The following is a 72,089-nucleotide window of genomic DNA, read 5'->3' as shown; positions in this document are numbered from 1 at the left end:
TCATAATCTGATTTCTCCTTGTAATCAATCAACTCAATTGAATCACTTAGTAACATCATGCAGGCTGAGCTAACTCTGCAAAGTATTCCATTGGCATGTTTTGTGTTTTTTCCAGCAGTTTCAGTGTATCGCTCAGTGTCATGCAGCGCATTAAGCTACAGGTCCATATGTGTACACACCCACTCACCCACAGCTGACACATTTTGACCTCAGGCAATTTTAATTCGCTTTTCACACCACATTCTATTCAGAACGCTTCCATTCACTCGTTATTTTGCAGCCTGGACAATATACACGTTTTATGATCCTGTATTATAATTTCACTCCAAATTCACTTCTCCCTTTGGTAAAATTGTCCTACCGTCCAGCCTTTTGCAGGAGACTGTGATTTGCCATAAATGATGCTTATGGCCACCTTCATCTTTTGTAAGTTCTATGGCCCTCAGTCCATACTGGGCATTGATATTCTTGTTCACCTCGGATATTGTGTTGCCTCTTTGACCATCAGCTGATCCGCAGCTCTGCCAAGGTTAGGTGTCTTACCTCTTAAGTCAACCTTCATCCTTTACCTCTGATTCAGTTATTACCCTTACAAACCATAAAAGGAACATCTCTATATTCTTACGTAGGATGATGTGAATAAACATTGGGCAAAAATATCATACACCCTGGGTCTAATTAGAGAGAAGGTACCAGGTATGCCTCCATTCTCAAGTCTCAGCTGAGCACCTTCTGATGGTTTGAGGTGTTGTAAAAAAAATATTCTGTAAATCTTCGCAGTCTAAAGACATTGGGAAAGCTTTTCCAGCACCAAATCTATGCCAGGTTTCATCCACGGTGGTTGCAACAATACCAGCCTGTCTCTATGCTATTACATTTACAATGCCTTAAAGTTATAATAACAAGAGTCACATAGAAATGTACAAAGGAACAAACCCTGCAGAGGTATAACCTGCACACTAAATATAGGGCAGCTGAAAGGATCGGTTGCTCTGCTGCACACAGGTTTTGCATAATTCCTATTAAATAATTAAGTGTTGATTATATGTGTATGCATCACCAGAATTGTTGCCTTAATATGGGTTGAAATACAACATATTTTGCAATTACCAGTGTCAGGCAGACCTTCTGCTTCTGGCCCTTCAGTATTCGATCCTTTATGTTGGACAAGGATTTGTACTAACATTATATAGCAATGGGACCAAGCGCCAGACTCATCTGAAATCCCACAAGGTGTATATTCTCTGGGAATAGCAATTAGCAGATGTGTTTACAGTTGGTTCTTGATCATGATGCAATGTGTTTGTTTCAACTTCTCGCAGACCTAAGGCAGAAGTGCTTTTGTGTGTGTTTGTCAGTGGTGGCTGATGTGACCTAAACTGAGGGGCGTGAATACCCTATGTCCAGTCTAGCTAAAATATATCCAAAAGGTTATTCCCAGGCGACGTTCTCCCCCTTGTGAAAATGACTACTGCTCTACAGGAGTACAGGGATGGGTTGGTGCTAAACCTCCTATTCTGACTCATCCTACTACTAAACCAGCAAATATCCTAATCATAAAGGTGAAATAAGCACAGGCAAACAGGTATACCTTGTGTACTTCTTGTTCAGGAGGAGTGTGAACAGATAACAGTAGCAATTCAAAAACTGTTCGTGCAAGGGTTCCAAAATAAAAATGTTCAATCAACTTTGTATAAAAATAGGGACTTTAATAAAGCAATCAAAGTACTCAACTAATCAAAATCACTAAAGACCCACCCATGTAAGAAAAACATGGAGGGCACTCTGGGTTGATATGCTGAGGTTTTCAGCCAAAGATAATTTTTGCTGTAATATAAGTGTTCAAGCACATATTCTCTGAAAATCAAAGAAGTTAGACATTAAGGTCACAATGGCCCCTTAAAGTGCACCAGGGGTGCAAGGGCTCTTCAAAATACCGTTAGTGCTTGTCTTTGGTGTTCAACAGTATTGAGCCAGTCTAACAGTAATGTTTACTGTAATTGAATCAGTGGTTCGATGTTTGAGTCGTTCTGTCACACTGGTGTTGGGAAGGGGGCGACCCCGTCCCACCCCTAACCACTTTAGAGTAAGGTGAGCTGCATTCAAAGCATTATGATGGGCCAGGCGGGCGGGGGTCGGTGGTAGGACCCCATCCCAATATAATCAGCCCACATAGTATAGCCCAGGACACAAACAAGACTGCCATTGTGTGTATATGCTAGTACATTTCTGTGTAGATGTTAGTAATCATAGGAGACAATACCTGCATGGCAAATGCAGCATTTCATGCACTAAGCCCTAATTGCAAGACGAGGGAAACTGCCAGCCATGCCCCACCTCCCATGAAGACAACCTACACCCCAACCGTCATGAAGCTCATCAATTTTTTTAACAGTGTTGCAAAGATGTTTTTCTACCTGAAAGAAATGTGAACTACAAGGCTGCGATCACAGACCGGCACCTGGTGTGCATGTTATCTTGCACTGGCCAAAGCCTGACCTGGCCTATCCCCAGACGACCACGATTTGTAGCCCAAATAACTGACTAAGCCCTAAGATCCCTAAATTCCATGGCACCAGGTGACCTTCGACCATCACCCCTAAAATAACAAGTCTTGAATGTTCGAAGAGAATGGACATTGCACGTCTGTGAGCTACACTCGTGTGATTTGTACTGCAAAGTGCTGGGAGGGATACATTATAGTTCAACATGAGGGAGGAGACTTTGGAGCTGGATGGCCCAAACGGGAGTGAGTGAAATATGTGTGTAGAGGTCAGAGTGCCCCAGAATCTACTTTGCACCAGTCTTAAAGCCTGCCAGGTGTACACTGTAGTGATGAAGTAGCATTGCGTTAGAAGTGTAGTTAATTTGTTCTTTGACCTTCCTCGATGAGAAGAAGATGTTCTCCACAGTACCCACATGATGGAAAATGGACGGATTGACTGGGCTGGAACTAATGACCTGGCATCCCTTTTGGAGCAGGTGGATCCTTTGCAGGAGCACTGCAACCAGCCGTGCAGATTTTTACTGTATAGTATTATGTCAAGATGATGATGTGTCTCCTCTTAAGCATCTGCTTGTACCCTTTTCCAGCAGAACATTCTTAGCAGCAGTGTTTTTTGCTGGTGCTCTCATCTTTGTGTGAGATTAAAACTTGTTATACTTACAAGATCGAATTGTACCTTTCTTCCCTTGCGGGTTGTATTCTCTCCATTGTGAGCGTTCAGGGACTTGTCTTCACTGGCAAGCCAGCATCTAGTCAGTTTGATGTGCATGCTACCATTAACTGGGTTTAACATTCAAGGTGGGATAGTTGATGACTTAAAATGGTTTCAGGCTGCAGTTACTTCCACACATTCAAGTCGGTGATCAGGTTGATAAATGCTGCGCAATCGATCAAGCTGGAATCTCAATGTCCTGAAAGTCAGGCAAGCATTTCAAAGGTACGTAGGGCCTCATTTTGAGCCCGGTGGTAACCCTGCCGGTGCTACCGGCAGGTTGCCACCGGACTAGAATATTTTTCCGGCACATGACCTCTCGGTGCCACTGGCTCATTCCGGGAAGGTTGTAAATCCCCATTCCTTCTGGGCACCACACTCTGGTTGAGGCACAGATTGGCTCTTGCACCTGTATAGGGATAGAGCGGGTGGGAATGGAGGGAACAGATAAAAATAATATCCAAATTATTTTCTGCAGGGCATAAGTAACATGTGCCGAGTCCAGTAGACTGTGGTAGTCTCCTCACCCTCAATGCGCAGAGCTGCACCTTGCTTCAATTCCCTTTAGTCGTGATTACCTCTTCGGTTTCGGACTGTTCTGTAGTGCTGATTACCTAAATGCATAACAATTTTTCAGTTAGGTTGGGTGATTTAGAGGGCACCATCAGGCCTAGTACGGTAGTCGCCTGTCTGTTTCCATTTCCTTCCCACTCTTCCCCTCCCTTCCTTATCTATGTCTTAGCTCTTGCACTACCTGAAATGTCGTCAGGCCGAGTACGATAGTTAATTTCACATCCTTACTGTTCATGGCCTGTAAGAATGTGGTTGTATTTTCCCTTGTTCCCTCCCTTGCCTTGAAGCGCTTTGAAACACATTGTGTATAGGCGCTATATAAATAAACGATCATATCATATCATATTATAATTGCATACTTCATTATTTACATCATTTTCATGCTTTAAGTGCCAAACTTTCAAAAAGACTCCAGAGTTGCAGATCAATTATAGATACTGCATTTTCTGTGGGGTCTTAAGCGGAGGGTTAGCTCCTACAGAAGTCTAGGTGGCCGTGTGTTCTCTTAACTTTGATCCCGGCTTTTGTGCACGTTCGAAAAACAATGTTCTGAGCTTTGCTAAAGCCATATTTGACATAAAGGGTCCTTGTTCTCATCGCGCATGCACGTTAGATGAAGGATAATGAGAACGGGCTATTGGAGTGACTAGAGTCTCCATCTTGGAAGGTCCAAAGGCTCAGTCCGCTACTGTTAGGTAGTCTGGCTGATAGCCAGTGTGTATTTCGTAATGTTGTTCAATCCACCAACCAAATAAGTGATAATCAAGACATTTTAAAGAACTCATAAAGGAACACACACCAGGCTTCACCAACTTCTCCAACAAAGAGAAAATGGCACACAAAACATTGGGCCTCATTACGAGTTTGGCGGCAGCCATGGAGCTATTAGCTCCATGGCTGCCACCAAACCGGGCTCCTTTACCGAGTTCGGAGGGCCCGGTAATTACTCCCTCTGGGAACCCGGGCCCAGACCTTCCCCATTCCCATCTGAGCCCCAATCCTAAATACCCTGCATTTTATGCACTACCCAAAATACATAAGGGTGTCGATTCACCACCAGGGAGACCCATAGTATCAGGCATTGGATCTATCTTAGAACCTCTTTCACAATTTGTAGACTATTTCCTAAAGCCCGAGGTGACAAATATGAAGTGGTACTTAAAAGACACAACGGCAGTGCTCTGCCTTTACGAAAGACCTCCAATTCGACCCAAGCCACAACATTTTGGTAACCCTGGATATAGAGTCTCTTTACACCAGGATTCCACAGGCCGACACCCTAAGGATCGTTGAGAGAATACTTGAGACTGACAGCCACCCATAGAGAACCCAGTAACATGCATCATGCATGAAATAGCACTGGCAAAAAACGAATTCATCTTTGAAAGAGAATACTTTGAATAAATCTCGTGTACAGCTATTGGTTGGACTTTCATACCAAGTCGGGCAAATCTCTACATAGCAGACTTTGACGAGGCACATATCTAAAACCCCATCAACCCATTTCTTGAGAAAATCAAACTATGGTCAAGATATATTGGTGATATTCTTATGATATTTGAGGGCACTGACAATGGGCCTCATTCCGAGGCTGGCGGTAAGGGTTAACGGTCACCATTAATGGCAACGGTGACCGTTAACACTTACCACCATATTCCGAGTTCCCTTTTGCGGGTTGGCATTTAACGCCTGCTTTTAGCAGGCGTTAAAAATCCAACCCGCAAAGGGACCTTGGAGTAAATTACGGCACCGTAATTTACTGTGCCGTAATTTACTCCTTCCCCATTCCCATTGAGCCCTATGGGGGCAGGAATGGGGATGGGGAACCGGTATGGTGAATGGGGAATTACCGGTCCCTCCAACCTTGGAATGGACCGGTAATTACTCCATTCACCATGCCGGATTTCCATGGAGTAAATAGCTCCATGGTTGCTTACCATGGCGCTCTTTACTCCATGGATAGCGCCAGCCTCGGAATGAGGCCCAATGACCTTGTAAAGTTTATAACATGGGTCAACTCAAGGAATAGGTTCATGAAATTCAGCGACACACACAGTCGCTCCAAAGTTAATTTTCTGGACTTGATATTAAGTGCCAAAGACGGAAAACAAAAAGCACAGTTTTCCATAAATCAAAGATGGGAATTCTTTACTTCTGTTTCAGAGATACCAACCCAGAAGCATAAGAGAAAACATACTATTTGGACAATTTCTTAGATGCAGATGGAACTCTACAACTTTGAATGACTATGATCATCAGTCAAACAATTTAGCACTGAAACCTACAAGTCGAAGGTACACCAGGTGCACCGTCAAACATGCAAGAAAGCGTGCCAGAAATATCCCAAGAGAAACGATCTTAGAACAACACGATTGTAGGCCGGACACACCTGATACCATCAGAGCAGTTTTTAGTTTCTCACCACTGGTGAACCAGATTAAAAAAGAAGTAACCAGGCTTTGGCCAATGCTGAATGAAGCTACATCCAACATTGGAACCCCCAGATTGGCGATAAAACAGAAATGACACCTCTGGGACTGCTTAGTCCATACTTACAAAGAACCCATAGAACGAGTCACCAACACCCTGTGCAGTCAAACGGGCACAGTAGGACATGCCCCATGTGGACAATGCAGTGTGTGCCCATTCACAAAAAGGAGTACACCCATAGACATTGTCTGGAGAGACCCCTGGAAACAAAGGTTCTTTACTAACTGCAATAGCAGTAATGTAATTTATGTTATCACATGTCCATGTAACTTGAAATATATTTGTATGACAACACACCCAGTGAAGATACGTCTGGGTGAACATCATTCGTGCATCAGAACCAAAAGAACTACTGCCCCACTGGTAGAGCACTTTCTGCTTAAAGTCCATCGCCCCTCAGATTTCACGTGGACCATTGTGGAAAAGATTATGGTCCCACGCAGAGGGAGCAATATATATGTGGCCCTATTCAGAAGGGAACGGCTATGGATCATCAGCCCTGGCACAGACAAAAAAGGCCTCTATGAGAACACAAGCTGGCAAACCTTGGCCACCTTGTGATGACCCCACTGTGAGGCACATAGTGCTGGATCTTGAGGATCTTTGAGATAACATTTTGCATTAGCGTTACATAGGACCCCCAGGTAGACACCTGGAGATTTTCAGTTAAAACAGAGTTAGCCCCAGCTGCTATGCTCTGTGCCTTAGTCCCTGCCAAGTATACCTGTACCAGGCTGCGGACTCAGATAGTAAACAGTTGCGGACTGAGCCCGTGGACCATCCAAGATGGAGAATCTAGTCACTCCATTTGCCCGCTCTCCTTATCCTTCGTCCAACGCACATGCTTGCCGAGAACGAGGACCTGGAGGAGCCCCCTATGTCGAATACGGCTGTAGCAGAGCTCAGAACAAGAGCCGGAATAAATTCCCCACCTGCCCTTTTCCTCTACAGGTTCAAGAGACAGTATGTGCCTCAACCGGAGGGCGGTGCCCAGAAGGGGACTGCAGCCCCGAAGAAAAAGGTGACATTGACGAAATACCATTGAAACCTTCGGCCTAACATATGGGTTCCTGCGGCCTCCTAAGTACCCAGGAGCTCCCACTTAAGGAACCTCAGTGCATAGTGAATGATGTAAATAGCTCCTTAAACATCCTTAAACATGGAGCCTCGCTTTTAATTTTTCACCATTTCTTTTTAACAATTTCGAAGCCACAAAACAGGGTTACTAAAAGCAACAATCTGAACCATGTATGACTTCCAACACTGGTCGGGGCCTGAATAACAATGTCAGTAAGGTGTTTTTAAATTGGCCACTTTTTGGCAGTCCTTCATATTGCTACTACGAGTTAGGGCAAGCCTTATCTCCTGTCCCCTAACCCCAGATAAGCAGCACACCACCACACCCTAGGGCTTAGTTACCACATGAGGGCTTAGCAAACATAGTTGGAGGGCCACATAGGATCTATTTATGGACACAACTGAATAACAACTAAATATTTAACCTGTTTCTATAATGTGCAAACATGTTTGGGTATAGTTACAGGTTAGCTACCCAACCCCAGTGGGTTTCTACTTGCACAGCAGATACATTCTTTTTCAAAGCACCCACAGGGCAACAGGGAAGGAACATGGAATTGCAGAACAATTCAAATACAAAAGATACAGTGTGGGAGGGGACGGCCAAACCTACTATGCCTTGTAAGCATTCAGAATGTGCAAGTGCAGCAAGGAAGAGGGCAGTGGGGTAGGTGCTGGGGTGTCCATGCTCGAGGGTAAGCCACAGATGAAGTGCAAGGTATGGTAAGTGCTATGCGGCCAGGAACTGCATTGGATGGAAACATTTGATTCTCCAGTGCTGAGGGTGCTGAAGGTAGACAGATGCTGGGGAGATTGGATATGAGTAGTCAGAGGCCCTGAGGATGCATAAGGGTCCAAGACACCAATTGCAGCAATTGTGAGATTAGCAAGGGAGAGAGGAGGGCAAGGAGGAGGAAAGTCTTGTGATGCAATCCCTCATTTGGCACTGTTTCTTCCACAACACTACCACCATCATCCTTAAAAGCAATATTGTCACGGTTGCCACTCCAGTCCTATGGCAGCAGAGGGCATATCATATCCCAAATGCGGTGGGTGTAAGTAAAAATGCCATCTTTCCTGTGGAGGTTTCACTTTCCCCTAAAGGCGTGAAGGCTGGTGGTGCTATGTGGCAACAACTGTCCCTCCACCCAGTCCATTACCACTTCCCCTAGCTCTCTATCCTGCTGCTATGGCTGACAAGGTACGAGCAATCATCATGAAGAGGCTGTTATCTTTGCAAACAGTCTAGACATAAGTAAGGGAGAATGAAAGTAAACTTGCAGATACCTGTTCCATCCTCGGGCAGTTCCTGGCACAGGTGCATTTAACACTTGAGGGCATTCAGTGGATGTTGCGGTCTCCACATTTGCTGATGGAGGAGTTGTTGCAGGAGTAACATGAGCAGCTTCTGTGTTAAAGGAATGGTGCGGTCAGAAATATTATTGTCCCTATGCTTCGGCCATGTGTTTTTAACCATACATTGATCGATCGTACAAACATTTCCTATGCACCTTACCGTAGTTTTCGTCTTTTGTACACAATCAAAATCAGGCAGCAGGGCGTGGCAATCTTGTGATAATCGTATCAGTTGCTGCATCACCCAGGGTGGACTGCCTTTGCTGCACTAAATCATATCCCACCGCCCCTGAGCCTGACATCACCAAATCATTGATATTCTCTGCCTTTCTCCCTGACGTTACTGGGCAGCGTAGCCAAACGCGCCCAGTCGTCACCTACGCGACTTGACGCAGAACTCGTAAAACAACACACATCGTCTCACAACACAGCGTGTCACAATTTGGAATATGAAAATGTACTTCAAAAGGAAACAGCAAGACTGTACAATTGGTAAAGTACATTTATTTCACATTAAATGCTTCGAGAACATTCAGCGATTGACATATTCAATCAAAATGGAACTTTTTTTCTTTGCTCTTGATCCGCAAGTGTTTATCGTGAGTCACACGCTGATCCTTTTGGGTACACAGGGTGTTCGTTTTGGGTAAAAGAAGCACTTTGGTCGCACAGTGAATTGCAAGGGTTGGTCATCAACTTGGCACTAGACCACCATAAAGGTTGTTATGTTGATCCTTAGAGGTGGTACAGCGTATGGAAATATCGGCCCTTGGCGATGATCCCAAAAAAAGTCAAGTAAATCCAGTTATTGACATGTAGCTGCAGCTGGCGGATGAAGAAACCATCGGTTGGGATCTGGAATAGATGACAATCGCAGAATGGCAGGATATACCTGTTTGCAAAACATAAAAATAGAAATGTGTCTCAGTAGACGATCTTTATTACAATTAATCATTTTACTTAATAGCACAGGCGTGACACAATGTTAACAGAGAGAACACAACTTGGAAAGTACTCCACTATTTGCTTCGGAGGATAGTGCAATGGAGTATGTTCAGCTCTAAATGTAATGCATAAGCTGAGGCAACAATTTGAGGTGCACAATTGCACAATGTAATGATTTATTAACGTTGAACCAGGGGGAACCGAGTAGTGGTCTACATGCGTGTCGATGCTGGACTGCCATGTGCCCGGTAGCAAGACCAGCACACAAAGGTTGTACTTGCGTTTCATTGCAATATGCCACACTGAACGAACAAGTACAAGGTAACCCAGCAATAACGGTCAGCTATTGATATTTGGACTAGTTCTGGTATAAAATCGTCTAAAGTGAAACTTACATTATATTCGGCATTTCCATTCTCTTGTCGTAATGCAGACTGTAACGCAGACTCAGTTTGTGTCAACGATTTTTCATAAACTGAACTTACATTAAACTAAGTCCAGTTTTGGAATTGGACAACCTTATCATATCTTACATTATTACACCCCTCCTTCAATTCAATCCCTTTTGGAATGGTCCCTGTCTCTCAAGGTAAAAAAACAATAGAACCTTATACTGCGTGTGCGACACGTTGGCTTCCTCAGCTCACAAGCAAAAATTCAAAGCTGGTGACCTTCACTCACAATGAACATACATTCTTAGTTTTCAACATCTCTTGTCAACGCATCCATGAGAACTGGAATTGTGAAGCACAGGCCATGGAGGAAAAATTTGGGGGCTGTCACTGCTCGCTGTTCGTGGCGCTGCTGAGGGGTAGGGGAAACTTGGCAATGACAGAATGCGCTCTACTCCAAAATTGTAGTCGAGGAAACAAAGTCAAAGTGTGTCTAGCAATACCCCCACCTCTGCTTATCTCATGGCCTCATACTCCATGGCATGTTTTCACAGTCAGTACTTCTTGCGTGCCTAGTATTTTACGTAGCCTAGGTCTCATCCCTTTTGTGTGACGAGCAGTTATTCAGCGGCTTGGGGAACTGTATGGTAAGGCAACTGCAGAAACCCAAAGATTCTTACGCACTGTTATCCATCTGGCCCTACCACGATAAATGAAGGTCCTACAGTAGCTTGACGAAACTGTGAAATGTGAAAGCACAGTGTTACATTGTATGGCATACATTGTATGGCAACCATAAAAATTGTACTATTTTTTTAAAAAAAGGTCAAAGAGGATAGATTTGAAAAGAGAAATTGCATACTTTATTTGAACACTTCATAAAAACATTTTTGGGAAAAATAAAAACAGATGGTAATCATTTTTACCAGGATTTGAACTTTTCAACTGCTTTGGGTGGACATGGCACGTTGGAAATGTTTTGTGGCAATGTATGTGTGCTCTGAACAAAAATTGCGCGCAATTCCATGAGTATGTATCTCAACAACATTAATAATAAGATATTTAACAAAATCGAATTCCATTTCCTCATATACTGGTTTGACCACCCATTTTTTGCTTCATTTTGTAAAGGCCATAGTGTAGTGAAGCATCCATAAGTTTCCTGCAGTCCCAGATTGTTCACGGCCTACACTCTCGTTATGCGCTAATACCGCTTGTAATGTCCTATATATAATCCCTCCGATGCCGAAATGCAATCTCTTTGGTCTGTGCTTTAGGCACATATTGGGCCTCATTATAACTCAGGCGGTCCGGAAATAACGGTGGCGGTAAACCAGCCGCCACCGTTGTTTCCGGACCACCTGATCCCGACTCCTGCAGGCGGGAGGTGATGCTCCCGCCAGGTCTGACCTGGCGGGTTTAAAACCGCCCGCCTGCAGGCGGACGAGGAAACACCGGCAGCATTACGAGATGCTGCCGGTGTTTCCATGATCCCCATTCCCATTGAGTCCCATAGGACTCAATGGGAATGGGGATTAACACCATTCCGCCTCCGTGATTCCCAGAAAACCGGGGTTGTAATGCCCCGGTATTTGCGGGAATTGGGGAGGCGGAATGGTAATATGAGTCCGGCGGTAACCAGGTGGTTTTACCGCCTCGGTTACCGCCGGACTCGTAATGAGGACAATTGTCTAACACCTCCAAATCTCCTTTGTGACAGAATTCTGTGAGTCCCTTCAGATCTCTTGATAGAGTTTTATCAAACACAATCTTCTCAAGGGCTTTGTGTGGAGGTGAAGATGGAATCAACCACTTCTTCTTCCATGCCTGCTCCGGGGACTAGGGCCATGTTCACATTGGTGGAAATGCTGGTTTTCTGTCCAGTGGTGAACGTTGGAACAGTGGTGCATTAGTGACCGCCATTTTTCCAGTAGAATTTGCACAGACCCATCACATGTTTTGGAGCTCCACCAAAGATGGTTGCTGAAAGACTGGGACCACTGTGAAATAATTTCCAAACCTTTTTTTCCCTGCAGCCAAAATGTTTTTATTGATTGATTTGGCAACATGCGATACATCAAATTGATGTTTAATATTTGGAAACTGCTCTCTCATTGTCTTGGCTATTGAAACGTGTCTGTCAGTGGCTATGAGGTCGATTTGCATTCCCCTCGATTGTAGATCTTCCAGTGATTTTATAAAAAACAAATTTCTCCATGGCCACTGAGGATTTACATATTTAAATTTGGACACCTGCACGTCCACCAAACTCACAATTTTTTTACTTTCCATGTCCTGAGAGTGGTTTGTGGAGTACTTAGCAGAATATCCAGGGCTGTCACACAGTCCATCGCTGGCTAACCTGAACCGTTTGTTGGAGAATGTACTTTGAATAGACAATTGTTCAATTTTCCAAACTTCACTAATGGCAGGGAATAGATAATCACGTTGATATTTGTAGTACTGCGGTTTAGAAATGAAATGGAGTCCCACAAACTGACAGAAACTGGATAACTTCCTGAAACTAGAGCCACTGAAAAGTAAAGCTGCTGCACACAGTAGATTGCCAGCTGGCAGTTTCCTCAGCATCGTTTGAGCGGACCATGAAAAGGTTTTATGTAACATTTCACAGGTGGCATGTATTTTGAGGTTACTGCCTTGTGTTCGACGAGTCACATTCACCAATGGCTTCCCACGTACTTGCCCTCTCACTGAATGCGCACATTTCAGTATCTTTATAATGTCCATCAAGCAGCTGTCGAATACTATGTATTCAGCCTCCTTTATTAGACTGTCATCTTGCATTAATGTTGTTTCGGACTGAACTATTGTGGACATATCAGCCAAACTGGACATACTATAGTTGAGATCTTTGTCTAGTTCGTCGGTCAATTGTGTTGATGCTTCAGTCTCTGTCATTTCAACATCTGTTACTTGACCGTGAATAGGAGAAAACATCAATGTCGACTGCTTTTTGGGTGGCACTTTTTTAGCGGGTGTCGATTGTGTCAAGTGCTCTGACACTAATTCGAAAGTATCTTCAATACATTCAGTTTCATCTTCATCTGGTGGAGCAGTCGCATTGTAGCAATGGTCCAAAAACACTTTGCTGGATTCGCCGGTCACATTAGCTTCATTTTCTGGCTATTGGACAAAGGCATCTCGAGTCTGAACACGGTGAGCCTCAATTAATAGTTCCTCCATGGTGAAAACAGTTTACCAAGCAGCATCTCTCAATTGTGTCGCTGTCTGTGTCTGCATACTCCGTACACCACAGGGCAACTACGGGACAGATTGGAAAAAGGCTATTCAATGTAAATCCAACATACACTATGGGACAATTTACATTAAAAAAAAAGCATATTATGAAGGCCTCAGCACAAAACAATTGCTAAAAATAGAAACTGTTTACAAATAACCTTATCTTTGTTTCTTTTCGTTGAAACCTTCTTTAGTCTAACAACACCAACAGCAAGTTGGTGCACCGAGTCGGATCCACGTGCCTCCAATTCAATATACGGATCTTGTATACATCCCTAGAAAAAAGTATCTATTTAAAGTAAGTCATTTGTATTACAAATAAAATTAGACCAAATTTCTTTCATTACAGGATACTGTCAGTACGCATACCTCTGGCTCTGGATCGACACAAGGGATGATGTAATTGCAGAGGATGCTCCAGCAACTCCCTGAAACACAGTACTAGCATTAATAAGGATGAAAATATTGGAAATTGAACACACACATTGGGATGTGGACAAAGGTACATATCAATAGCAAACCACGAATTAAAAATTCTGTAAACGAATGACACGATACGTAAATATGATCAGATTATCTCATTCAATAGAACTGTCAGTACGCATACCTCTGGCTCTGGATCAACTACAAGGGATGATGTAATTTTAGTGGACATTTCAGCATCTCCCTGAAACACAGTACTTTCATTAGTATTGGTTGAAAATATTGGAAATTGAACACACACATTGGGACGCGGACAAAGGTACATATCAATAGCAAACCACTAATGAAATATTGTGTAAACGAATGACACAATACGTAAATATGATCAGATTATCTCATTCGATGGAACGGTCAGTACGCATACCTCTGGCTTTGAATCAACTACAAGGGATGATGTAATTGTAGTGGACGATTCAGCATCTCCCTGAAACACAGTACTTGCATTAACAAGGATGAAAATATTGGAAATTGAACACACACATTGGGACGCGGACACAGGTGCATATCAATAGCAAATCACGAATGAAACATTGTGTAAAGTAATGACACAATACGTAAATATGCTCACATTATCTCAAATTCCATGCATAAAAAAAGTCTGGAACAGAATAGCAAAGTAAGATTACCGGATACGCGCTCAAAGTGGTTGATGACTCCAGGCAAGACATGGATGTTGAATCGTGTTACTTCATATTCGGTGCATAGTCATGGAGTTGTAAAGGGAAAGTATTATTTGATTTAGAAATGCTAATATTAAAAATTGGCATGTAAGGAGACTGAATATGAGAATATTATGCTTATTTAAATGCATAATATAGCATAGTTATCTGTGCCCATAAATCCATTTTCTGTGAGGGTTCTAAAACCAAGGACTGATGTTTAGCAAAATTGTCATTATTTAAAAAGCTATACAATCATATAAATATCGAAAGTATTATAAGTGACATTTACACCTAAAATACCAATCAATCCATTTGGTTACCTGCCCACTACCGCAAGGCCTTAAGCTAAATCCAGAAGCGTGACTCACCTGTGGCAGCATGTGAACGAATGGAGTCGGAATAAAATTTGGGAGCAATTTTTGAGTCGTTCTCAGTTGATTCTTCTTTGTGTACAAGGATGTGTCGTAAATATTCGGGGTAAAGTGCAGGCTGCTGATGCGGTATCGATCACCCCTCTTGTCCTCCAAGAGTTTTTTGACTCTACTTTCAAGCCCTTCCGGTGCATATCCGCAATATCTGACCCATTCTCTTATTCGATCTACAGTCTTTGGGAATACATGCATTGTAGCGCCTTCAGATTTGTCATGGGTCTTAGAAGGGCAACCGAAATCGAACATGCAGGCATTGTTGTAAATTCTGCAAAAAAAAGGTCAACATTATTCGAAAAAATTACTTTGCATAAAAATGTGAGAAAGAAGGAATTATACCATACATTCTTCAATGGAAGGTTTGTTTTGGTCACCACAGCAAAACCAGTGCAGCGTGGGCGGCTGTATTATAGGATAACTTTCATAAACAATTCATTGATGTGATGAAAATCAGAACATGTTACTCGTCCCTTGAATGTACTATCGTGCATAAATGGAAACATGCTTATATTATAGACACGGTCAGCGAAGGATGCAATTCGATGCCAATTGACACTGATGAAAATTGATATATCGATAACATAATAAATGAAACTCAAGTCAATAACAATGAGACGAATGAACATAACACTACTCAGTACGTTAGTTCAAAATAGATAGAAATTTACAGATGAAGGAGATATGATTAGGATACATGCCCTTACCTTGACCAACAAACAGTTAGATTCAGCAAGCAGAGTAGTCAGTGGCAGGAGAAAAGGGCGATGTTCACAGGTAGCACAGTGGTGAGTTGACTCGCAGCGGTCACAGAAGTTCACAGATAGCACAACGATGAGCAGATTAGCATCGGTCACCAGGGTTCTCAGGTAGCATGTCCACGAGTTCACTTGCAGTGCTCAAAGATGTTCTCATGATAAATATCATGTGGTTTACAAAGAATTACAAAAAGGGGTGTGTATGTGAATGAATGACGTGCTTATGTCGTGGTATTATGTGGATTGCAGGGGCGTGGCCTCCCTCAGGGGATCCTGCCTGGAGACACTGGGTCTGGGGAGCCCATGTGAACAATGGCCCCCGCGTGTAAGATACCTTTGAAGTGTACATGGTGTTTGGAACCTTGGCCCTTCCCGACCCTGCCAGCACCCTTTGGCAGAGCACATCATCTGGTGCAAACTGCCTTTGATAAAGGCGGGGGATGGATGGGCCTGGGGCGTTCATACATGGCACCGGAACACTGCTGAATGGAGACACACTTATGTGGATTGCAGGGGCAAAGCCTGCTTCAAAGGGAGCCTGCCTGGAGACACGGGGTCTGAGGAGGGCATGTGAACAATGACCCCTGCGTGTAAGATACCTTTGAAGTGTACATGTTGTTTGGCACCTTGGCCGTTCGTGCCCCTGAAAGCCCCACTTGGCAGTGCACATCCACTGGTGCCAAATGCCTTTGATAACGTAGGGGGGATGGATGGGCCTGGGGCATGCAGACAAGGCACCAGAACCATTGATAAAAAATATGTTGTGTTTTATTTTGTTTCTTATTTTGATGGCACAAAACTACTACACATTGTAAAGGTCTGGTTTCAGCACAGTGAGGGAAAATCCCCTGCACTGACCGCTGTCACTGGGGAAAGTTTCTCTAATGGCACCAACGACACAGGCGGGCATTATTCGTCGAACGCAGTGTCCACGCCTCCCATTAAGCCACCATGTAAAAGAACGATAGGTCACCAGCCTGAACCACCTGTGAAAGAGAAAGATACAAACTGTTTTTAAATGACCAAGATAAGTGTATTAAACCTTAGTTGTCAATGACAATTCATGTATCCAATGGCATTTTTGCCAGTAAAAATGCTACCTAGACACTGCACAATATTGAACGACTATTATACGACTATTACTAGTGAATTGCAAGACTAAGTTGGTATGACAAAGATATATTAAAGTTACAACAATATAGGAGACAACCATGAAATAGTAGTTGCCTAACTGACATCACAACCAGAGTATACTTACTCGTTACTTGGATTACGAGGGCGAAATGTTGCGCGAAGTTGGTGAATAAGCACCATCAAAATCCTCAACAAGGTTCGTGTGATGCAGGTTGCCCTGAAGTCTGGCAGCTTGGTGACGCATTGTGGCCGTGGCTCGTCTTGCGATATGTAGGACAAGCATCCAGAGTTTTTTGGCAGCAGCAGTTCTCCACCTCAGTTGGCATTAGCGCAGACCGATTGCAGGTACACCAGGTGGAGACGCCGTCCATGCGACGAGGCTCAGGCTCTTGATCTATTGAATCATCCTCCCAACTGTCGTCCGAAGCCCCATCGTTTCTGCATCTTTTTCTTTCCAGTAATTCCACCTCGCAATACTCGGGCTCGTACTGGTAGGGCATTATTGTTGCCATTGTGTGGTAAACAAACAAAAATAATTTATAGCGATGGTACTGGTATCTGTTCGCATGGGCTACAAGCAACAAAGGTAGCTGACCAGAGCACAGAAACGAGTCACAGAATACTCAAAGAAATACAGTGAGAGGAATGGAATAGAAAATCTGATGTTGTATGTTGTATAGGAAACTGTCTGTTTATACTTATTGAGGAAAGAGGTTTCCTGCCATTTCCATGGCGACACATCATTAGCTGAAGCGCAGGGAATGCTGACACGAGACGTGCTTTGGCGTTGTGAAATGGGTGGTACGCGTCTAGTGATGTCAGGCTCAGGGGCGGGGGATATGATTTAGTGCCGCAAAGGCAGTCCACCCTGGGCGATGCATCAACTGATAAGATTATCACAAGATGGCTGCGCCCTGAGGCCTGATTTCGCTTGTGTACAAAAGAAGAAAACTCTGGTAAGGTGCATAGGAAATGTTTGTACGATCGATCAACGTATGGGTAAAAACACATGGCCGAACCATAGGGACAATAATATTTCTGACCGCACCATTCCTTTAACTCCCCAACCTTGCACGGAGGCTTGAAGGATGCACAACTTTCCTGAAAACAAGCCTCCAACACAATGTTACCTTTACCATGTCATTTTAGCCATGGTGTGTGACATGATCCATTCCAACATCTTCCTCAAACACCAAATGATGGAAGCCACTGTGTTGTATGGCCAGGCACATGCAGCCTTCACTGGCTTACTAGCCTGCCAGAAGCAGTCCTTCCTCCACATAGAGGAATTTGTTATAGGGATGGGGGCTCCCATCTAATTCCATTTTCTCTCTGCCACCATCTCCACATCCTCCACACAGCCCTCCAAACAGCAATCCCCAGTCCAGCCAGCTCAGGATCATTTCCTACACAGACTGCTTGATGCACCCTCTGCCTCCACTAAGGTTTGTAGAGTTGAAGAACCAAACAGCATAGATGACTCCCCCCTTCACATCATCTATGTTCTACAGTTACTTTTATTTGTGACATTTTCTGACCTGGCGTGTATATTTTTGTTGGATGTTCTTCATGCTGCATTCACCATATGTGTAAATTAAACCTTCTTTATTGATTTCTATTGGACCCTCCATTGATTGCTTTTCTCCCCTCTGGCACTACACTCTTTTTGCCTTCCATGGGCCCTGGATTTGTGTTATCCCCCCTTGCACTTTGGATTTGTTCTTGCACCCATTGGCCTCAAGACTTGTTTTTCCCTCTTTGGTCCACAGATCTTTATTCTTCAACCTCTACTCCTGTTGAGCCTGATCATCATTTGTTTATAACAATTTTTAACACATGATTTAGTTCTTTCATATTGCTTTCCAATTTATGAGTAGAACATTTGGTGAAAAGGCAATGCCCTTTTATTCTTGACATACTTTTCATAACATGGGAAGCATGCAGGCTCCTCCCCATTTCGATGACTAGCATATAGGAATACTGATGCTATTTTGATTTATGTGTTTTCACTGGCCTTTAATGTGGGTCAAGTGGAGAGGGGTGTGGTTGATTAATTGACACTGTGATGGAAAACCTCCATGGCAAGTCATTTTTTATTGTTTCTTGACATTGGGGGTCATTACAAGTATGCAGGTCTGAAAATAAGGTGCCGGTAACAATGTGTACTGGCACCTTTTCCAGACCGGCATACTCCAAGTCTGCCGCCAGGGGCAGTGAACTACTGGCAGGCCTGGCCTGCTGGTAGTTCCGGACCCTACCGTCAGATAATTCAATGAAGCACCAGCACCGTTAACAACAGTGCCAGTGCTTCAGTGGTTCCCATCTCATGGAGTCCTACGGGAATCAGTGGGAATGGGAATTTACCGTTATTCCGCTGCCTGTAATATACTGGTAATACTGGGATATTGGGCGGTGGAAACAGTAAGCTGGGATTGCCAGTAAGCCGTAGCTGCTGCCAGCAATCTCGTAATGAACCAGCAATCTTGTAAAGAACTCCATTGTCTCCATTTTGCATTGTTGCTGCCCACTGTCGAAGCCGGCAGCACCTAATCACTGCAGGAGCTATAGGCATGCATGAGCCATGGAGAGAATGAAGCTGCATTCATAAGCAGAGGACATGTCGAATATAGTTATTAGAGGGAAGTGGCACACAGAGAATGCTGATTGGTTGTCACGCAACAAGAAGACCATAAGGCTGTGCATATGTCATATCTGGCTTTGTCTGGTGATATGGTACACCCAGATTCCCAGCGTTATGTTATCGTTGAAGGTGGGCTGCACCACTTGAGAAATGGAATGAGGGTTGGAAAGGCACCAGGCTCCATATAAGGCTGAGTTATGTAAGGTGGAAACCTCTGCCAAAGTCTGAGTGGAATTGTACAAGGCTCAATTGGTGCTGTAATGCCATTACCTCCAAGGCCAGAATATGTGTAGTTTGAAAGTCCTAATATGACCGACTTGATGTTTCATAATTACATTTCTGTGTACGTCTCATTGTTTAAAACCCTACAAATACCCTGAGGTTTTTGTGCTCCGGGACTACACTATTGGGATGGGGATAATCTGACAGTTTCCCTGCTCATTTTTGCACAGCTAAATTGATGTTAACCGCGTCTCTCCCTTGTCTGGCAGGTTTCCCATTTGGGTTATTTGGTGATTGTCTGCAGGATTTGTCACCACCATGCCAATCAGCATCACTCTATGGCTCATCATTTTCCTTTTCCTCATTTGGCATGGGTACAGTCCCACTGACCATGATGTTTGTAGCATGCAACACTTGACAACAATAAGGCACAACTTCTCAGGCCTATACATGAAGGCCCAACCTGCCCCACGTGGACATAGGAACATGTTTTCAGTGCAGCAAAGTCCCAGTCAATGGGAATATGTGTGCTGCAATGTACATTTGCTTCCAGAGGGTGATAGGCTCTTTTTTGGGATTAAGTCACCTATCAGGGGAGGAGTGGAAATCAATGTTTTACTTTATGCTGGCATTTCTGCAATTCTCTATGGTCATACATTTTATCAGTTCTGGCCATGCTTTGTGTGTGTGTGCACACTATTTATTGGATTGTTCAGACAACAGTCAAAGCGAAATGTTTTAACAGGGGGCAGGACATTCAATGGCTACTTGGCCACGTGGCTGTTCACATATTTATTTTAGAGCACAGTAATGATTGGTTACCTGTTTTTTGGATCTGAATGGCCTGCCCACAAGATACGATTGATAGTGTGTCAAGGTATCCTTATGTGGCTGTAAGTTTTAATCTTCCTTTGATTGGTTTGTTTCGACGTATGTGCTCTCAACAAGATGTGAGCCCTTTGTGGCATTTTACAATGTTCCATGTTTATTAGGTCTCTGATCCCAAATGTATCCCTGGTAGTGTGGAAGCATGGCATCACGTTCATATCCAGTAGCCATGCCCTGCGTTGTTGACGCACATCAGATTACTTTCTGTGAGTTATTTGATGAGGCTGAGAATCTCAGGCACAGGCTATTGCGTCACAGGTTATTAGAATATTGGTGCAGTGCTTCATGCATCTATTACAGATGACCTGCTATTGTGTCCTGAGTGGCACAGGGGCAACATGTATGCAGTCAACAGCACCGTGCAGATTGCAGAACCCCACTTTGGCATACAACTGATATTTTTGAGGAATTGATCGAAACAATGGACAGATCAGTCTAGTGGCACATCCTTTGCATCATGGTGGTTAAAACCTGGGAGAGGATCCCTGAAATGCAGCAGGGCAGCATAATGTCAATCAACAGGGCCACACTGTTTTGAAAGTGCTGGTCACAGAGAAGTCAAGGACAGTGTGCAGCTTCAACAGGGTGGTGAATATTATGATTCCTCTGTTGCCTGTAGGTAACCACTTTTTCTGCCAGGATGGAGAAGACAGTGGGCATGTTCATTTATTAGGTGTCAAGGAGGTATTGGTCTGTGAGGCACAGGGGGAACAACTTAGCCTGTATGCCCTTTGAACTATCCCCCTTCCTCTCTCTTGCTGGGAGCCTGATGCGGAAGCTTCTTTGGGCTGTGGGTCTGGCTGATTGGCTACCTTATGGGGGGTCTGCAGGGCAGGTTTATTGTCTGCATTCTTTGGGATGGTCCAAATAGTCCAACTGGGCACATGCTAGGATTATAGTCAGTCAAACAAGTTTATTCGGATGTATAAAAACAACCATTAAACGACAAAATACACATTATAACACAAATCCAAGTTACAATTTGAAGAAACCATCAAACCCAAGATAAACAAGATCAGAACACGTAAAAGAAAATGCAATCTTTGCACCATACCCCAACACCATAGAGCAGAAAATATTTAGAGTGGAAAAAGGGGTCAACCCCAAGGACCCCATTACATTACACATGGTCCCTTAACTTGACCAAGTGGTCACAAGACTAATTGTCCGCCCTTGTCACACAGACGCGGCCCCCCACATGCCTTTTACCCAGAGGAGTACAGTTCGCTCCCGACAGGACAGTACAATGTGTGACAGGTCCAAGTGGGGCGACGGCTCCCAAATAGGGGCACAAGCTAATTGTAATCCCACTATATGGGGCCCGCACATAACCCCCAGATCTTCTCAAAACTTCCCTGACCATTTGACCATTCCTGAAGACAATTTTAACAGAGTCAGAGGGGTTTATACCTTCGCCTTCCAGTCTGACGCACCCCACCAACGCTTCCCTGGTCACAAAGGGACAGTTCCCAACAGAACGTAGCCAGTGGAGACATTTGTTTGAGAGGGCATCCCTTGGTTCTCGCCTGCCCAAAGGCAACTTAGGTACCCCATGCAGGAAAACCGTAGCAATTCTTTTCCCCCCAAGTACAGGACTCTTGGGGCTGCGCCCCCTTGGACAGACGCCACGTGCTCTGCTCCCTCCCTCCCTAGGAGGATTGATTGTCAGGACGCTTGGGGGACTCTCCCCCATCACAATTGGTTCGATGCTCCCAGTGGGGTGGCCCCTCTCTGCGTTAGGGTGCCTCAGCTGGACAACCCGGGTGGGGCTCATTGATGCATTGGCGGTCCTTTCGCAGGGTGGAATAATTGGAGGTAGCTGAGGGGGGTTGAGTCCCTTGCCAACTGGGAGCATACTGGAAGACTCCCCCGGCATGTCCCCTTCACCCATCCCCTCCCCTCTTATTCCCCGGGCATCGATCAGTACCAACAGCAGTTTCTTGATGATTGCAATTTCAGAGAGCACTTGTGCACAGGAGCAACAGCCGGCAGTATACACCTCCTTCTGTGGTGGAACGGTGGAAGAATAGCTACCGTGGGTGACGGGTTTGAGAGCTCTGAAGGGGGTCAGATGAGAAAAGGAGCAGGACCCTGAGATCGATGCTAGTAAGGTCTCGCTCCATGAGCTACAGGTGGAGATATGCGGGCGGTTATCTTCAGTTGCTCCAGTGGTTTCTGTGTCCAATAGATCCAAAGTGGTAGCAGCTGTGGCTGGGGGTGAGCAGACGAAAATAGGGCCCGAGGTAGGTGGGAGAACAGGTGGCTGGTGTAGGCTTACAATGGGCGAACTGGGTTGGGGGGTGACAGAAACAACAGGTGCCAGGGATGCAAAAGGAAGAACTGACCCATCACCAACCCCCCCTATGCCTGTGCCAGAGGCATTGGCCAGAGGCATGGCTTCAGAGTTCCCAGAATCGGTGGGCAGAGATTCTTGACAGACAGTGTCTTCGAGCTTCTGAGTTGGGAGGGTTCCTTTGCAGCTCTGCATTGGGAAGTTAGCCAGATTGCTGGAAGGCCCCCCCCCACATTCGGTTCCTGGGGTGGGTGCTTTTGTACCCTCCACGGCATATATAGGCTCTCGGTATACAGGGTCAGTATCAGAACATATGGAGGCCGCGGTATGGGACTTTGCTTTGGGCCTAGATTTTTCGGTTGCACCCTGATGTCTATTTCTCTTGTTGACCAGGAGTTTTCTTGTTAGTGTATGCTCAGGGGCTTTGGACAGGGACTCAGAGGACTCAAAGCAAAACGTGGGCGGGGTAGATGGCGTGGTAGATGGCAGAGAGCCAGCCGGTTTCGTGGCCAGTTTCCTTGACGCAGCATGGCCCCTAAAGGACCTCAGGGACTTTATTAGGGACATGACGGAGCCCCTCAGAACTGACCAGTAGAGGGCTGTGCTGAAGTCCCAGGTCCGGGTCCGGCCCCCAGCAGGTTTTCACGGGCTCTATGCCGTTTAGGTAAGAAGACACCAGCAGTCCCAGGTGCAAAACACTTGTCTGCACTTACTTTTTCTTGTCGCCCCCGACCGATGGCCAACACAAGGAGTGCTTCCCTCCACGTACGCCGAACACCAGCGGCGCCAAACACCGCGCCCTTGCCCCGCCGCGGGCTTCACCGCTGCGGGGCTTGTAGCGCCGCGATATGTCCAGGGGGCGTGGCCTCCGCCAGGAAGGGGAACGTCCCTCCAGGAACCCAACACCAGCGGCGCCAAACACCGCGCCCTTGCCCCGCCGCGGGCTTCACCGCTGCGGGCTTGTAGCGCCGCGATATGTCCAGGGGCGTGGCCTCCGCCAGGAAGGGGAATGTCCCTCCAGGAACCCAACACCAGCGGCGCCAAACACCGCGCCCTTGCCCCGCCGCGGGCTTCACCGCTGCGGGGCTTGTAGCGCCGCGATATGTCCAGGGGGCGTGGCCTCCGCCAGGAAGGGGAACGTCCCTCCAGGAACCCAACACCAGCGGCGCCAAACACCACGCCCTTGCCCCGCCGCGGGCTTCACCGCTGCGGGGCTTATAGCGCCGCGATATGTCCAGGGGGCGTGGCCTCCGCTAGGAAGGGGAACGTCCCTTATATTAGGATTATATGAAGGTGCCTCACAGAAAGCAACAATGTTTGCTGCTGGATCTATGGTGCTGAATCGTGCACACAGTGAATATTTTCTGCTGTTCATGCTGCCCCCACGCCTTGAACCATTTCTGTTTCCATGTTTGGGCTGTTTCAGAGGGAGGATGTTGTGGCTTGTTTAGTTGATATGGTCAATGTGAAGAATTGACTTCTGCCCTGCAGGTGTCAAAAGATGAGTAGAGGCTAAAGCGTCCACTCAGCCATCACAATTCAAATCGAGAGCCAACACAATCATAAAGGTAAAACAGGCACACTTAAGAGACAAACCTCCTTCGCCTTTTGTGTTAACGTGGGCCAAAGGAAGGCTATATTCTTGAAAGGGGTGTGCATGTGGTTCAGTATCAACCATAAAAGCAAAGTATAACAGTCCAAAATAAAGGAATGTCCAGGTTTCTATCAAAACCAGCACCAGAGGATTCTAATGGTTGAAATGTGTTGAACGGGTCTGGAAACAGGGTACCAAATGGTTCAATGGCAAAAAAAAACCCAAAAAAATATATAGGATCCCAGCTGTCTTGGTTCTTGGGGTGCATTGACTCCGAATCCAGGGGCTCAGGGAAAAGATTAGTATTTTGCTTGTGCTGCCAAACACTGGAGAGGCTAGCAGACAACTTCAGGGATTCTTCAACAGGGTGAGGTCCTGGGTACTGCTGTGGCTGGAAGAGATGCAGGTATTGTTCCAGCAGCACATTCACCCCCAATTGTCCTTTTGTATGCTTTAGAGTGCGTGTTACAAAATTTCAATTTAGGTATGTCTACAATCCTGTCATTGATCTGTAAATCTGGGCACTTCCAGCATACCCATTGCCTCTGAACCTCTCCCTGCTATCCTCTTACGCCACCCTATTGTTTGCTGCCCCCATGGAGCTCTCCATCTCCCCTATCTCTTCTAACTGATTCTCCCGGTCTGGAAGGAAGAAACTAAAAAAGGCACTCCTAAGATCCAACTCTGGTCTGCCCATCACAGACACCTACATCAATGCTTTCAGCAGCCAGACTATCACTGACATCCTCCTTGCTGTTCCTTCAACTATTCTATAGACCCCCATATAGTCTCTGCCCTCCCCCCTTTCTCCTCCTCACCATTTGTTGGCAGCACTAGATGGGAAGTGCTCTGGCTCACTTCACATGTTCCCAATGCTCTATCACAATGGCATTATCATGGCCTGGAGCTCTCAGCCAAACCTTTTCCTTCTGGACAGGTGTCTTCCTTCCCATTTCAACTTCCCACTCTCTCCTTCCACCCCTCCTTCCCTCATCTCCCCATTCCCCCCCCCCCCCAAGGGTAGCACAGCACCCCTGTACCCCCCTGAAAATATTTTAAAGGGGGGCACAAGCTTCACTTTGCTACCCTCAATTCTTGCTCACCTATTAAACACTGCTTTGACATCTGTCCCCTCCTTGAAGACCTTGACCTTGACGTCCACGCCCTCAATGAGGCTTTGTTCAAAGCCAGTTCTGTCACTTCTTTTTACACTCTTCTTCCTGAGAACTACACGATCATGACCAACCCAAGACCCTCCCTGGTGGTGGAGTGGCTCTGATCTTCCCTGAATGGGTGCCTTCCTCCATCATTCCCTCTCAATCCTGCTCTTCCTTTGAAAAACGTATCTGTAGCTGTCTGTCTCCCCTTCTTTCCCTGTTACTGTTGCTACCATCCCTCTTCCCCTCTGAATGGGTTGACCTAGCCTCTTCTCCGCTTGCCTCCTTCCCCAAACTTATCTTCCTTGGGGACATCAACATCCATCTCGACTCCCCTGATGTGGCCACTGTTCTTTTCCGTGACCTCTGCAACACTCTATCCCTCACTATACTCCACTATGGCCCAACCCACTGCACGGCACACCTTGGATGCTCTAATCTCAACAGAAATCCATTTTTGTTCAACCCCCTTAATTCCCTTCTCTCCTGGCCTGGCCATTTTCTCTTCTCCTCCTTCCTTGACCTCTATTTTCCCCAGTCTCCTCCGTCCACACTGTCAATCTCCTTCACCATCATTCGACCGATTAATGGTGTCAGTCACTGCTTTTCCTTCTTCCTTCATCCATCTCTTGCCCTCTTCTTTGGACTCTTCTTTTTACTCTGTCCTGCCTGACCTCCATCTTTCTATCACTAACACCCTCAACACCCTTGCCCCTATCACGTAAAACCAGGCGTTGTTAGCGGGTCCCGAGAGCAGACCAGTATGCTAACAACGGGCCTGTCAATAACGGGCCCGTTGTTAGCATCCTCCCCATTCCCATTGGGCCCTACCTGGTACGGGTTCCTTGAATGGGGAAATACTGGGCCCTCCAAGGTCGGAATGGCCTGGTATTTCCCCATTCAAGGAACCCAGACCCGGTACCCGGTACCCGGTATGGCGGTAGCCATGCTGCTAAAAGCGGCATGGCTACCTCCTTAGTCGTAATGAGGCCCATACTCTACTATTCAGTTTAACACACTGCTGACTAATACAAATGCATGTTGCTTAATACCTATACATAGAACACTGAAGAGAAATACGAAAGTACATACCCTTCATTTGGTACATGTGTTTTAGAGTAGACAGCAATCCTACATTCTAGAGACAATTGAATTAGTAAGGTAATGCATGATTACACAGGTGATACGTTATAATAAGCCTCTACTCTTTTCTGAGAGAACTACATGTTTAGGAGTGACCTCTTGCATCAATTACATGTTCCCTTGTTCATTAATACCACAATTAGCAATGTAAATAATGCATCTTACTTCTACAAAAACAAAAGGAAGTGGGAAGCTCATTGGGGACCAATATTTCAAAACGTATGGGAAAATGGAATGTTTTGTATTCAACACACATATCTGTGAGCTTGCCTCATTAGCTCTTATCATGAAATGTATCTTAATATAAGAATGGCAGAAGCAAAGTCATTAACACATTTGATCAGCCATTCTTTGTCACTGCTTCAAATTGTGGCCTATTGCCTTCTAGAGAAAGTGACTTTTAATGAGTTTTACAAAGATGACCCTGATGAATCTTCAGTTGAATGTACATACATAGATATTGACAGATGATAACAACCAACATGCCCAACTTCCCTGCCAAATCTCTGCATGTTGCAACACAATGTTTTATTTTTTATTTTATTGTGATATAGCCAAAAAAAGAAAGAAACTTTGTGACTTTTTACACACAATACATAACATAAAATACATGCAAAAAAGAACACATACCTATAAAAAATAACGAATAAAATTCATAAAAATACATCATAACCGTATATCAATTAAGATAAACTCTCTTCCTAGGGAGAAAAAATACTGTATAGGCCTATCATTATTAAAAGATGAACAGAGATTCCTAAATACATTTCACAGATGCTCATGACTTGTTCAACCAGATTTAAGAGATTAAGAATCTTTACCAGCTCATTTATCAGAAATACTTCATTGCTTGACACTATTCTTTCCCAAAGATCTTCTGATTCCGACCATTCACCCCTATGAACAAATCTCTGCAGAATACCCCACCTCAATTCCTTTGTCCCCAGGCATTTCAATAAAAGATGTTTAACTGTGTGTTTAGTGTTCAACTCACATATATTAACTGTGTGTTTAGTGTTCAACTCACATATATTGTTAGGATAGACACTCGGATCTCTTATATGCAAGATTTCCAGGCATGGCAAAATATTTAATTTAAAACATAAAATGTTATCCCTGGTTCTAGGGTTTGGACATTTTTTGAAATCGGTTGGAACATAAGCTCGTGGTTTGTCATAAATCGAGAAGTTTGAAGACAGCTTAGCCATTCTCAATTTATCGATTGTTCTGATCCAATCCCATCTTTTAATCTGTTCCTTAGAATTTAATGGGTTTAAGATCAGTGTTTCTTGATCACAGTTAGCTTTAGCAAGAATATCCAATGGTCTGGTTTTAGGGGTTTGGATGAATTTGTTGTCACCCCTAATCAACTGGAAAGAGGCATCATCATAAATCTATAAAGTGAGACCCACTTTCACTCCATCCAGTAAAGCAACAAGGAGAACCCTAACTCATATCTGATGAAAGACATGGGCACAGAGTTGGGAAGATTCAACACTCTCTTCCATATTTTTCCCTCAGAGTGTTTCCAATCAATATCAAATCTATGCATATTACTTTCCAAACCAAATAAAAGGGTTGGAATCACCTTCCCTAAATAGTATTTTATCATCGGCAGAATAGAACATTTGCCATATTTCAAATTTGTATTAATCATCTGGGAACTCAGTTTTACTGCTTCTAGATCCAACTTGTTATATAACTCCAATTTAGTGGGGTTTGCAGTGACCTTCCATTAGCACAGGAATTTTTTGACTCATAATTTTCCATTTGAAAGGTTTGGTCTTTACCAAAGGATGTTTAAATATCATTACATTAGATTTTTCAAGATTAATTTCTAGTCCATTTAATTTGGCATAATCTCCCAAAGCGGTTATCTGTCTTTGAAGACCCGTTTGAGTGTAATCGAGGATGATAATATCATCTGCCTAGGTTAGCCATGCTATCTTGATGTTCCTAAGCTTCCGGCTTGCCAAAGACAGATTCAAAAAGCAGTGGAATATGTCTGACAAATAGAGATTAAACATAAAAGGTGCCACCAGGCAGTCCTGGAGAACACCCCCCTGAATATCAATCAACTGCGAGAGTCCTGCTCTAGAAAGTCTTACATGTACCGTTGAATTATGATGAAGCTCTACCAGAATAGTCAATAGATTTTCTGGAATCCCCCAGCACTTGAGCTTCCCCCAGAGGTGCTCCCTGTTTATTGTATCAAAGGCCTGGGATAAATCTACCCAGGCCCCAAACAGCAGTCTAACCCCCTTGAGGCCACTCCCTGAGCTCAGACAAGAGAGGACCAAATTGTTAAGTGTAGTAGAGAGACATCTCTGAAAGCCTGTTTGATATTTAGATATACTCCCTTCAGCTTTCGCCCATTGTTCCATGTCTCTTAAGACCAACCCTGCAAAGATTTTTGCATCCGCATCCAATAAAGATATTGGGCGGTAGTTTGCAGCAGCCAAAAGATCTCCCTGCTGAAAAATAAGTATAATCACACAGCTCCTCCATGAATCAGGGATAGATTGAGTTTTAATTATGTTGTCAAATAGGGCCATAAGTACCCAAAGAGCAGGTTTAGACTTTATAATGGCATTAGAAAGACAATTAGGTCCTGCTGCCTGAGAGGCGGAGGACTTAATTATTAGAGATTGAATATCCTCTAGAGAGCAATCAAGCGACCAATTAATATTAAGAACAATCTTCTGCTAACTATTTTCTGGAGGGCCATAGATCTTAGAGAAATGGTCGAGCCAAATGTGTTGCTGTATAATCACCTCCTGGCCATTACTGGATTTTTTATTAATCAATGATCAGAAGTTACGCGAGTTGTTAATACACATTGATTTTAGAATTTCTTCTCCATCTTTTTGAAACCTTAGGAATCTCTGAGATCTTATCCAATTCCTATATATGTTTTTTAATTTCTTTTGCTTCTATGGTACATTGGAGTGTGCTCTTCTCTGATTTGCTTAGGTCATACAATTTCTTACTTCTTTCCCTCTTTTTCTTTACTGTTTCGATATCAAAGTAGTGTTGCAAAACAATACATCCACTCTCATGCTATATCTTGCTCTCAAGATACAAAAAAAACCATTGAATCGATCTCCTAACTTTTCAATTTTATTTGTGATTTTGACCCACTCTGTCCTACTGGAGTCCACCCTTCCCAGGGTTTACCTGGTAAACACTTCCAAAATCACCTTGCTCTAGGAATATGCTCTACATGTTGATGCCAATGTGATAATTCAAAGTACCTGCCAGAAAATTACCTAAGCTCATGTCTTATAGACAAAATGGGCTGAAGTTCACAAAGTTTCCTTCATAGGTTCTATGGAACAAATCTTGCACTGGTTTAAGGATTTATTTCGGGATGTAAGATATGGGCTCTTATTATGTAATAGTGGTATTTAGAGTTGGGGATACCTCTGTGAACGTGTCATGAAGAATGATTAAAGCAAAATTTCTGTTTTTACTTTCTTCACCACTCCTTTTCACAAAATTCTCCTGACTCTTTCTCAGTTTTTCAACATATTCGTAGGGTGATCATAGTTGCAGTATCTGTAATATTTAGTCCTGTTGCACTTTTTTACTCACTGCCACATTTCCATTCGCTACTGTTGTAAACCACATACAACCGGAACATCCAACCACTGCAGAGAAGACTTTTCCACATTCTGAAAAAAAGGCATCATACCATCACAATCACTATGTGACAACATCACCAATCACCTAAGAACAAAAATAAAAACAATCTCACAGACCATTAAAGCGAGCCATGCAACAATAATCAGAAGAACAAATATGGAACCACCAACAACTAGCATGCCACCAACCACAGCAACACTCGTCTGATTCGAACCCATTGATGAGGACGTTTTCACCACACTAATAAATGGAGTGTGTCTGGCAGGAGAGTCCAGTCTCTCTCCAGTCCTCTGTTGTTATTTTGGAAGATGCAACCTGTGTTGGAGTTTCTCCTGCTATCCCTTTAATCACCAGGCCCCACCTACAAAAGCAGAAGGGGGCACGTAGCGCCGGCACGTGAGTCCGGCAGGAGAGTCCAGGCTCTCTCCAGTCACGCTCAGGGCAGGGGCGAGATAGACCTGACTCTATTGTTGTCATCAAGTGCTGAGCCAATGGAACAACTCGGCCCTCACACCCACAAACAACAACAGCTGCTGACAACTTCGCCATTTGAGAATGTTCTGCACTTGACTTCCAAGATGAGTGAACACGAAGCCACCAACATGAGTAAAACACCATCGAAATCAGAATTGACATTGACATTGGGGATGCAATCCAACACATGCACAGTCACATCGGTCACATCTATGGTGCTAAGTGGAATTGTAATTCTGGACCAAAGAAACAGTCACAAAATAATGGATGCCGAATTGCTGGAGGTGAAACATTCTTCCGTTCTAGACAGGAGTGATTAGCCATGGAGCCCAGGGATGTTCCCACCCGATAATGGCCCACACCCCGAGACACACCATGAAAACAAGCAATATGAATAGCAATAGCCGGCAGAGTGGACAGAGCAGGCCAACAAGGCAATTGAAGCCGCTTTTGTGGCAGAAACCTCTAGGAAAAAGCAATTAACAAACCTGTGTTACCAGAATTTGCCCCACAAAGAACTAAATCCTGTGGTTCTTCTAGGTAACGATCAACGATCACTTGAGCAATACTCTGAAATCCTAGTGCGAGGTGGAAAATAAGTCTGCCGATAAAATTAACAACAATCTGGAGAATTAACCAAACAAGCAAGACCCTGTAGCAGCACTCGAGAACATTAGAGGAACGCCCTAGCTGCCAAAGAGTTGACAAACGAATCTGAGAGGCATGAGCAATGACTTGCTGCAAGATTAAAACAAGATGTAGCTGAAATGCGCAAATGAATATGCGAACAATCATTGCGCTTCTTCTCCTTCAATGAAAGACATCCTAACATGGAGGACAATAATTACTTTTCTACTCCCAGCGTAGAAAATAAAAGAAAAACGCAACTTCTCAAGCTCCCTAAATCATGGTGCAATTTGAATGGCAACATAAATGGCTTGGCTCAAGATGCGGAAACTGCAAATACTGTGATTCCACAGTATTCCACAGTCAATTGCACGAGGAAGAACTCTTAACTGAAGTTCATTCCATGAGCGCACAGAGCTCCCCGACCTCCTCGCCATCATCTGACCTCTCAGTCGACACTGAAACAATTAGGCAATGGTTGCAGCTCTCAAATGCCACAAGGACGCAAATACACAATAATGTGATGGCCACTCTATCAATCTCGCTTGCACCATTGCTATAGTAGTATGAAGATACAAATAGCAGTAGGAAGGACCATGACACACTGCTTGCCATGATACATTCCAAGCTTTTACATCTTGAAACTTTTAGGACGACTGTTCAAAAAAGACTTGACGTTGAGGCAGAATCATCTGCCAGGTGGAAAGCCAGATTGAGTGACATTGCGCAAGGGGAACACCTCAACAAAAACAACATGATGGAAGCTCTCCTAGAATCTCTAAAATGGATGAGGAAGAATGCAATGCCTTCAGTCACCATTCCGACACACGAAGAAAAAGCGCAGAATAACTCATTGTTTCAGCAAGTGATCCGGAAGGTAAAGGAAAAACTAAAGTAACTCAAATCACTACAATGGGGAAAAATTGATTACAAAACCGTTCCAAGGATCATTCTATGCCCTCGATCTCAATGGAGGCTAACCGCATAGTGGAGCAGCCTCAGCTTGAAGGGCTGACTTATGCACAAGAAGAGGCATCCCCAGAAAAAATAGGAGTACCATTGCGAAAGGTTGATAAAAGATCTGAAGACAGCCTTAAACCTCACAATGCCAATCTACCACGTAATGGAAACTCTTCCACGTTTATAAAGAGGATCTCCAATTAAAATATCACCTTTAATATCAGTTCCCAGACGGACTCGTCACATGTAGATGTTGAAGTATTTCATATCTTCAAAAGTCAAGTCAAACCTGACAGGCTCAACCATCACAATAAAAAATGAATGCAAAACAAGGACATGAAATCAAAAAACATTAGAGGAAGATTTAAGCCAAGATTGAATGGGTCGCAAGCCTTTCTGAGAAACCTTCCCACCCCTTCGATACATAATAGCAGGAATGAATATGTGAGTAATGAAGACCATCCTAAATCAACAAACCTTGCAATGCTGAAAAGTGGTGTCTCAACAACTGCCAGCTTGGCAAAAAGTGGTTCAAACGGTGACATATGCAGAAGAAGCAGCGTTAAGCATGATGTCGACAACATGGAATTAAATTGAAGGAATATTTTCCTTTGCGTGCCATTCAATATGAATTGGTCCTTAAACCCTTAAACTCGATAATATTATGGAAAGGTTTATCCCTTTTCAGGAAAAACTCGATGAAAGACTATGCAACTCCATATCGAATTCTATTAGAACCAACCAAAGGAGTGTACGTATGACCCTTAAATGAATGACACAAGACTTGTGTGAACCATCTGACACATCTCGATACGCACATCTATGCTTTAATTTCGAAGCCCGGTGCAGTCAAAAGAGAGCTCTAAACCAGAGATTGGATCGAAAACTCAAAATCAGAGAGCATAATTTAAATCTCTATTCAATGTGCCAACTGAAACTCATAGCCTGAATACCCTTCCAAAGTATCTCCAGAAGTTTCCCAGTCAATACCATTGCAATCAATTCTTACAGCTGAGGTTAAATGTATACCAAACAAAGGTGATAGTGTTCAGATGAAATCTAAGTGAGTTCACAGACAATATCTGTCGGTTCTGCAACCAGGCTCATGCCACCAAATCGACCAAATATCTGCAGACTTTGTGCCCTGGGTTAATGATACAAAGAACTAATTTCCTAGGAAAATATATTAGCAACATCAATGCGTTACCCGTGGACGAATGGTAGCATCTATTTTTGGTTGGCGAAAACACAGCGCGATTATGTGCCGGCATAAACTTCCTTGACAAAATATTAGATGCAAACTAAATTGGCCAAGAATGCTAAATTGGGCTCTGGACATAAGAATGGTAACTTAAACATTAAATGATGTTTTAAGAACGAAATAAGAAAACAGGAAACTACAGAATAAAATCAACTTTGATGAAGAGACAGCAAAATGTTAAAGATTGAGTAATGAAAGATGGATGGTTTTTAAACGTGTAAAAAAAGTTTGTAATAAACTATAACACTATAAATACAAAAATGAAAAATAAAAATAAAAGACACCAACCTCACCAGATCCCCCAGAGATCCATGCCACTCAGGCATCTACAAAGAAATTCTCAACCACAGCACACAAGCATCTTACTTGCAGCTACTGATGAACCTATCCCTAAACACAGAAATAGTACCTACATCTTTTAAATAAGCTTACATCAAGCCACTCCTAAAAAACAAAACAGGAAGTGTGGAAGATACCACCAACAAAATGCCTATTTTGAATCTACCCTACCAAGCGAAGCGAAGCTACTAGAGAACCACATATGCAACCACCACGTAGGAATGAACGGAATACTCAACCCCCCTAGTCAGCTTCACACTAATGAGAGGAATGCAATTAGCACTTCTATCCATATGAGACATCCAGAAAATAAATGCAGACAACAGTATACAATATGCCCTCATACCTTTGGACATATCAGCTGTGTGCGACATCATCAGACACACAACACCTAATCGAGAGACTGGAGCAATGCAGCGTAAAAGATTCTGCTTTACAATGGCTAAAATCTTTCCTCCCTGACCTTACTGAAAGAACCTTCCTAACGTCATTTACTTCTAACACCAAAAATATCTCATGTGGCGTACCACAAGGCTCCACTCTCTCCTCACTCCTCTTCAACATTTACATGTCCCCTTTAATGGAAAGAAATTCAAAACCATTGACTGACTGCCTACAACTATGCAGGTAATACTCATCGTCAAGATACCCTCAACCCAAGACCCAAACAACGTCAACAAATGCCTCACTGAGATATACAGCTGGATGACAACCAAGAATCTCAAGCTAAATCTGACCAAAACAGTAATAATGATCTCATCCCCAGAGGCTAATGAAACAGACACACAACTGAACTGGCCACCTGGTATGGGAAGCCAACCAGAAGCATCTGCCGTGAAAACAAATCTAGGAATACTCATAGACAATTGACTCTCATTAGAACCACAAGTCAAGGCAACAGAAAATACATGCTTCTACCCCCTGCCAATAATAGTGGGATTATCCACTACCATTCCTTCCCACAAGGAAGCCTTGCAATCACCTTGGTATTATCAAGAATCGACTAGGCAAAGAGTCTCAACTTTGAAATTCCAGAACAGCTCACTACAAACTCCAACACATCCAAAATACTACAGCAAGGATACTCCTGAGATTAAACAGACAAGACCACATCATACCAGCCCTGAGAAGCCTACATTGGCTCCTAGTAAAAACAGACATTAACTTCAAAGCCCTCTGCATCACCCTCAAATCAATACACGGACAAGGAGCAAAATTCATTCAAGCCAAGATCAACCACTACCAACCAGGAACAAACCTAAGATCAAGCGACGACCTCTAAATCGAAACAAAACATATTGAAAAAAGTAAATTTGGAGGAACTGCCTTCTCACATCTTATTGCCAATCTATAGAACTCAATCCCAAAGGAGATAAGAATGACAGAAGACCACCTCACCTTCAGAAAACCTGGCTATTCAACTCACCAGGGGTGTTGCTAGGTCTGAAAAAGATCTGGGGCTACACTAATGTTGGGACTGTTGGGACTCGGGCTAGCTAGCCTTTTGGCTGTAGTCTCTGAGCTTCGATCCGGGGCTATGACCAAAAGACCCAGGGCTATAGCCCCCTCAGCCCCCCTCTAGCAATGCCTCTGCAACTCACCATGATTAGCATAAAACGGGCACTGCCAGCAAAATCCCATCGGACCTGAGACAATCAAATGACAATACGGATTCTGGAACCAACAATAAAACAAACACGCAGTACCAACCACTAACCATCTCTGCCCCTTGCTCCTCTCCTGCATACCCCACACATATCTCACTGAAACTGATGAGCCAATCCCATTTCACATGAATAAACAACCTACACATCTGCCATAAGAACCAACTAGTGCAAACAAACAACTCAGTAGTTGGACATTGCTCTGCCGGACCCAATAACCTCAGTGTGCACAACCCAAACACACTTAGAAAGCCAACACGCACAGCTAGTTTCTCCTGGTTCTACTTGCACCAACAGAAAAGCACAACCTCTATTCTATCCCCTTTTCCCTCACTAACCTATCCAACCCACTTTCTTTACAGAGCTACATGAGAGCCTGGAGCCCATTCAAATGGTAACTGTGAATGGAATAAACCAACTTAACATAACATAACATATCCCTTGAAGTTCCTTAAATGATTTGTCTATAACCTTCAAATTCACAGGTCATAAAAGATGTTTTTTATTGACAACTTGTAGTAAAATGCATAATGTATGCATTGTTGAACACATGCATTTGGTTGCATTGAATACATTTAAGGGAAGTGTAATGCATACTCTTAGCAACTGCCACCTCCACCTGCCGTTCCCAGATAAAGTTTTGCATGAGGCTGTTTTAAAAAAAATCAAGATTGCAAGAGAAAAGTGGGACACACCCTTCAAGGATGTTCCAAATGGACTGGATATAGTAGACCCAGCACAAGAGTTTTGATGAAGTTGCATAACTGAGCGTTTCCCAAATTCTATGAAATCCAAACATATGGTGCATTGACCTTTTTAGAATTAATTCGAGGCTGAGTAATATATTGACTTCCATACATGTGCAGTTGGCTGAGACCAACTTGCGTGTGCTTCTTTTTCACACAATTGTTCACAAACCTTGTACTCGGTACACAAACTTTCGTAATGCTCCTGTGACGTCCTTGTTCCTAAGGCTGTAGACAATGGGGTTCAGCATTTGAATGATTACTGTTTAGATTCCATGTTCCATGGAATAACTGGAGCTGGGCCTAAAGTACATGAAGAGAACAGGGACGTAGAACATGGCAACGCATACAAAGTGGGAGGCGCAGGTGGAGAATGCCTTTTTCTGCCCTTCCGAAGACCTGATCTTCAGAATAGTTTAGATGATGTACTGTAAGAGGTGATAATAATTACCAGAGATCCGACTTCCACGATACTTCCAAAAGTAAATATCACAATCTCATTGAGGGTAGTATCAGAGCATGAGAGCTTCAAAAGAGAGGGGATGTCACAATAGAAATGGGAGATCTGGTGTGACCCACAGAAATCCAGCATGAATAGGCAGCCAGTATTAGAGGAGGCATTCAGAAATCCAATCAGATATGCCACAACTACAAGAGCAATGCAGAGTCTTTTGTTCAGAATCAATTGATAATGCAGGGGATTGCAAATTGCAACATATCTATCATAAGCCATCACAAGTAACAGAACATCGCTATGTTTGCAATGGCAAAAAAAGAAAAGATTTGTGCTATGCATCCGAGGAAAGGTATACTTTTTTCTTCTTCCATGAAGTTGGCCAGCATGTTGGGGGTTATAACTGAGGTATAACACCTGTCTGCAAAGGGCAGGTTACAGAGAAGGAAGTACATGGGGGTTTTAAGTTGAGGAGAAACCAGGATCAGTGTCACAATGATTATATTGCCCACTAGGGTGATTATGTAGACCAGGAGGAAGAACACAAACAGTGGAATCTGTAGGCTTGGTTCCTCAGTTAACCCAAGTTAAAAAAAAAACTCTTTTTATGAGGTCAGATTTCCTGAGCCCATCTTCACAGATTGCCTGTTATAAAAAGAATGTCAACACAGTTGGTCATGTATGAAAGTTCACCTTTTCCTTTTTGATTTACAGGTAACATATTTAATGGCACACGTACATGTCATTTGCCAACGACATGAATTTACATGTAATCGTAACATCAATATCTTCATCAGCATCCCAAAAATGCATTTAAGGAGGAAAGAACACAAAACAGCTCCTCTTGTTTTTTTCCTCCCTGTCTATTTTCCCAGAAGGGTAAGCACAACCGTATGCGTATTTTCTAAAGCACCAGAGACACGTAGGAAAAGTTCACGCTAAGCATGTTGCCTATACCTGGTGGTTCTGCTGCGATAGGCATTGCCATTTAAACATGGATAGCCAGCCATTAGCTATTCCACTTAATATCTGGTGCAATCTCATAGAAAAACAGGGTGCCAATATAGGTGGCAGTAGTTGGGTTAGTGCTCACATAGAATTTGTATTATTTTCTGTCAACTTTGCTCATGGACCTGGCTTTGCGCATTACACATGGTGGAGACATTATGAGAACCATTTAAGATGGGCATCATTAAGAGTTTCTTGGTATCCCACCGGTAATTCTGGCGGGATACCGGGAAACTGCACTTACCATCTCTGACACCCGATATCCCGGTATCACCAGGATATTACAGTCGGTGTAGTTAGGGTAAGTTCAAATTGACTCCTTGGGATGTGATTTCCTGAATTACCGGCAGCGCTAGTAACAGTGCCGGTAATTCTGGCATTTATTTGCCGGTAGGGGCCTGAATTCCCAGCATGTCCATGGCCCCTACCAGCAAACTTGAAGTATGCCTGTCTGGAAAAAATGCCAGACATTTTGCAAAATTACCAGCATTTCTTCCAGACCGGCACACTCGTAGTGTGTGTTTGGCGGTATATAACTGAAAGGATACTTAAGACTTTAGCCTGTCCAACACGTAATTGATTGTCACTTCTATCTATTTGTTCTGTTAAGGGCAATATATGGCCACTTAGTAGTACTTGTCATGAGAATTTGTGGAATTTACAGAATGTCATGCTTGGTTGGAAAGGTGAGCTACCTTCCACTGGAAGATGCTTGGGTACCCAGATAGATATGGGTGAGAGTTGGCATGGTCCTTTCGAAGAGGGGAAGACGTGTGCATAAAAGGATGAGGGTTGTGTCACTAGTTTGATTGTTTGTTTATTGGTTTGGAATGCGCGCCAGACCCAGAGGTATCAGGGTGCAGTGTTACATGAACATTCTAAACTTAGTTTACACATGATATATATACAGTTCAGGGTAGAGAAATACAGTTGCATGATAGCACATAAGAGGAATACAAGTACAGAAGAGAAACACTACACAAGCATCTTAATAGCGAATCTCAGATATCTATTTACATTTCGAGAAGCTGGTTGACACGTGATTTTGCGATGACTGCCGGGAAAGAAAAGTGATATGTTATTATGGCAAATAAAACGTCTCTAAAGCACTGTTTTATTAGTGTGTTCATACGTGTATCCTGAAAAAAAAGAAAAACTGTGAGTGATACTTCTAATTCTTACTAAATCTTGTATGCCAGTCAGGGGCGTAGGAGACACATACAATCTGGCGGGGACAAGGGACACCTTGAGGACTTTGCTACAGACACAAACCACAGAGTAAAAGATGGCCATTTATTTGTAGCGAGTGATGATCAGGCACATTTGTAAAAAAAAATGTATTTTGCGGCATTCCGTGCGCATTACAAATTCAGTTGCTATTGTTTGTATGTCAACTATATCCATTATATCTTTGTATATATTGCACACACAAACATGATTAAGTCCGAGTCATAGTTGTACGCAGCTACGTTTTCAGTCATCACAAAGCATTAAAGCTCCTCTCAGCCTCACAGGAAGACAGTGGAACAGTTAGGAGGATCCGCAGTAGCTTCTCCACCTACAACAAATAGTTGGCCATGTATGTAAGTTCACCTTTTCCTTTTTGATTTAGAGGTAACATGTTTAACGGCACACGTATATGTTATTTGCTAATGACATGAATTTACATGTAATCGTTACATCAATATCTTCATTTGCTATCAGCATCCCAAAAATGCATTTAAGGAGTGCAAATGAAGCTCTTTCTGTGGGAGGCATCCTTTGAAAGATGTCTACCAATTCTGAGATGGAAGAATACGTATGGACGCTTGATAATGTTGTTAATTGTGCAGAGAGGAGGAAATATTTGATTTCTGGGTGCCTAACAATATTTTCAGTACTTTTGCCTCTTAGAAGCAGCTGTGCCACGTGAGATTGTGTAATACCTACTGCATTACTGCAGGACAATATTTTACATAGTCTACTCAATTGACTTTAGTACACAGGTGTTGGAAAATGATCAAGAGTGCTCAATTTTATTTGTACCTCCTCTAGTAGGTGGCTAAGGCCTTCACGTACCACTGCACTAATGCCATGCTTAACAAGAAAGTTAACACACCTTCTAGCACACCAGGTTTGTGAGCAATGCTTCCCTTAGCAAGGAATTAGGAGTATGCGACCATGATTTCATTTGTTTAACATACAGACCCAGAGCATGACCCTCGATTAGAAACTCAGTAGCTGCCATTTCCAAATCACCCCAGATTAATTTCATTGGGGTGCTCTGGGATAATCCCAACAAAGGTCTCCAGCACTTTCCCTCAATTTGTTTAGTGTCAAAAGGGCCTCATAAGGCCCCCACTGCAGACCCACATAGTCTTCTATGCGTTATTTTAGAATCGTATATGCTATTATGGCTGGCCTTAAATTATAGCCACAGTATGTAATATAATAGAGCTGCCTGGCCTGCATGTACTGGATAGATTTTTCAGAGGAATACTGCCCAATGCAATTTTTACATAGCGCTTAGTGCCACCTCGCAGCCACTTCATGGCACTGTACAGGCATTTCTAGGAAGAGCTTCAATACATTAAAAGCAGAATGCTTGACATGACTGCTCCTTTCAGAAGAGCTGATAAGCATTTGATCGGACAGAATAACATTTTTAGAATGCTCTTTTCATGGCTCTATAGAAAACCTTTCAGAATGGCTGCTATTAATTGTATCAGACAGCATGACGTTGGATGTGTTTAATGGAATGTGCAGCACTTGCCAGTAAGGCAACTAAACTATCAATGGGACAGTATCGACAACTCTCTCAGCACGACTGGTACAGTTTTAATAAAATGGTGTGGCCCTCCACATCGAGCAGAGCCCTTGTTGCTAAACTTTGCAATGGCAGCTTCACAGCACATCTGGGCTGCTGTTTTATCAATGCTGTAACACTTGCTTTGTGTCTCATAAGGGAGCTTGTGATTGAACTGCAAAGACTCTAAACTTCCTTTTCAACAGGTGTCATTCATACATGCTAGACCACACAGTCCCCTCATTAAGTAAACATACATGGCTGGTGGCATTTTCAATAGATTCCTATGGAGTCAGCCTGATTTTCGCTTGTGCAAAACACAGGTAGACTCCATAGGAATCCACAACATTTGCATTGGCATGAAATTCAATGCCGTCGCACATCCTGTAGTATTTGTATGGCAAAGACAAATGGGGCAGCAGAATCAAAACTTACGATCTGACTCTCCTCTCCCCATACACATTATTGAAAATGAGCTGCGATCGGAATCTAGTGCGTAAAATGCTTACCAAAGGCTTTTATGCATTAGATTTTCATTGTGACTCATTAAAAAGGATCTCCAACATGTTTGTGTGAAGCAGGAACTGTTTAAGTCAGGGTAATAAAAATTGAAAATTGACAAATTATCTAACCAACTGATCCATAGACCAATTCAGAATTCCAACATCACCCATGCCACAGTGTATAGAGAGAAGGCATTACAGGTCAATGAAGATCCAATGAGTTGTAGGTTAACTAAAATGTAGATATTGCAGCACAAACTAATATTCTCTAAAGATGGGTCGATATGTATACACAAATAGCACAATTCATGTTTTACCAACAATCTACATGCAACTAAAGGTCAGCAGACATGCATATCCTATATCTACTGGACTTCCCCAGTTTTCAAAGAATAACACACATTAAATTGACTCAGTATGAAGAGTCATGAATGACCAAAAGTACACCATAGCAAAACATGTTCTCTAGATCAACCTTACAAGAGCCTGCAACATTGTGATTAGTTTTACTTTTCAAATCCTGTATCTCTCTCTGCATTCCATGGCCACTATGGAATGAGCAGCCTCTTATGAGGCACATATTGATTCACTTGTGATTTCCAAACAGAATAGTGTAATTAATAACTAAACCAAGAAATGAGAAACATACCCACCATGCAAGAAGAATGATTTCCATATAGATGCAGCGGTACAAGTAAAGGGAATTAAGAATATCCCATCCCATATAATTACTAACATACTCTTGCTTGTGGTATGTTCATAGGTCTAACATATGGCAATTTACAATCATCAGAGCCGCCCCACACAGCAAATGTTGAGAATTGTTAATAAAGATGTTTCAGAAGAGCCATCAAACTGCAGAGAAGTGGAATCAGACTTGTGAGGATGCTGTTAGCCCTGGTATGTGTGTGCTGCTCAGATCTCTATAAAGCGTGAGTAGGGCATTAGGGAACTACTCCCTGAACTATTTCCTTCCAGTCGCATCAAGGAGAGAACTAACAAAACAACCGTGGGGACGGGCTTTCAAACTTTATTCAGTGGGTGTAATTTTCTATAGAGTGGCAATTGCATGGATGAGACCACTTATTTTTGCACTTACGTGCACTGTTGTCCCCTGCGTGCAATTTTCCACATATGAAAAATGTAGGGTAGAAGAAATGTATTAGAATTGGTCAAATCATCTAAACACCTTTCTGTTACATTTCATTCTGCAATAAGTGTAAAGTGGAAATATTGATGGTCTACTGCAAGCAGTTTGCATTTCATATAAAATGACCCCCCCATGGGTTCATTTTCCAGTCCCTTAGAGCATACACATTTGCAAAGGCAGGCGTACATGGGTTACACCTGTCTTAACACCATGGGCCTCATGACGACCCTGGCGGAACGGGTTAAACAGCGCTGTAAAAGGCTGCGGCGCCGTTCAACCCGTTCCGCCACATTATGAGGTCCCCTCGCGGGACACGTTAAGCACGCCTGGGAAAACCAGGCGTGCATACCGGGTCCCGCGAGGGGAAGCGGGAGCAAACAACGGGCCATCTCGTAATGGCCCGTTGTTTACTCCCTCTCCCATTCCCATTCAGCCCTATGGGGGCTAAATGGGAATGGGGATGAACCGTGTCCGTGTCCTCGAGTGAGGAATTACCGGGCCTTCCGAAATCGGAATGGTCCGGCAAGTCCTCATTCCGAGGACACGGACACGGATGCGGGTTTGCCGGCAGCCATGCCGCCAATAGCGGCATGCCTACCGGCATACCTCGTAATGAGGCCCCATGTTTTAACACTCCAGGGTTTTTTCTTTGCTAGTCGTTTTCTAAAAATAGTAATTGCATGCAGGAGACCAACAATGCTTACACGTGTTGCTGGTCACCTGCATGCAATTTTAAACACTCCAGAGCTCTTTTTGCTCCAGGCTGTAATTTGGTCATGGAGAGCAGTAACATTTAGACATTCATGTAGGTGGCTCCCTTCCGCCCGATTTTGGTCAGTTGTATGGCAGAGTGCAAATGCGCAGGGCAAAAGGCAGTATACTCTGCCTTTGGCCCTGCACATTTGCGCTCCGCCATGCAAATGAGTAAACACTGCCTGCCATGCTGGCTTTGCAGGCACAGTTTACAGTGGATCGCTATGGAGCCTGCCTGCTTTAGACTGCCACATAAAGTTGGTGGGCTCCATAAGGATCCAGACCATTTGTGCCAGCATGAAAATGCATGCCAGCGCAACTACTGGGGCATTTGTGTGGCGAGAGGAAGGGAGGCGGTGGAAATGCATGTTGCGTTTCGCTGCTTCTCTCTGCCACACAAATGAATGAAAATGGGGCATGACGGTTACGCACAAATGAAAATGAACTCCTCCGTGAAGAATAAATGAAGGCAAAGTCACTCTACCCTTTCACTCTCCTCTTTGTCAGAAATTAAACACTGCCAAGGATGCTTTGCAGCCTGAGTTTTATGATAGATTCCAATGGAGTTTGTCCGAACATTAGTCAATTATAAGGTAAGGCGTATTCTTTTAGAATACATTGGTTTTACGAGTGCATGAAAATGTGCAGGCACAAAATGTAATGCTCTCTGAAGGTCGATTGTGTTGCTGTCATAGGTATCCATAAAAATTTTTTTGTTCTCTCGATAAGAGTTGCAGTTTATGTTGCAAAGTATATTTTCAGGGCAAAGGGTGTCAGCATGCATGTTTCTCTTTATGTTACATTTATTTGTATGGCCATCGTGTAGTACACATCGCACAATTTACTATGACAGTTGCAAAGTGAATATCAATTCATAGTGTTTGAGAATCATTTGACATTCATATTATTTTTATTATTAATATTAGGTTATTTATTGAGCTCAGACCTAATTTAGGGAATCAACAAAGCCCTTTACGATCATAGGGCGGAGAGCATGATGAGGAAAGCAGAGAAACAAGGGAGCAAGTAGCCTAAGGGGGAGGGTAGGTTTGTTTGATAGCAAGGGATTTACACACAACAAGGGGGACAGTGGGGAGCAGATCACCCAGTTTCAGGTATGTTGGAGTGAGAACGTTGTGTGGATGTTGTGTTAGAAATGAGCAATTCATTCAAGAGCAGGGTCTTCTTGAGTTCAATCCGGAAATCAAGAAGCGAGAGGGTGAATCTGATGTTGACAAAGAGGTGGTTCCAGAGTCTTTGGGCATAGACAAAGAAGGCCTGTCTTCTCGTTCTTTGCTTCCTGCATAGGCCGGGTTCAAGACTGCACATGTCCTTACTTCTGGTGGATTTTAGGCCTCAAGAGCTGTTTTGTTTCTCAGTGAGGTTGCTTGGGACTTCGGGGTGACAGCCTTGCAGATGATGCAGCAGCATTTGACGGTGATACAAGCTTGTATTGGGAGCTGGTGCAGATCGATGATGGTTAGAGTGATATGGTAGAATTTGCAGAGTCCTTTGATGAGTCATGCTGCACCATGCAGGCCACATCTTAGTGGTGCCAGGGTAGTCTTTGAAAGGCCTTGCAAAAGGGCATTGCCAACATCTAGTTGGGAGAGGACCAACGCTTGGACACCTGATCTAACGTTGTTTTCTGGGATGAAGGGCTTGAGTAAAGAAAGGTGATATCAAGTCATTTGTGTCTTTCTTGCTGCGTGATGTTTGAAGTAAAGTTGTTGGTCGATGTAGAACATAATGGACTTGGTGCAGGTGGCCAGCTGGGCTGTGGAGCCCTCAAGGTTCATATCAGAGAGTCAACTTTAGCTATCACAGTGTTCAGTGTTTTTGGTCAGCAGTAGGAATTCAGTCTTGGAGGGGCTTAGTTTCAGATAAACATTGGACATCAACGACTGGATCAATGTGAGGCAGTCCTTGAGTATTTGGATGTCTACAATGGAGGATAGCTTTAGGCAGAGCTGTGTGTCATCTGCGAATTTGTGGATGCAGATGTTACGTCGAGCAAGTAGTGTTCTGAGAGGTTCCATGTAAAGATTAAAGATCAAGGGGGAGAGGATGGATGCTTCGGGACTCAACAGGTGATGTGTAGAGTTGGTGATCTGTAGGAATCCAGTTGTCTGAACTGGTGGTGTTTAGCATTGTATGATTTGAACCAGCTGCGGGCAATCTTGCTGATCCCCATGCCATGATGTAGATTGTCTGTGAGTGTCTGGTTGTTGACTGTGTCAATTGCTGGTGAGAGGTCAAGGAGTACCAGGAGACCATCATTGAGGATTTCTAAAGGGCATCATTGATCACCTTGATGGTAGCTGTTTCTGTGCTGCATTTAGGTCTGAAGCCAGGTTAGTCAGACTAAAGGAGGCTATTGACTTTGATGTTTTGGAGGATTTGTGTGGCATTTTCATTCTCAATATTTATTTTATTGTATATGGTTTGAAAAAAAAACCCTTCACAATTACGTCACATGATTACAAAATATAGTACACAAGCTTACAGACAAATATATCAAATACAATAAAACATTTAATTTCCAAGTAAATCTCCAATATCAATCAATACACATATTAAAACCACTGTACACCTAATTCTGTTCACAATAATGTCATCAATGATATCCTCAAACAATTCTTCCTGATTTCGACAATTCCAATTTTTCAAAAAATCTCAAAACAGCAATAATGTTGAAGATAGAATGTGCGCACAAATCCACAACTAAAGTTTACCTGTAGCAACATGCACACGGCTTAAAACAAATTTCCCAACATTTTGGATCCAAAGCTGGACAATGTAAAATCAGGTGTGGCAGATTTTCAGTTTCCTTTAAATCTTTACAGAATCTGCAAAACGCAAATTCCTTTGGCAGTTTGCTCCTTACACACTCTATTTCTCTGGTTTCCTAAACATTCAAACAGAATGTTAGCCCTATAATGTCTAACAGGAAAGCTCAACAAATAAGGTTTCATGGTGCTGACTCTCCTACAACGCATCCTCAGATGCGAGTAAAGTGCATACCTGCCCAGTTATTATAAAGATGACAAGAATGATGACATAAACTTACATTGCTTTTCTTGATAGATGTATTCCAAGTCTCTAAGTAGGATTGCAGTCTCGCTTCAGGGGTCTTCACAACTGGCACTTGGAATCCCATCTCAAATAACAACACTTCTGCTGCATCTGTATGGCATCATTACCTTCTACAGATTACAAGCAATAGAACCTATTAACAATGAAACATGTAACTATGTACATGAAAGTAACTGGCGTTACAATATATCAGTAAATAACTTTACAACACCCAGTTCCTCACTGGTTTGTATTCAATCCTTCAAAGTCGCAACTGTTTTGACCCTTAAAGGATAAGATATTAGCCCCAGTGTGGGCTTCCTTTTCCACACTGATGGGGGAAGGGCCAATCTATCATGGGATGCAATACAGATTGGGCTACTATCTTGGCTTAGTTTGATTTGGTTCCGCTCCCCATGGTGGGGACAGTGACAAAGTAAACTTGGTCAAATGGTATGTCCTTTTCTCTGATTGATTTAATATTTGTGAATGCAGTATCAGTGATTTGGGCCCCACTCTACAGACCAAAGCGGTGCCGATGAGTGACCATGTTACACTCACAATGACCCTTCTAATTCCTGTCTGTATGCCCAGGAAGAAATTGAAATCAAACCCTACTGTGATTTTACAGGGAAATCACCTCTGTTGGTCTCACCTGAATATAAACAACTTAAATGAGGAAATAAAAAGCTGTGGAAATAACGGGATTGCATTACTCACAAAGTATGCTTGGGACCTAAAACGTATGATAACAATGATTAGAGCGCATGATAAGCAGAACTGGACAAATTGAAGGGCAATAAACCGTGGGTCCCCTTTGATGCTGTTATCGCAGATAAAAAGCGCCTGACTAATACAGAGTGCTGAAAAGTGAGGAGGCATTGAACAATGTCCACAGTGGACAACAAGAGCATATTGTCAGCAATAAAGCAGGCTTATAGGCGGTGGCTTGGTGAATATCATTATTAAGACGCCAATACAAAATGGAAGTATATTAACAGGATCATCTAAACAGATGATTCAAAGAGGTTTTGGTACATAATTTGCACAATCAGAAGTGGACAACTGGCCTTAGAGGTCAGTCCCATCTCCGCTGAGGACTGGGCTGCCCACATAAATAAAGACTACTGGTCACGGGAAGCCAGCATGTCTAGCCTCAACGACTGCCCGATGGTGGGCACATCTATTTTGTACCAAGTGCAGGATGCAGATCTTGGGGAGCTAATCAAGAAAGTTAGGCTTTCTAGGACTATGGCCCAGACAGGCTCTCTAACACAGTACTAAAACAAGACCCCACTATTTGGGCTGAGATTTTGAAAATGTTTATTCACTTGCATTTGCCTAATGGGAATTGTCTCGAGCTCATGATGAGATTCAATCCTGATCCCTCTTTACAAACAGGGTCTTAGGACAGACCCAAGCTGCTATAGGCTACTGGTCATGCTGGATTGCAGCTCAAAATTCTTTGCAGGCATCCTGCTCTACATGCTCACCCAGTGGTCAGATGTAAAACACCTCCTCACTAAGCACCACCTCGGCTTCAGGAAGGGTTTTCGAATAAAGCACGCCCTGTGGGTCCATATGAATCTTATCTCTGATGCTTATAGTTACCCTGAAACTCCATTATATGTCTGCTTTGTAGATTTCATCTCAGCTTTTGACACAGTAATTTCATCAAAACTGTGGGATAAGCTGAATGGGTGCTGATGGCCATTGTAGAGAGACCATTGTAGAGAGTGCATGTGAGGGATAGAGGCTTAGATGAGGGAGTATCATTAGAAGGCTCCAGCAGTAATACAGTTATCTGAGGACTTTATCAGATTCATTGTAGAGGGATGGGCGAGGGGTGGGTGGATTTTTTGGGTGTTTAAACTATCAAGGCTAGACGCTATGACATGTGATGTTATGAATTCTTGAAGTTAGTGGTTACTCTCAATGAAATCTGCCTGTTTATGACGATTGGAGGATGGAGCAAAGAGAGATGAAGGGAAAATAATTATGAGACAATATGGTGCTTGTGGGGTCGGAAGATGGAATTAATATAACTTCTGTCTTATAGGACAGTGCTCCGCAATCTATGTGTCACACATATTGATGTGGTTTAATGTGAATGGGTGGGGCATCGATCCATCACTGCCAAGCTATAGCCGTAACTCGCTCTTGTGAACAAGAAGTCCCTGTCTTCTTGGGAAAAAGTGATGCTGGGAGCAGGAATTATGACAGAGCACTGACCATTACTCACCTAGAAGGAATGTGTGAATATATGGAGTTTACCCACCAGGGTGGTTTTTCCCTAGGCACGAGGCAGTATCTAATAAAGTGGTGCTTTGCGTCATCTCAAATGTTGACTTCCAGAACAATGTCATTTATTGGGTCACCTCCCTCTTTGCAGCCCTCCTGGACAGCAGAACCTCATATTCCATTGTATTACTTTGGGTGTCCATCAAAATGGTGTCCTTGGCCAACTCCTCTTCACACATTACACCTCCTCCCTTTGTAAACACAGTCCCTGCTTTGGCTTACCATACGCCTGAAAATCATGTTCTCCTTCTCCACCCTGCCTACCGAACTATCCTCCTCTATCACCAACTATCAATCCACAATTCACCACTGGAGGTAACTACATTTCCTGATGCTAGACTCCTACTTTGGTGCTCTGCACAGTTTTTGACTCCCAGTAAATTTGAGAATATATTTTATTCTCACAGGACACCATCATGCACGCATCCAGGTTATAATTACTGCAAATAGTATAACTACACTATCATTTCTTTTTATGAGATGTGTGTGTGGCTGTTTCGTGGAGCATGAATGCTGTAGGTTTGACTCCATATTGAAAATAACTCCTTATAGTCCTTGGTCCAACCAGGCATGGTAGCCCTCTCGCTCATTTGATTTTAATTGATGTTAAAGTTATACAGCGATGGTCACACTGTGAAACATTGCAAAACATGTCTAAATGGTCCCATCAGAAAAAATCGATAATTTTGTTTCATCTGAAATTAAAAAAACATTGCTTGGCACACTGCTAAAGTTCAATGGTACATTCTGATTGCTCCTGGAGGTGCCAACTCTTCTCTTGCCCTAACAGAAAATAGGTTTTTGAGATTTGAGCAGATTGAGCAATAGGATTGATAATGCATTTGTAACAACCCCTAACAGTTCCTTCAAAAATAATGCGCACATTTCTGCTGGATAATGATGAAATGTTTCTCAGCAACTTGTAAAAGCTAATGTTTTGTGTATTGTTCCATCTTCTTCCACTCACAAGTGATTCACTCTTTACTCTAGTGCAATACCTGCAACGTTGTTTTAAATCCATTTAATATATCCAAACATGTAGGTGAGTTTTCAATGGTACCTTGTTCCTTTTGTTTTTGTTTTTTGAAGTGTTCAACAACATCTGACATATAAAAAAGCTCAACCAGCCAGATATTCTCATTGAACAAGTTTATATGATCTGATTCATTTCAAATAATCACAATTTCTGTAAGTGTTTGAATATTTTTGATAAAACATTTCCACAAACGACCACTATACTTCAGTGTGAAGTAGTAGAGCATAGTGGTACATTCCCATTTCTTCACAAATATTAAGCAGTAACACGCGATCTGGTGGTAACGACCCAGGGGCCAAGTTGCAGGCCCGAGTGCAGCGAGGGCCTCAACAATGTGCCCTGACACCATTACCACCCCAATCTGACCTGCTGGATCGGGTGTTATTGCTATTAGCATCCCGAGTTTGAATCCGGAATCCTGGGGTGCTGACAGCAACATAATTTGTTTGAATGAACGGGGCCCGTGTGGCATCCCGTACATTCATACAAAACCATCTAGAAGACATTTCCATGGCCACCCGGGAGGTGGGAGTGGCTGCGGTTGCACCACTGCCAAAAGGATAAGTTGAGTGGGGTGGAGGGGTGGGGAGGGAAGGGATCAGTAAACGAAAGGGAGGAAAGGGTATGGGGAAGATGGCGGGGCAGGGGAGCAGCCATCAGGTTTCTTGGAATGCAGGGTTGGATTGTGGGATTGAACCTGATTGGCTGACTCTCCTGTACTGGGTGCTAATTTTAAATATATGAGAATTTAGAACTTTTCATTTTATTACAGCACAGATATACACAATGATTTGGTTTGGGAGTGATTTTGTGTGGTATAGTCATATTACACATTGAAGGAAACATTGACAGATTTAAACCATTGCCATGCATTCCTATGTGTTTTTTTCTGATGAAACAAGCAATACCTCCAGTCATCTCAGCATCCCCAGGGCCAGATCTACAAACATCTTTCAACATGGGAAAGTCCAATTGAAAATATGTTTGTAAATCAGGCCCCCAATGTACATACATTTGCAGTTTTTCTATACAATTCCTTCATTTTGCACTAATTCATCTATAACTTGAAAAACGTCTTCTCCAGTTGTTCCTTTAGGTATAATCATTCATTTAATTTCGTTCAGCTTTATTTCAACATGCTCATGCCATAAATGCACATAATACATTTCGTTGAACATTTTTAAATAGAATACAGGGATCAAAACATCAATATACACAAAGATATTAAAAAAGAGAGAATCAGAACTAGCATGTACAAATATCACCATAATCAGTACTTAAAAATTGGCATTGCATTTCCAACAATAGAAGCAAATTGCAATAATTCTTAGGCCATCACTTTCTCCATAAGGTTGCAACCCCTAACAGCAGCATTATCAATTCATTCACAAGCATATATAGTGCACACGCTGGGTGTTCCTGGTGTAGGAGGTAAGTCACGTCATCCTAAAGAGCCATACATTGAATTTCAGAATACATAGAGAAAAAGAGACCATTGCAACACGATGCCAGAGACTCTTAACAGCATGTATGGCTTAGCCTTACGTGCCAGGCCAATGTTAGATACCTGGCAGTTGACTAGACTGCAAGTCCATCAGTAGTGTTACAACCTAGGACAATTTCATTGTTTTGTGACTTTTGTGTGTCTTTCCCTAAACAGTGTTCTTAGAAATCTTCTTCTTGGCAGTAGATATTGGGGCTCATTACGAGTTTGGAGGTAGCCATGCCGTTCCCCCAAACTCGGATCCGGGTCCCGCAAAATGGGAATAACCGGGCCATTCCGACCTTTGCAGGCCCGGTAATTCCCATTCACGTGACCCGAACCCGGTACATCCCCATTCCCATTTGAGCCCCCATAGGGCTCAACGGGAATGGGGAGGATTCTAACAACAGACCCGTTAATGACGGGTCCGTTGTTAGCATCCTGTTCTGCTAGACGGTGCCACTCTGCACCAGGGGTACAGAGTGGGACCCACTGCAGAACTCGTAATGTGGCGGCCAGCATGAACGGTGCCGGTCCCAAACGGCACCATTCATACCGTGGCCGCCATAGTCGTAATGACGCCCATTGTGTACAAAGTAAGACAAAATGAAAAGGATGCTCAATTGCACCTGGGCAGAGTTGACAATAAACTGGCATATTTGGATCCCATCTATTATGGACACTAGCAAGAGGTAGTGTGGCTATTCTAAAGTACCGAGCCCTCTCGTGCTTAGAGTTAATGTAGTCAAGGTATGCTTCATACTCCATCCCTTTCTTGAGGCTCCAATATCCACACAGTAGGGATGATGGTCCAACCTTTACTAAGATGGCCTGCTCAGCCTTGGTCGTGTTGGCACACTTAACAACCTCTTTGCTCTTGCTTGACATACTGGCCGGATTGGATAATAATGATTTATAAAAGAATATTTTCTTGTATGGACTTCCATCAGCAAAAAACACGGTAGACTATACTTGGACTCGCATTGTGAAGACCATTTATCAGTTTGCAATGGAAAAAGTTCAGCAATTTGTAGGCCATGGGAACACAGCACAGCTTGCGCCACCTTAAACCACATCAATATGTGTGACACATAGTTTGCGGAGCACTGTCCTATAAGACAGAAGTTATATTAATTCCATCTTCCGACCCCATATTGTCTCATAATTATTTTCCCTTCATCTCTCTTTGCTCTATCCTCCAATCGTCATAAACAGGCAGAGTTCATTGAGAGTAACCACTAGCTTCAAGGATTCATAACATCACATGTCATAGAGTCTAGCCTTGATCGTTTAAACACCCATAAAATCCACCCACACCTCACCCATCCCTCTACAATGAATCTGATAAAGTCCTCAGATAACTGTATTACGGCTGGAGCCTTCTAATGATACTCCCTCGTCTAAGCCGCTATTTAAGCCTCTATCCCTCACATGCACTCTCTACAATGGTCTCTCTACAATGGCCATCCACCTCAGCACAACACCTCCATGTGTGGTGGCTATCCAATACATCATTTTCAAATTCTTTCTTCAGATCTTCAGATTCATTCATGGGATTGTACCTATCTGGATAAATCCCACTACCCCCCACTCACTCCCAAAGAGTCTAAGCCCTTCTCAATCTCACCACCATCCATCCACAGTGTATTGATTGCTGTATTCCCTCTTTAATCCCCCTGACACCCAACCAGTGGAACTACCTACACATTCAAGTTTAGCCTCCCAAGTATATCCTCACATGATTGGTACAAGATGAACTCCTTTTCTTAAAAAGGCGTCACAAATCGATAGACATCACTTTGCCGCTGTGATCCTAAAGAAATACCCCATTACAGCTATTTGTATGTACTTTAAAACTGTAAACTATCCAATGTTCATAGTATCACTATATCTGTCTATGCCATACTCATATACATATATACCTCCAGAACCTCTTTCACATATTATCTATTACTGCATTGCTCAACATTTGCAAAGCAAATGGCAATGGGAATGCTCCAACCACAGTGTGACCATAAGTAATGTCCTTCTATTTGTTGCACAATATTCCTTCAGATACAAATACATGCAACTATAAGAAAAATAATATAGTTAATAGGATGATTTAATTGGTACAGCATTGTACTGTCATTGTGCCATCAGTAAATCGCTCAATGGATATGACCCATGTATTTTGCTTGATTGAAAGGTGTAAAGCAAGCACTATACTGTTTTTTATTTGAAGTCAATGCTACATTTTAGAGCGTTGTGCAGCTTCCTGTTAATAAATGGAATCACTCTCTGGTGTGGTGAGTTCAAGATATTTCCTCTGGCACAGCTGTGGCTCACGTAGCTGATGGCATAGATCAGTCATTCTAAGTATCATAAATACTGTGCCGAAGTCAAATACTGGAGGACAGAAGATGGGTCTGGGAAGATCCCGGGGCCAAGTGACCACCTCTACTCTTTGATACAGGCCAAAGAAGGTGTAAGTGGAGTAAGTGGATGCCCCAGTTTCTGGAGTCCATCAGAACTGAGGAAGATATTCCAACCAAGAGAAAAATGGTCCATCATTCCAAAAATCATCACAGTTCATGCTTGCTTACCTTTCTAGGGACATGCGTGGATCAGGACGTCAGCATCTTATTAATGGTCTGGGGCATGTGCAAGGGTGAGGGTTCACAGCAAAATACTTTGGATTGCCCAAAATAGCACATTTTGTGTTTCCGGGGGCCCAGGCTGTGTTCGCGTACAAGGACTCACGCTTAGTGTGGGTACGGCACATGATGACGTTGCAGACACTTTCGTGAATGGGACAGGTGTCATTGTACGCATACGCGCTGGTGTTCTACGGACAGTGTTCGGGTCCCCGTCTAATTAAAAGTGTGACACATGTGCAACGGACAGTTACGAACAGGCGCGATGTTCGTAGGACCCGAGGGTGGGATGCGCATGCGTACAGGTGTCCGCCGGACAGGGTTTGGGTCCCCAAACTAATGAATGGTGCGCCATATCTTTGCGGAAATGCGGACGGGTTATATGTTCTACGGACACATTTACTCTGATTGCAGACAATACGAATAGGGGGGATGTTATTAGGACTCCCTATTTTCACTAATAGCGGACATGCGGACAGATTATGTGTCCTTAAAACACCCCCATTTTGGTAAATTATGGACACCCGTGACAGCCGCGCCGTCCGCGGACACACTAACAGCCTTTTTTAAAAAAAAAAAGAAAACACAGAGAAATATAGTAACAGTATACATAAAATATTATTATTGTACAAAAATATAGAAATTATGAAAGAGAGGGGGAAGCAGAAATTGAGACAAATAGAGGGGAATTAGGATTTTATACATGTTGGATGGTAGGGGAGGAAGGGATTGAAGTCTCATCATAATGTTTTTGGTGATGGGGATTTTTTGGGGATGGTTGATTGGGACATGGAGAAGGGGTACAAGAGCTTGTGGGACAGTGACATTGAAATTTTTCCATGATATGCTTTTTTATAAAGTTCTTCAAAATAATGAAATTGGTCATTAATTGATCCATATTTTGTTCTAAACGCTGTAGATGATTTTCCACAGTATCTGTTTCATTATTATTCTTATTTTCTGTATGTTCTGTTAAAAAAAAGTGTTAGGTGCATATTTTTTAATGTGTATTTATTGGCTTACGTTGAAAACTGCAGTGTCTACCATTAGTATACTGTTTTCACTCATTTCGTCGTGGGGAACTTTTTCTTCAAGCCACTGCAAAGTACTAGACATTTCTGTGTAAATATATATATATATATACATATATATATATATATATATATATATATATATATATATATATATATATGTATATTATTTTAGTGTATCCAACTACAGAAAGTTTATAAATATAGGCATCAATGTAGTCTACTTACCAGTTTGTTTTTTTAGTTTTCCTGTTCCTGCTATGTAGGTGTGCTGTTGATATGCAAATTAACAAGGGGGGTCCTGGGAGTCCCTCTGCCAGACATTAGTCCTGGTTACGAGAGACTTACCCAGAGTCTTTAGCTCACTATCTTTCACAGAGAAGAAATATCCCAAACATATCAGTCTTTGTCCTGCCCTGGGGCAGTCCAGCACCGAAATGCTAGGCAATTCTCCTCTGAACAAGAGTACCAACAGAAACCCCAGACACGTGTTTCGGTCTGGTTGGACCTCATCAGTAGGGTGGATCTGTGCCTCTCTAAGAGTAGTGAGCAAGGGGTCCACGTCTGGATTCCCCTAGTAACTTAGGGTGAGACCCAAAGTGACTTAAAAATGCAAATTAACAAGGGGGGTCCTGGGAGTCCCTCTGCCAGACATTAGTCCTGGTTACGAGAGACTTACCCAGAGTCTTTAGCTCACTATCTTTCACAGAGAAGAAATATCCCAAACATATCAGTCTTTGTCCTGCCCTGGGGCAGTCCAGCACCGAAATGCTAGGCAATTCTCCTCTGAACAAGAGTACCAACAGAAACCCCAGACACGTGTTTCAGTCTGGTTGGACCTCATCAGTAGGGTGGATCTGTGCCTCTCTAAGAGTAGTGAGCAAGGGGTCCACGTCTGGATTCCCCTAGTAACTTAGGGTGAGACCCAAAGTGACTTAAAAATGCAAATTAACAAGGGGGGTCCTGGGAGTCCCTCTGCCAGACATTAGTCCTGGTTACGAGAGACTTACCCAGAGTCTTTAGCTCACTATCTTTCACAGAGAAGAAATATCCCAAACATATCAGTCTTTGTCCTGCCCTGGGGCAGTCCAGCACCGAAATGCTAGGCAATTCTCCTCTGAACAAGAGTACCAACAGAAACCCCAGACACGTGTTTCGGTCTGGTTGGACCTCATCAGTAGGGTGGATCTGTGCCTCTCTAAGAGTAGTGAGCAAGGGGTCCACGTCTGGATTCCCCTAGTAACTTAGGGTGAGACCCAAAGTGACTTAAACTGATATGTGCAGTTTCTGTATAAAGCATCAGTGGGGTAATTTTGTTGGAGGCATATCTTATTTTTTTATCTTCCATTATGTTTCATATGCTATGTAATTGGACTGTTGGTGTCTTACATATACAGTTTTCACTTCTTATTTATTTTTTAATGTCATTTATATATATGCTGCTGTTTGAACATGTTTAGTGCGTCTATTGCTTGATAGAACAATATATTTCTGTATGAGTAGGTTCCTGTAGCAGAAAGAACACTGCAATGGAATGTACATTAGAACACTACATTGCGTAATGAAGTATGTAGTTCATTACGCTTCTCCCGATCATCCCTGAGACTTTTTTGCCAACATTACATTCACAACCCCTTGTATGAAAACTAAATGCACATGTGATGTCATCGGTGATATCATCAATGCTATGTATGATGTCATCTTTGATATCCTGGGTGTTAGTCTTAGCAGTGCATGGTGGTGGCGCGAGTTATGGTTGCTTAGCTTACCATAACTGGTGAATTCAGGGGGTTTTCGATTTTACTTACAGGAGTTGCACATACATTGAAAACTAGTTCCCATTTTCAAAACATGTCTGCTGCACAGCTACTTCAAAAGGTTCATTACAAGGAAGGAGTTTTACAGTAAAGTATTACAAATCTCTTGGCAAACATGCGTGGTACAAAAGACTACTGGTTCTGCACGCAGATGTTCGGTGTATGCTATGCAACCTTGGCCCACGCACATGGTTTGTCACTTTAAGCTGTGCAGAGTATGCATGGGAAGAGTTGCACACTTTCCTATGCATCGCAAAACAAAACAGGTGTAGACATAAAAATACCAGGGGAACTGTGCTCTCTGGATCCTGTAAATGTATCAAGGTACTTCTATCATCGCTTCATTACCATGCTGAACTTCATTTGCAATAAAGCATGTCCTCCCGTCGCAGAAAAGAATATCAAGCCAGAGGGACACCACACATCCACATGCTTTTGTGGATTAAAAATGCTTCCTAAATTTAGTGTGGAGAGTGATGCAACTGTTTTGAAGTCAATTCACCAATATGTTACTTGCAAAATCCCTTCGAAAGTACACATAGTGACCTATATGCACACATTTTGCCGTTTCAAAGACACAAGTGTGGCAAGTATTGTTGTCACAAGTACAAGAACAAAGGTGAATAATACACAAAATGCTGCTTTGTTTTCCCTAGACCAGTTTCAGCAAAAGGGCAAGTGAACAGCTTCATGTCTTCGGTTTGACACAGTGTGAAAGGGAAATCTCCTAAGAACACATACTGCATAAAAAGAACCAAAGCATCAAAGTACATCAATGATTACAATACAATAATTGCCCACATATGGAATGCAAATATAGATGTACAGTACATTGCATACAATTCCACTGCAGTTGCACGATATATCACAGCCTACTTAACCAAAGCAGAGAAAACAAAGCTGAAAGACCTCTGGGATGACATATCATCTGACAAAACACTGGCACAGAAATTGTACAGCTTTGGCATAAAAATGCTGTCCCATAGAGAATGTGGCTGCTATGAAGTGGCAGACCATTTAACTGGCACTGCCTTATATGGAAAATCTGAAAACATAGTGTGGCTAAGCCTTGTTCCTGCTGCATCGAGAAAAAGAGTTCTGAAATCGTACAAGGACATAGAAAAAATAGCTAAAAACAGTCCCAACAGCCAGGACATTTAAAAAAAGAACTTATTAGACACATATTACCATTACCTTAGAAACCATGTGCCTCTATCACATGGCCCAAACCTTCTCATACAAAAATAACATTAAACCAGATGAGAAAAATTGTAGATATAGAGTCGAAAGTTGTGAAGGCAGCCTGGTGAAATTTACCAAACACAGCCTGATCAATCATATGAAATTATTGTTGAAAACCCCTCAACACAAAGCCTATACTACATGGCTCTACTGCAACTTTTCAAACAGGGAGAAAAGAGGAAGAGTTATTAGCCACCCACGCCTCCTATGAAGATGCTTTCATTGCAACTGAAAGTACCATAACAGATATAAACTATACACAGTACAAAACAATATTGGACAATGAACGCCAAGAAGAACATCAAGCACAACTAAATGTAGACACTTCTGAGAGCAGTGAACGTTCTGTAACAGGAAGCCAAGAACCACTTTGTTAGCCACTCATAGCAAATGAGGCAGAATTAGCCATGACAGAAGTAAAGACCACCATATGTCAGTATGAGCAATCTGCAGAAGAGTTTGCTGTACTAAACTCCCAACTAAACAATGAACAGCGTACCATTTGCCTAGAAGTAAGTAAACAAATTGAACATGGTATAAGGCACAAAACTAAAACTCGTACCTGTAAAAATTACTAATCTGTACTGCTATATGTAAGTGGTGAAGCTGGTTCAGGGAAAATACTTTTAATAAAAAATGATCAGTACATTCCTTCACCAATTAACAAACAACAACCTTTCAGCTGTTGTAACCGCCCTCACAGGTTTAGCTGCCTACAACATAGGTGGTGTCACTTTACACCGATTGCTATTGCTTCCATAGAACACCAAAACAAATTAGAGTACTACAAACTTTCAGCAGAAGCTGCTATGGAGGTATGCAGAGTTTTGAAATGAAAGTGCCCCTAATAGATGAGGTGAGCATGGTTTCCAACATAATGTTAGCTTTGATTCACCTCAGATTGCAAGAGGTCCTCAAAACAGACTACGAGGAACTCTTTGGAGGAAAACATGTGATTGTTTTTGAAGAGCTCTTTCAATTAACACTAGTGAAAGGTCGAACCCTAAGACACAAACAGTGTCGTAAAAGTCTTGGAAGCATCGGGAATGTAAATCTCTGGCAACATTTCCAATACAGAGAACTAACTGAAAACATGCATCAGTGTGCAGACATCACCTACGCCAATATTTAAAAAAACATACGGATTGGTGTACTATCAAAGGAAATGCATCCCACCCTAAATACCAAACGCATCCATGAGCTATATGGGCATAACACTTGTGCTTCTAATGTCATGGAGCAATTAGCTCACACAAATATGAGCTTTAGTTCCTTAATGCCAACTCTAGCAAGTTGTGCACAATTCAATGCAACAATGCTGAATAAAGAAATGCAACCACTAGTGGAAAATCACTCCACAGACGATCTGGACGTACATGGTATGACTCTACCTATGTGTCAACAAGCCATAGCATGACTAAAAGCCTTAGAAAACTCTATCTCCAACACAGCTGATTTGGAGAAAATGTTAACATTATGTGTTAACTCTAGAGTAATGCTATAGCATAACCTTGATATAGAGCAAGGTTTAGTTAAAGGAGCCCTTGCAACAGCTGTAGGCTTCCAAACACACCCATGTGACAACAGCATTCAGTTTGTCGACATCCAGTTTGACAAATGTTCAGAAGTTACAAGAATAGGACGCACAGCAGCATGATTCCTTCTTTTCAAAGAGATGTATGTACATAGTTAACAGTTTTCTCTGTCACTAGCTTATGCAGTGACTATTCTTAATTTCAAGGTCTAACCTTAGATCAAGCATTAATTGATATTGGCAGCGCAGTCTTTAAAGAAGGCATGAGTTATGTAGCACTGTCACACCTACGTACACTTGAAGGACTATCTAATGTACTTGCTACAAATCCTGGAAAGCAAAAACATACCCATGAATGAAATTGTTCAGATTTCCTACATGTGGAAACATACATGCACTCTCTGCAACCATGTCATTCAGCAGCGAGTCCCTAACCAGTGCTTTTCCATGTATCAATACCTAACTGTGAATCCATTCCATTTCAACAACTGGTGCAAAATGCAAACCAAAGCATATTGTGTACTTCTTGCAACTCCGATAATCATTCGACATACATATTCAATCACATAGTCAATATGTAATGTTAATGCTTTTAAGGTACAAATCAGATGGAACCAAAATAAATGCAAAATTACTACCTTCAAACACGGACAAGAATCACTTGCCAAGAAAACCTTCACAACAGTAGCCATGATCTACCATACAGGCGACACAACCAGTGCAGGCCACTATACTGCATACATTAAAAAGAAATTGTCATGGTGGGAATGCAATGATACTTCCATTATTCCAAAGCAGAGGTTATCTGCAAATCTTTCAAATGTCTACTTAATATTCCTAAAGCCAAAATGTACGCATTGATGTTCTAAATTGGAATACACAACTCCCCAACACCCAACAGTACCTACGTAATTGCACAAAAAAAGGAATCACCTTCTACACTGTGGAACTAGAACAACTTAGCATACAGTAAGTATGGAACAACTACATGAAAATGTCTGTTGTTCAATTATTTCCCCAATGAACCCAATGATTACACGCAGAAAAACAATAAGTGTACAAAAATGACACTAATATTGTTTCCTACATGATACGTAAAAGGACAACTACTAAGTATAAGGGTTCAAAACTATCCTTAGTAATCTCAGCAACCACTAAGTATGCAACTGTGTCACCACCTGTCTAACAATGTCCATACAAATTCAATTTTAGATACAAGCATCAGTACGTAAACCCATAGTGGTGCACCACCACTTCAAAATGTGGAAAGATATCAAACTACCAGCAGGACTGCACAACCTTCCAAACGTACCCAATGCAAACAGGACACTGTAAACAGAATATGCCAACCGGTATCTACTTGCAACCAGAATACTGCAATATTACTTATAGCAGTGACACAGGCCAACTCAACCAACACCAACCACTATGCTACAAACATATCCTCAAACACTTTCAAAGTATGAACAGTTACATTAAGCCAACAGGTATGTAACTGCCCTCACAATTCTGCAGTAGCACAGTGCAATAGCACAATACTTGGAGAATATCAGTAGAAACCAAATGCATAAAGAAACTGTGCTAATAAAAGGAAGCAGGTAAACAGTTCCAATACACCAACTGCCATACAACTCCAACCATACTAGGAACAAGTACAAAACAGAAGTCTTACACCATTGTGATTCCTCATTGCTATTTCTCATACTACAACAGTGCACCTTACACAGTGCTATAATGAGTGCAAAAAGTACTGTAACGGACTGTTCAAGGTAATCGCAAATACATTAATGTATTTTTTTAATCCAGCATGGATGATTTTTCCCCACAGATTCAATGATTATGCAAAGGAACACAGGAACACAGGAACTGTGCACATTGCACAGTACACTTGTTTAATGCATAGTATTTATTAATTACTCATTATGAGGGTCCACAAAGTCTAAACATGTCTGCAATGTAATGAACAGCAAAATGACAACATACCTGCTCCAACATGTTATATTCTCTTTTTCTACAGACAATAAATGAACAATTACTGTTAGGCAGAATTATATGCAATGCCCTTTGGGAACACCACACACAATTAAGACACAGTACAAATTCACCTTTGGTACAAGTCTGTACTACAGAGTAAAGTGGTAGCGATGGCTGAGCAGCCAGACTTATCTCAAGAGTAAGTGAGCAGTATCAATAGTTACACAAAGGACAGCAATTACTATGATTCAAACAAACACTGACTCAGGTTTCTGAGTAAAACAATATACATTTATTTACACATTAGTTGTAAAACGTTTCACTAAAGTAAAGCAGTTGACAATTCACATTACTAATATACTACACCGCACCCAATAGATTCAGGACAAGTTAAGCCCAAAATGAAGTCTGAGCAAAATTGCACTCCAGCAATTTAAAAGGGAGGGAAAGACAAAGGTTGAGCAGCACCAACAAGTTACTTAAGCAGGAAAATCTAGAAAAAGGAACAGCAATGAGGAAATTAGATTCAAGGAACCTGGCCCAAAGTCAATGGAAAAGAGTCTTTGCTCAAGATCACACAGTTCAGGGTAGTTTGCGGTTAAGTCATTGCCAAGTGTTTAGAAAGAAGTTGGTCAGATGAAATGTTACTTTAATTAGTGGAGAAGGACAAGCCCTCGGTTTGGCGAACAGTTTCACACACTTTCATCGCGGCTGGACGAAACGAACAACCGGATTTGAACAGTACCTTAAATGAAGAAGAAGGCTGTAGCTGAGGCAGACCTTCCTGGCAGCTCCTGCAGGCTCCCGGTTCCTGAAGAAGCGATTGTCGGACTGACATGAAGTAGGAAGACTGGAGAGTCCTGCACTGCCCAGAGAAGACATCAGCAGCAGAGCAAAGCAACAAATAAAAGTTGCGCTCCTTAAAACGCAAGCAGGGTCCGCCCCTCCTGGCTATCCGGTTCACTGTAGCTCTGTACAGCAAATTCGACCAGAGAAGGGAGACCTGGCGAGCAGTTTGGTGAACTGGTTGTTCACACCAGCTCAAAGGGGGAAGATTCCTTGAAGATCTTCCCTATCGTTGGAGTATGAAGATTCAGACCTGCAGCAGGGCTTCACCAGGCAGATCAGTCATTGTAGGGGTCCTCTTCTGTCAGCTCCTTTCCGGTTCTTTCGTTGCAGAGGCGACTCTGACTTCCAATCCCAAGAGACCCGCTTTTTATGCAGTTTTCCCCCATTTATACAGCCTGGCTGTCAATCACACAGAAGGGTGGCTGTCCCTCCTGGACATCACTCAGCCAATCATGCTATAGTGTGACATGGGTCTCCAAGGAGACCATGTGCAGGGAGTCCCAACCCCCCCTTACATCCTGTCCCCCTCAGACATTCAGGCACCTAAGGAGGGTTTATGTGCAGAAGCCTGCAAAAGGACGGTGAACAAAGGAATCAACCCTGGTGTTGCGCGCAGAAAAGAACACGAGAAAGACTTTTACAAAAAGAAATGGCGAATAAACCCAGAGAGAACCATATAAAAATCTATATGGGCCAGCGGGTTTAAGTTTGAGGCTACTAAGATAGCCTAAAACACTACCAGGGCTATTTAAGATAACTGTGGTAGGAAATATAGGGTAGTTACCACTGCCACCAGCCAAGTCTTAATGAAAAGGGAACGAAGCAGTGTTCCATGAGAAACAGACACAAATGGATAATAATTAACCCTTTCCAGAACTCTATTTAAGATAGTTTGTACTGGGTCTGTGAGTTTAAAAAGACTAATAAAGTCAATGGCAACTTTACATGTTTCTGGGAGACAGTAGTCAGTTCCAGAAAAATTGAGTCGGATTTGGGAAGTCTAACAAAAAGACAACCCTGTGTTATGGCACTGAAGGTGCTGTGTAACACACAGTAACAAGATGATGCCCATGGAGTAGGTGAACTCCACAGTCCAAGAGCACACATAAATGTAAAACACACACAGCAAAACACATGTAAGTGTGGGAAAAAAGGCTCACACTCTTATCAGGTGAAAATAATAAATCCTAGAAATCCAGCAAAGCTGCTGAGGGACTCAGTAGATAAGGGAAATTAGCCATTCTCCAGAATTCTCCCTAACAATTACTACAGCATTTCACATCTCATACACAAAAAACTGCACACACCCTCCACAATAAAAACAGTAAGTATGAAATTATAGATGTCATACCTCTTCATAATCCGTGAAGGGCTATGTGTCCACATATTTTTACAAACCGCATACAAATGCCACCATTTTCAATGTAGAGCTAAATGACACAGTGCTACTTGTGCCCCCGGCCTACACACTTCACTGCACAATGTACAGTGTACAGGCTCCAGCCATGCACTCAGTATTACACACCCTGGCCACAAGTACCACTGCACTGTACAACCATGCATGCAAACATGTATGCACTCACCACAAACCCACCACATAACACAGCCACCTACGCCTTAGCCACTTTAGTTCACATTGTATTAGATTACTTCCACACAATGGACAGCCTCTTTCCTGAATATCATCTTCACCTAAGTCTGTAATAAGTGGACACAGTCAATGTAGTATAGTACAGTAACCTATCCAATAATGTGCACATTCATAACAACCCAAACAGAAAAATGCATCCATATGTGTTACTGTCCCATGTGCTACAAGATTTCCCTCCTTGCATGCCACTAGCACCCTTTACAGCATTAGTTCATCTTTCTTCTTATGCACACCATTTCCCTGGAACGTATAGAACACAGAATACAGTGGAGCACATGGTGCAGAACTCGGCAACCATATTGTAAATTGTGCGGTACTTCTGCTTCTCTTTTTTAATGTGTAATGGAGACAGAATGACAGAATTTGAAAACCACACCCCCTTACAATGTTTGAAGAAGGTGTTAAATAATTCCTTTTCTTCGATGAACGAGAGGCTCAAATATCTTCGTGCAGCAAGACACCAAACTGCGTAGGATGGCCCTGCCACTGACCTACATGCAGCCATCGCACACACAGTCCGCCATCGTACACCATTGCTTCATAAAATACTACACATATAAATAGTACATAGGGCGTCTTACTTTACATTTATGTATTTTGTCATCAGTGCAGCAGGAGTAAGATACCATCATCTCTCCCTGTACGTCATACTAACTACAACGTAACCACACTACTACCATTCGGAAAAGCACAGTGAAATCGAAATATGTTGCCAACTGATTTTTTATTTTTTAGCTGCATGATCTCCGGAAAGCAAAACCTAACATACCTCTGTATCAACAGGACAAATGCTCATTGTGCTCAAAGGACAGGCATTGAAAGAAATGTTTAAAAAAATCATAGATAACGTACAGTATAGTGGCTGTGCACATGTTTCGCAAACGTAGTCTGTAACTGTTCAATACGCCTCACAGAGCAATTACCCGTCAACAGAGTATAAACATGGAATTTGCAGAAGTTATGTAAGTACAACTTTACGGTAAATGTGTAGTGGGATTACAATGTAGTAGGACACATGTCACTATGCATAAATATTAAGTTACCAGACTGTAGAGTTTGTCCGTGTACACTGGAAGTGAACAGAGAAGAGGGAGCCACACATGTGTTGTCATCAGTGATGTCATGCATGAGATTTGTTATGGCATCTTTGATGTCATGGGTGTTAGTCCTTGCAGTGCACACTGGTGGCGCAAGTTATGGTTGCTTAGCTTACCATAACTTGCGAATTTCAGGGGGGTTTCCGGTTTTACCTGTAACCATGTTGTCCCTGTAACAACGTTTGTCCATTGAATTGCATAGGTTTTTGCTAGTGCAACTTAACCATAACGTTCCTTTAACAACGTTTTTTGCCAGTGAATTTCATTGATTCTTAGCAGGATATGCTTAGTTTGTAAAGAAGAACTCTCCAACATAGTGAAACTGCTGGCAGCATGGTAACGCAGACAGCAGTCGTAAACTATGCGTCTGGTAGCGCACATTTGGTGTCATGCAAACTGCTATGGAAGGCGCCTGCTCTCTTACAAAGTGGTGCCAATCACCAAACACAAAAAATATATGAAAACAGCAGCATGCCAAAAAATGTCAAGACAAAATGGAGAAGGTGTAGAAAATGTGTACGTACAAAGCAAACAGGAGAAAGACATTGGGAGGGCACCATAAGGAAATGCATCAACAACAAATTTAACGTCTCCCTTCACCAATCGTACCGCACTGCTACTGTACATGGGAACAAAGAAGTAAGGGGCAGAGTAACGACTGGCAAGAGCTTGCAGCAAAACGTCACTAAAATGTAGGAAATAAGCAGAACGTTCTCTAATGATTGCACAGATGTTGCAGTATGCAATACTACATATGTATAACGTGTGTTTTTGAAAGCACGGCAATGCCAAGCACCTTCGCATTGCAAGAAAGAAATGTCCATCATAACAGAATGACTTTGTACAGTAACCCCATTGGTACACACTGTAGTGTGAAGCATACATTATGTACTATATATTCCTGCATGTACAGCAAACACATTCTGTTTTCCATAAGAAAACATATTGGAAAGGTAAGCAAAGGAAGCCACAATCCTTGCAGAACAAAATTTGCGCATAGCAAAGGAAAGAAACTGTGTAAATAGCAAAAAGAAGAGCCTGGAAGGCAAAGTAAAAAAACATGGGGAACAATGTGCCTTCTTACAAGTTGAGTAACTGAAAAGTGAACAGGTAAAATCAACTACCCCTTTCTCAATCCACTCAATTAAAGGCCAACACGTATGGCACTTACTCTATCTCAACCCACTTAAAATAGAAAGCATGGCTTCACCAATTTTTTGCATATCACATATTTTATTCATGAAAATATATAAAAATAGTTAAGAACAATAGATTGTCTTCATAAATTCAGCACTGTAATTTAATTTCATATAAACACTTATTATAATCTGTGAGGTTAGTACATGACAAATCTGTCGTTAATATACAGATAGTAGCTGGTTTATTAAGTTATTATGATATAAAGCCTTAAGATAAGTTGCATACCAACAAATGTTTTGGACAAAATTAAATGGCTGTGGCACACCTGCACTTATACTCCTTCCCGATGTCGCAGGCCACCATCCCCTCGAAAAATCATGTCATGGTGACGTGACGGTACACAGCAATCTCTTCCTTCCCTAACAACCAAGTTCTAGAAATCCGCATTTCCCCGCCGTAAGTATGAAATTATGCTACCCCTTCCCTTCCCTAATGGGTTTTAGGAATGTGCAAAAGTGAACATTTAAAATGATAGTGTTGCTAAGTGTTTGGGTGTTATGCTTTTTTTCCTGAAATTGTTCTCAGGCTCAGCGGCACACAGTCCTCCTTGTAATGCTTGCAATTAAGCAAAAGATAAGTGTTCTACGGAATACCTACAATCACAATGGACGCATCCGTATGACAGCAGCAGGCCCCGCATGGCTGCATGTTTTCCACCACCTGGCAATGCGTGTGGGAACGGACATTTGTGCGCACTGCAAGTGCAGGCATGTGTATATGTGCCTCTGTGTCCTGGTAACATCAGCACTCTGCAGCATATCCGAAGGAATGTTAATGTGGTTGTGGCATGCACCTACATCCTACAAATCGGTATGCAAATAAGCATCCCAGCTGGTGCACCCTATAAGTAGCCAGCATCTTCCCAAAATGGTCTACACACGTGTTGTGCACTATTAGTGTGTAGAACATTGGCAACAGTGTGCATAGCACACCCAGGCACATGCACACAACGCAGTGCGATCAAAACGCGTCCAGCCGATAGCCATGCAAAATCATACATGCCAACATTCTGTGCCCAAAACTGTGTAGGGGTGTCAATGTTTCAACAATCGTACCTACCATATTGATGACATAACGGGAAATTATGCCACGTCTACTTCACGCAATAAAATGACAATAGATAGCATCACAGGAAATGATATCACATTAAATTTCACCATATGACATCACAGGAAAGGACCTCAGTTGGCATATGGCCTTTAAGAGATCACAGGAGCGGAGTTCTTGGTACGCTCCATCCCATATCCTCTGACCCATCATGATAAAGAAAAGTACTACATGTGTGACTTGTACATAGTGTCACCAGTTTCATCCTTAGCAGAACACAATTTCCTCTTGAAACATATCAAGAACAACAATGCAAATCACCATTCACTTTGGATTTTTAGAACTCGATGAAACCTAGTGAACAATGTATGAGGTCAAGACACATGTACTACTTCTATACAAATGAAGCATTTTAATAGGTCTTGGTAAAACAAATGACATGTCAGTAAGTAAAGACGAGCAAGTAAAGAAAGTGATAATAGTCTACTCAGTAGGTAAATGCAGTAACTTTTTAAATAGCAAAGAGTACCATGACATCAAACAGATTTTGTTTTGTGAAGGCCTAAAAAGCCTATACCTTTTAACAAAAAACAAGTGTACTTGGTGTTACAAACTGTAATGTTACATTGAAATAAGTAAGCATCACAGACATTGAGCCAAAATATGAGCAAACATACAATACAGGGTTCCAAAATCAGGGGAGCTGGGAGCAATGTACATGCTACTTGTAGCAGAGAAGTGCCTGCCTAGCTTAACACTCAACAGTTAGCAACTATGGCAATTTGGGACTATCTGAAATTAAACATTATGACACATCTACATCAAAATCATTCCAGAAAACAGTCCTTAGTTATTCAAGAATAAGTCCTCTACACATGTTTCACCACAAAGTTTGGATCTTCAGGAGGTGCAAAGTGCCACCAAGGCCTGTTCATAATTTTCGCAACTACTGTGCGTACCTAGGCACAGTCACATGGCTGGTACTAGTTGCAAACACACTGTAGGTGACCAGATGTGGTCCACCATTACTTGCAGGGAAAAAGCTATGTGCTGCACTCCGCTGCTCAGAAAAGGTGCAAACACATTACACAGCACTTCTATTGTGTACCTTTTGGGCAGATTGTTGTGGAGGTTTTTCATGTGGAAAGCAGCCGTACATTGTTCGAAACATGCATGTATGTGCAATGGGAGATAGCGATGTGTTTGTAAGCCTGCCCTTTCCAAAAAATGGTGCATACATTGCTCAACCCAAATGCTTTGCTACTGTCGTAGAGTCTGGCTCCTGTCCCCGAAACGAGTGCCCACACACACTGTTGGTATGGTCGCCTGGTCACATTGGCAATGGTGTTGTTATGCCGCAGCTTGAAAGGCACATCCAGCGACTTTGAGAATGGTGGCTATGGAAATGGGACTGTAGAGCCACAGGGATTGTAAAACTACGTTTGTGGCCGTGGTGTGTACGCAGAGGGCTGTTGTAAACAACTAATACCGTGACATGGAGAGTTCTTCAATGTTATTGGCGGAAGTGTGTCCAACTTTTTAAGAGTATGCAAAGTCGCTGTGCTGCAAAGAAGGCACTACAAAGGGAAGAAGTAATGTTTCGGCTTCATCCGGGCAAGGCCGTCACCATCCTTGGGTAAACACACGTGCGTATACTCCCTTTTGCTGCAAGCTACCTATGACATTGGGACAATGGGGACTGTCGCTGTTGCGGGTGTGGGTGACAGGAAGGGACGTTTATAATTTTCTCCACTACTTTGCGTATTCAGCCAGAGTGAAATGGTTGGTGGTAGTTGCAGACACACTGTAGGACACCACTTTTAGCCATTCCACCATTGCAAAAAGTGAAATACACCCAATATCTTCTAGAAATTGTTTCAAGAGACACTGCTTTACCCCAGCCTACCCAGGCCTGTCACATGCATTTGTGACATACTGCTCAAGAATATTCAGAGGCCCCCCACAGTGTTTGTGTACCATGTGCGGTATGACTGATTGTATAGAAAACTGAGTGATATCTTATGAAAGTCACTAATGCACTTTGCACAGACCCCCACCGGTGTATGTGTATCTTGTGAGGTCTGAGTGGTGGAAGAAAGTCAGTGATGTCTTATTTGAGCCTTTATGTACCTTTCACAAACCCCCACAACTGTATCTGTTCCTTGTGAGATCAGATTGCATGTGTAGGAAACTGAGCAATATATTATGTTTTATTGCACTGTGTATCAATGTAAGTGTCTTTAATAAATGAACTCCATGCCTTCTTATATATATTCAGAGTTTAACCTGGCTCCCTCCCTGATTTTCAGTATTTGGTAAGTTGCTCACATACTGAAAACAACTAACATTCTCGTTCTATATGCTAGAAATGCCCAAACAATGTTTTTTCCATCTTATACATTGCACCTTTTCTGTGGAAAAGTACTGAGAGCTCTTTTAACCTCCTTGTTTCTGAGGCTGTAGATGATAGGATTTAACATAGGAGTTATAACTGTGTAAAATAATGATGCCACTTTGTCCTGATCCCTGGCATACACAGAACTGGGCCTGAGATACATGAAGAGAACAGGAACATAAAACATTGTAACACACACAAAGTGAGAGGCACATGTGGAGAAAGCTTTACGCCTGCCAGCCGAGGATTTTATTTTGATGATTGCAAATATTATGTATGCATAGGAGATGAGGACACTGAGCAGAGATCCAACTTCCACGCAACCTGCCACGGTGAACAAGACAACTTCATTGAGTGTGGTGTCCGAGCAGGAGATTTTAAGCAGAGGAGGAATGTCACAATAGAAGTGGGAGATCAAGTTATCACTGCAGAACTTTAGTCTGAAGATGAAACCTGTGTTTACCAAAGAATTGACTGAACCAACTGTACATGCTGCTGCTACTAGCGAAACACACACTTTCCTAGTCATGATGACTGGATAGTGCAGCGGATTACAAATAGCATTATACCTGTCATAGGCCATCACCCCAAGAAGAAGGGCGTCTGTACTTGCTAGGGCAACAAAGAAGAACAGTTGTGTCACACATCCAAGGAAAGTTATCACATGTAATGTTGAAAGAAAGTTGGCCAACATGTTGGGGGTTATAATAGTTGAGTAAAATAAGTCAACAAAAGACAAGCTGCTGAGGAGGAAGTACATAGGTGTGTGCAAACGCGGGGACTTGATGATTAAAGTAATGATGCCAATATTTCCCAGGAGAGTGATGATATAGACCATGAAGAAGAGTACAAAGAGTGGAATCTTGAGTGTTTCATCTTCAGTGAGTCCCAAAAGGATGAACCATGTGAATGAGGTCTGGTTTTTCATCATCATCTTTCAAACTGGGTTTTTCTTAGGGAGAATACAAAAAATAAATATTATTTGAAGATTCCATTATTTGTTTGCTACATGAATATGTGGTTTGTCATAAGATGAGAGTTTCCTTCAAAACCATAACAGCATTCTTGTGATCACTCATTAGAATTTAATTCTGCAACATTCTACTAAAAGCCCACCTTTACCATTGTAATGTGGCTTAGCTGTCTATAATCATACCTGCATTTGTCCCACATTTAGGTCATGGAAAATGCTCAATATCACTATTGTGTTGTGTGAAGGAGCACCTGAGCCCAGCCCATATGGCTCAATTTGAACTTTATTTACCAGTCCCCAATTTGCCTATGTATTGAGGCCTAAACTTTCATTTGAAAGTTATTAAAAGCTGTTAGATGTGCCTATTACATTCCATCTCTACCATAACACCCTCTATTTTGGAGATTAGGTGTGAGGGAGGGTAGAAGTTAAGAGGTATGATTGTAGTCATTGTAAACCGTTTGTTTTCCTTTTACCCACTCCTCTACTAAAGTAATTATTTCCATGAATATTTTAACTTTCATGGTGAAAAACTAAAGAGAAACTGAAGCATCAACGCAATATTCAACATACAATGTAAACCATTCATCTTAAAATACCCAGTTCTATTGAACTATTTAAAAATTGCATGAAATCAATTTAAACAGTTGAAATGCATTAATCCTCTTTTAGAATGCAACATTGTTTTTTGATCATAGAACATGTCCTACAGAATTTGGAATTATACAGTGACTAAAGGTTGTTCCCTTTGCTTCCATTTTACTGATTTTTGCATATGTACCACTGTTGTTAAAAAAAAAAATCTCTGCAAATGTATGGCTCGCTATGATCCCAAAGCTGGAAATGTGCCTTAAACTAATGATATCTATACCCACTACCCTCAAAACATAATGAAGGATCCTACACCACATCTGTCTTCTTACTTGGCATGCTATAAACATATGTTCTACATTCGGATCACCAAAATTACAACAAGGACAGCCTATATTAACCTCTGTATGTCATTGACTGAGTTTCTCTGCCGTATGATAGACAACATGCATTTAATAGTTTGTCATTTATTTATCAAAACAACTGTTAAGCTAATGCAAGAGTCTGTAACCTGTTGCTCCCCAGATACTTTAGACTATCTCCCCCATGATCCCTTCGCTTTCACTTTGCTGGGTAAAGCAGATGGGAGCTGTAGTCCAGAACATCTGAAGAGCCAAAGGTTGTAGACGCCCAAGTAAAAGTAAGGCTATCCTTAATGACCGAAATGGGGATTTAGAGAGCACAACAATAGGTTTGGATGGTAATGGAGTTCTTTGCAGAGTAAAAGGGGATCCTGCAGGAAGAGGATCTTTAATATTGAGTGGTATAGCATAGATCATGGCTAATAACCAGGGAGGGGTGGGTATCCAGAGACACTGGCAAGAGTCGCCTAGTGCCGGGTAAAATTAGGAGCAATGTGAGGATTAACATAGAAGAAGGTGCAGTAGTAGCAACAGCAAGGTGTAGGGAGCACAGTAGTCTGACTATACAGGAGGACTTCGTCACCTGCACCATCTGTGGGGAATCGGCAGCAGAGAGGGGCACAGAACTACTGCAAGCACCCAGTCTTTCAGGGGCATAGTCGAAGACGATGAGAATTTTAACGTTCTTGATGGAGGAAGGTCATGAGCTCCTCA

General features: G+C 42.6%; 1 protein-coding gene and 1 pseudogene across 1 annotated transcript; both read right to left on the bottom strand.

Annotated features, from left to right (window-relative positions):
- Positions 1 to 36,592: 36,592 nt before the first annotated feature.
- On the bottom strand, positions 36,593 to 68,213 carry LOC138514576 (olfactory receptor 5AP2-like; annotated as a pseudogene).
- Positions 68,214 to 69,447: 1,234 nt separating this feature from the next.
- On the bottom strand, positions 69,448 to 70,383 carry LOC138514574 (olfactory receptor 5F1-like). The gene has a single exon (XM_069630033.1). The coding sequence runs from the start codon at positions 70,381 to 70,383 to the stop codon at positions 69,448 to 69,450; it is 936 nt and encodes a 311-aa protein (XP_069486134.1).
- Between the last annotated feature and the right edge of the window lie 1,706 nt (positions 70,384 to 72,089).

Source organism: Ambystoma mexicanum, chromosome 12 (genome assembly GCF_040938575.1).
Source record: "Ambystoma mexicanum isolate Mex_15411 chromosome 12, UKY_AmexF1_1, whole genome shotgun sequence".
NCBI classification, from domain to species: Eukaryota; Metazoa; Chordata; class Amphibia; order Caudata; family Ambystomatidae; genus Ambystoma; species Ambystoma mexicanum.
The sequence above is the reverse complement of the archived record's forward strand: the minus strand, read 5'-3'. Positions and strand labels throughout refer to the sequence as shown.

Coding starts and splice junctions, on each gene's coding strand:
- LOC138514574 (XM_069630033.1), bottom strand. CDS start 70,383: ATGATGATGAAAAACCAGACCTCATTCACATGGTTCATCCTTTTGGGA.